The 67,122-nt window shown below is 40.0% G+C and overlaps 1 protein-coding gene across 3 annotated transcripts; it reads right to left on the bottom strand.

The window, feature by feature from the left end:
- Positions 1 to 6,403: 6,403 nt before the first annotated feature.
- On the bottom strand, positions 6,404 to 53,844 carry PHF6 (PHD finger protein 6). 3 transcript variants are annotated; one of them, XM_019426950.2, is made up of 11 exons: positions 53,666 to 53,844; positions 49,529 to 49,712; positions 49,203 to 49,304; positions 35,061 to 35,194; positions 34,750 to 34,793; positions 21,526 to 21,695; positions 21,204 to 21,347; positions 19,740 to 19,844; positions 17,044 to 17,177; positions 9,921 to 10,050; positions 6,404 to 9,594 (listed from the first exon to the last, which is right to left on the bottom strand). In XM_019426950.2, the coding sequence occupies exons 2-10, from the start codon at positions 49,664 to 49,666 to the stop codon at positions 9,921 to 9,923; spliced, it is 1,101 nt and encodes a 366-aa protein (XP_019282495.1). In that variant the 5' UTR covers positions 49,667 to 49,712; positions 53,666 to 53,844; the 3' UTR covers positions 6,404 to 9,594. The 3 variants fall into 3 exon arrangements, with proteins under 3 accessions (XP_019282495.1, XP_019282496.1, XP_019282498.1); XM_019426951.2 differs by having other exon boundaries at positions 6,404 to 9,065; XM_019426953.2 differs by having other exon boundaries at positions 6,404 to 10,050; positions 21,526 to 21,692; positions 53,666 to 53,843.
- Positions 53,845 to 67,122: the final 13,278 nt, after the last annotated feature.

Raw genomic sequence — 67,122 nt, 5'->3', positions numbered from 1 at the left:
TTATGGGAGCTTTGAAATTTTTATGTCTGCTTGTGTGTATTTTCTCATTCTGGTATAATGAGCGTCAAGTCAGGTGTGAATAGTGAAAATCTAAAATGTTCCAAGTGACAGGATAGCTTTACTTTCGTATCTGAAGGATCACGTGTGGAAAGGGGACTAGGCGTTTCCGTCTTGGTCCCTGTCATCTAATGTGTTACTCTTATTCCCGGGTTAGCCGCAAAGGCAGACTAGCAGAGGACCACGTGACAGGGCTTTGGCCACTCGGGGACGTTACAGTCAAGGGGTCGAGGAAATAAGAACCGAAGAGTAGCCGCAGGCTTTGGCAGCGGCCACGGGCGGGCTTTGCTGGAGCAGTTCCAGGGTAGCTGAGAAAGCGGAGGGGTGTGAACAGAAGTGAGTGTGGCGAAGCTGGGGGAACGGGTCGGAACAATATGGAGGCGGAGACGCCACGTGGGGACTTGACTTTCAAGAACATCATATGAGAAGAGGAGAGGAACAGGTCAAACTAGAAGGGAACACAGGAACGAGGGCCGGCGTGTCAGGGGACGGGAGAGTCTCGAGTCTCTGTTCTCTCCTTTCATCGCCACGAGACCGTGCACGGGCTACTATCTTTACCTGCATTTTAGACATGGGATCACGGAGGCGGAGATTCCGTTAACTTAATCAAGGTCACGCAGGATCCGCGCCAAGGCCACCAGAACCGAGAGTCCCTACGCTTATGTGTGTCACAGTTTTCTAAGTATAAAAGGAAAGACAGGTAAGTAAAAAGGACTGAAGACCAATGTGGAGAACCTGAGATGAAACACCAATATCTGTCGTGGCACCGGGCCACGCTGTTGCCACCACCTCTAGTGGGTCACCTTTCCCAGATGGAACAGTAGACTGAACTCCAGGCACGGGGGAGGCGAAAGGATGGCCGAGAACTGAGAGAAGCAGGACGCTGAGGCCAGTGATGTCTAGAGGCAGCGGAGGTGATTAACGGAGGACGGATCCAAAAGGCAGAACGACAGATCGCGACGAACTTGGCAAGCTGACGTGGACCAACCGTAGCCCTATCGACTGAGGGCGTTGTTGACAAAGAGAGAAAACTCAGGCAAGGACAACTCAGGGGGGGACTCGCGCCGAGCAGCCAGCAGATCGGGTAGACGTGTCCGGGAGACTATTCAGCGGGTGGAGCCGACTGTGCTCCGGGATGGGGCCTCATCAGCAGAACACACGGCGGACAGCTGTAGCCGATCACGGTGATAAGTGAGAACAATACGAGAGGGCAAACACTGGAACAGTGTGGAACACTCACATCAGGCTAGGGAGAATAGTCAGGAAAGGAGCAGCGTTCATGGGGCGGGGGGGGGGGGGGGCGAAGATCACGGGAATTAAGGTAAGAGAGTTTCCAGGAGGGCATCAAAGGAAGAAAATAAGGAAGTGAAATGTTCCAAGTTCTGCGTCGATCTTTCTAGGAAGTGGCCCACGGCTAGCTGCATTTCCAAGTTTCATGGAATGAAGTGACCCCGGTTATGAAATGCCGTGAAGGCTGCCAAGCCTTTCCCTTAAGCAACATATGTTTTCTTTAACCCCTCTCCCTGTGTCCCCACCCCCAACCCCCGCATACTGGATAGCCGCCCTGAGCGGTCTGGGCACACGGATAGGCTGAAATGCTTAAGAACAACTCTTCTAAGGGAGGTCCGGAAAGACTGTCCTATTTGAGGATAATGCCAAAATTCCAGCTCTGTGATGTGCAAACTTTCCAGAAACTGCTTATCTTTTGTGCTTGCTCTCTAACCGAGAACATATGAAACCAGGGTCCCAAGAATGATTGCTTCCTGGTAATACTAAATCAATACTAAATATAGAACATAAGCCTATTTGGGCTTAAGGATCAGGAATGTTTGAAAATAAGCCTTTGTGTTAAATTCTCTGGCTAACCTCTGAAATGAAAATAATAGCAGTCTCCATGACCACCGAAGTTCAAAGTTACAAGAAGAACTCTCTAATGCTACCCCTCTTTAAAGACTTCATTACTTCATACATATATGAATAAAAGGGTGGAAGGAAACATGATCAAAGGTTATTGGTAAAATATTGAAAAACTATTTTTGTAAGGTTACACACAGGACTAAATCCTTTTAAATAAAATGGTTGTTTGGCTACTATCATAAATACCCAATTAGCACAAAAGGTGATTTTGAGAATTAGGAAAAACTAGTTTTCGTGTGGTATCAATCATCCTTGACTACATTCAATTTATTCTTTACTTAGAAACTGGCATGTTGACTGACCGGCATAACTGAATACTTGTGTTATTTTTACCAACAATTTATTTTCAGACGTGCAGGTAACTTGCTTGAAATTCTTAAGTGAGAACAATCTTTTTTTTTTTTTTTTTTTGCAAATGAGCTGAAAGCATGATATAGATAGATATCTATATATAGATATCTACAGATACATCTATATATGTATCTATAGATATATCAAGTCAATTTTTCTGGTTTGTCTTACAGTTTATTCATCCAAGGACAAAACAACTAGTTGAAAAGTGAAAAGTTCAAATGGTTTCATCTTGTTTCTACATAATTGACCAGTCGTTAGACACATTCATGATTTGGGGAGTAAGAACCATCACGACACATAAAGGTCATAGGAATTCTTCAACGAAACACTGCACGACCCCTTCAAGTGCACTGAAGCAAGACACCCATGACCCCGGACATACAGAGAAGCAGATCCATCTGGCCAAAAATGAACAGCTATGAACAATCTGTTACTTTTCAGAAAGCGGGAGGGAGAAGATTCACCAATTACTACTGTTACTAATACATATGAAACAAAACCTATTGACTTAATCGATTGTTTCCCCCAAATAATCCATATTCTACTTTGAAATACAGTCTCTATGGGCTTTACCACAAAATCAAGACCCTACAGAGTTTTCTATAAGGCATGTATTATGTTTTTTAAAAGAAGGTACCAGAACGCTTTCCATTAAAACGCATTCCTCGGGGCACCTGAGTGGCTCAGTCGGTTGAGTGACCCACCTCGGCTCAGGTCACAATTTCGTAGTTCGTGAGTTTGAGCCCCGCGTCAGGCCCTGTGCTGACAGCTCGGAGCCTGGAGCCTGCTTCGGATTCTGTCTCCCTCTCTCTCTGCCCCTCCCCCACTCACGCTCTGTCTCTGTCTCTGTCTCTTTCTCTCTCAAAAATGAATAAACGTTAAAAAATAAAAATAAAAGGCATTCCTTTTGGAGTGGAAAAGCAGGGAAGCTTAATCCCTATAGATGACCTTTTTAATTGGTGCAAATTTTTTGGATGGCAATTTTTATTAAAACTTTAAATGTATATATATTTTATGTTGCAGTTCCACTGCTGGAAATTTGGCCTAATAAATGCCCCCCTCATAAGGGCATGAAGAAGTATGTGAGACCCGACGGAACAATTTCAGTCCAGCCACACACTGCAATGGAGCGGAGCCTCTAAACAGAACATGAGAAATCTAGTTGTTCAAAGGAAAAGGACAGGTGCAGAACTGCGTGTATTGCATGATCCTATTTACTCTAAGAAGTACATAAGTTATATATGTACACAAGCATTTAGAGGGATACACGTCAAATACTGGGAAGTAGGCTTGTGGAGAACGGGGATTTTCCCGTTTTGCCCTATAGATCTTTGTAGGTTTTAATTTTGTACGATGACTATGTATTATTTTTATTTTTATTTTTATTTTTTTTTAACATTTTTTATTTATTTTTGGGACAGAGAGAGACAGAGCATGAACGGGGGAGGGGCAGAGAGAGAGGGAGACACAGAATCGGAAACAGGCTCCAGGCTCCGAGCCATCAGCCCAGAGCCTGACGCGGGGCTCGAACTCACGGACCGCGAGATCGTGACCTGGCTGAAGTCGGACGCTTAACCGACTGCGCCACCCAGGCGCCCTGTATTATTTTTAAATGGAAGTAAAATTCATAAAATATAACTCACCCTTTCAAAGGGTAGAACTCATGGTTTTTAGTATATTCACAAAATTGTGTAACCACCACTGCTGCTTAATCCAGCCATTTGCATCCCCCCAAAAGAAACCCTGTAGCACCTGGTAACAGTCACTTCCCAGGGCCCCCTCTCCGCATCTCCCCCGTAACCACAAATCTGCATTCTGTCTCTGTGGATATGCCTCTTCTGGACATTTCATGTAAATGTCATCATACAATATGTGATCCTTTGTGCCGGGCTTGTTAGCATTATGTTTCCAAGGTTCATCTACATTGTAGCAAGGGTCAGTACTTTCTTTTTAAGGTGATGTGTGACTTTAATAAATAAAAAAAATTTGTAAATAGCTGATTAAAAAAAAAAAAACTCAGAAAAGGAAACGCCTCATCCTTTTGTACAAATCACTTTACAGAAAAACTCAGTACCTCTAAATCCAATGTCCATATTAAAGTTTACTTCTACCTTCCCGCACCCACACGTCCTTGAATATGCGCTCGCTCTCTCTCGCTCTCTCTCTCTCTCTCTCTCTCGGGTCCCATTTCAAAGGTTTGTCCCTTCAAACAGTATTTTCGTTTCCATGTTAAGTCTGTTTACTAGATCATTATCATTCACACAGCAGATCTAGTTAGCTCTTTGCCCAGCTGCACCTTCCCGATCTCCCTGGCACTGCCTCCACCCACAGCATAAAAACACATTTATAGCCAGAGAGGTAGAGACGAAGGCATAATTTGGATGTATATGGACCCCCTATCTTTTGACAAAGATCCAGGTCTGAATGACTTCAGTCCACTAACCATGTTGCAGAACGTGTCTGCTACAGAGTCACACTTTAAATGCTGTCATTAACTTTCATAAGTAACTGGCATTTTAGGTTTTTCATCTTCTGAATAAAAATCAAGAGTAAATTTTTGCCTTATATCCTTGTAAAGTATGTACGTATGTATATATAGATATAGATACATATCTATATAGATATCTATAGATATATCTATATAAGATATAGATCTAGATCTATATAGATATCTATATAGATATATAGATAGATGTATATATAGATAGATACAGATAGATATATAGATAGATATAGATAAATATCTAGATAGATAGATATCTATATATACTGGGTAATTGCCCAGATACTTCATTATCTCAACATTGCAAAATTATGTAACATTGGTTTATATATAAAGCAGCATTGTCTCTGCAACCGAAGACTCTAATATACAAACATAGACGGTTTTCCCTTAAAAATATGGACCGGCCATAGAATTTTGCTGGCCATAGAATTTTCCTAGAAAATTCTACCAGGTTTACACTTTGGAATGACCTGAGCAATTGCTGATGACTGCAGCTGGAAAAAGAAACCAGAACTCCCCCCACCAAAGTCCCCAGCTGTCAATAGTTTTAGTTAGCTAAAGAAAACCACATAACCCCCTTCTCCATATTTTTATGGTGGTAAAAAAGATAAAATCTTTTGTTAAAAAATTAAAAAAACAAAATGAGAGTAAAGAATGGATTTTAAACACACACACGCTGGCACACGGATGCATGTGTGACGAGTAATGCCAGGTAACATTTGCAGTGAGGTACACTATCCCATAGTTCCAGCATTAACCAGACCTGTTACATAATGTGTAAAAGTTATTTATTTATTTTTGAGAGAGAAAGACAGAGAGAGGGGGGGAGGAGCAGAGAGAGAGACAGAGACAGAGACAGAGACAGAGGATCCAAAGCAGACGCCACGCTGACCGCAGACAGCCCGATGCGGGAGTCGAACTCAGGAAACATGAGATCATGACCTGAGCTGAAGTCGGACGCTTAACCGACTGATCCACCCAGGTGCCCCTAATTTATTTTTCCTCTAGAGTAGGAATGCAGGTTAGGAGTTGTGTGTATGGAATGAGCACATTCCACTAATTAAAACTTTCATTTCTGCCCTGGACACGACTACCTCAATCTCCAAGCACTGTACGAGAAGTAAGCTGTCCACGATAGAGGGAGTCAATTGAAATCTGTAAGGTGGAATGCCTTTATAAAAAATATTAATCCTCCTCCGTATGACCAAACAGATAAACCGCACAAGGAGTTTTGGCTTCTTTTCAAAATCCCCTTTGAACTAGCTTCCAGAGGACCCAATTCAAGCCAAAGGTACTCGAATCCTGTTAATAAGAAAAGAACCAAGGTGTAACACAGTTCTGTTGTACTCAAAAGACGGATGTCTCGCTCCATGATGAGACTCTGATGTTGTGAAATCTTGAACTGGACTCAAATGCACTTTTTGTTCTCTCTCATTCTCTTTATTGACAAGTTACTAAACAAGCTGGGCATTTCGTCTTGAAGGAAGACTAAAGGGAACACAATCTTGCTGCTGCTACAAATGATACCCTTCATTATACCCTTTGACAAAAAAGACATACATACAAACATGAAAGTCATAATTCATTTATTGAATGAATAGTATATGCAAGAATACCAATAAAAGGAAACTAATACTACAAACTACAATTTTGAAAATAAAGCCAATATAACAGGAACAAAATATACATAACATGAGAGGAATGTTTGATTTTGACCCATAATGCATTCCTTATCTTTACAGTTAACCTAAATGTCTGTTAGAACAAAACTGTATACCTTGGTCTAACCTTTAGTGCTTTTCAAAAAAGCAACAACATTCTAGAACACTTTTCTTTTTCTTTGAGATATTTAAGATTCACACATTTGTTCAAGTACATAGATTCTGATTCAACAGTAGATCTACATATCTTGTTATTCTCTTAATATCTTGAGTAGCACGTACTCCTGAGCAAGTACTATCTGAAATTCTAAAATTGCTGATCTTTGAAATAAAATGTATTTCAGCTGTGGGTTTTTAATAAATTGAGATGAAAAGTAAAATTCACACCCCCTCCCCCTCCCCCCAGGAACAAAGAGCTCTTATTAAAGTATAGAAACTCAAGTCTATCTTTCTACTCTAAAGAACATTTCTTACTAACAGTTCTGGTAAGGCAATAAATGCTCCAGAATAATCTTCAATATACGCTTGCAAAGATTACACTGTTGAATATCAATAACGAAAACAAAACAAAACAGAGGGGAAAAAAAAGGAAAGAAAAGACGCTTCAAAATTTCAAGCTAAAATATGCGTAAAAGACAGTCATGGCAGTATTTTTGGAAATGACGTACGTGTTATATACTTATCAAATAATGTCATGCTTATTAAAACTACGGTTAAGGACTTAAGAGATGAACAGTAAATACACTGCTGAGGTCCATTTTTCTAAATATTCATACCACAATGTAATTACTACCCAGAAGATGATGCTGCTACTTGGGAACATAAGTACTGTACAATTTTTACATTGTAAGGCACTTTTTACTCAGCATGTGACGAAGACATGGATGGAGAATCAAAGTATCGGAGGTTTACAACCAAAGGTGATTTTTCATGTGACTTCAATTTACATTTCATTTCAACTTTTAATGAAAGACTGTTTAGCCAATCACACCACAGTGAGAAAGATAGGTAGCCAGCCACTTATTCTAGCCAACCAAAAGGTAAAGTGCTATTCTGGTTGCTAGTGGCAGAGAAAGGGTTGAAGACACCCATACAAAGGTATACACTTGATTACATAGCAAATCCATCGACTGACAGCTAAGTATTTGAAGTCCATGATATGATCATCGACTGGCCATTTTTACCCCGGCACCTTCCATTTTTCCTAAGAACGTCATTACAGTAGTTGTCCAAAAATGAAGGTGCTCTATTGTTCCGTGGGTAAGTGTATGGCACACCATGTAAAAATGATCAAGACACAGTGATTCAAAGATTTAAAATAACAGGTTTCAAGCTGTTGTAAGGAAATAAAGTACAGATCCTTTGGGAAAAGTCACATAGCTTGGTAAACAAACATCTAGATCTGTCGTTGCACTTCAAGTCATGGTGAATTTTGAAAATTCATCACATACACACAACATTAAAAAAAAAAAAAAAAAAACAACAACACCCAATGGCATATTTAGAGCAAAAGGAGAAAAACATACAGGGCAACCCCACTAAAGCTAGTTTCCTTCTAAAAATAATAAAAGATGGTTAAAATAAAGCAATCATCAAGTCCCTTGACTTAAGTGAATACACACTCGACAAATGTGACCTTAAGGGACTAGCGGTTAAAAAAAAAAATCAGTCATTAAGCACAGTGTAATTTTCCACCTGTTACATTTTAAAAATGCTTTTCCATAAGCTGCAGAATATCTCGATGCACAGTCAAGTTAACACGGTATTTCTTGTTTGCTAATTTGCTTTAATGTGGTAGGTTAACTAATAATTCAGAAATCAGAAGCCCTACCTTTGAATATTGAGGTGCTATGGTAATATTAGGCAGACCACAACTAAAGTTTTTTGGTTTTGCCATAAAGAAATACATAAATGTGCTTCAGCAGGTAAGTGGGAGAAAATATCACGAGCTGGGAATGCCAGTGTGAAAATCCTTTCTAAACAGCTGGGTTCTTAGGCTTCGAAAAACAACTTCGATGATCGAAAAAACAACACCAGGCCCTACCAGAAGAAAAGGAGGGCACGAAAGCCTATTTGATAGATAAGCAAAGCAATGAACGAAAACATTAAAAATATTAAATAATTTTTTTTTTAAAATAGTGGTCACAAAATTAAAAATAAATACTGTTTTCTGCAGGCTGTTTTTTGACTCCTACAGCACATGAGACCTCCTTACATACTCTGGGCCAATATATGAAGTGTTCCACACCACACGGCACTTGAGAGGAACCGATTTCCGACATGGTGGCTGAAGTCCTTAGTGAGTGGTAACCCTTTACATCTTAAAGAGGTTCAATTTGCTGTTGCCAAATGTTAGTTTCAACTTGAGAGGATCCAATAATTTTGCTAGAAGTTCTTTGTATGACATGATAAGAGAAGAGGTTTACTGTCAAGAGAAGTTTGGCAGAGGCGCACCGGAGCTCATAACTTATCACCAGTTGCCCGAGTGCATGCTGGTCAGTGAGAACAACTTTAACAGGGACGAAATGAAAAGCTTTAGCACACTTCTTGGAAGAGATTTTTAGCATGTGCTGTCAAAGCCAAGAGAAAAAGAAGGTTCTCTTCATTTCTAGTATCCATTACTTGAGTGTGGAAAAAAAAAAAAAAAGCACAAAAAAAAAAAAGCACAAATTCCCATGTGTCGCCACCAGAGGCGTGTTTGCACTGTAAAGTGAAATTTGCTTATGCTCTCCCTTGAGTATGAATCCACTAAACAAACTTAGACACTCTAAACAGTAGAACTTTGTTCAGTCCAGAAATATAGCTTACTTCATTTCAATGTCTGCTTTAACTGTCGACACTAAACACAGGGTTAATAGTGTTTCAATTGCTTCCCAGAAACTGCAAACTACAGCTACGTAATAGCAACATGTCAAATTCTGCCATCTAGTGAAGGCTCATAAAACAAACAAAAGACGTTTTTAGGCGGTTCAATGAAGGATCTAAGAGTTGGGCAGTAAAAAGTTACAAACCCTTTTTGATTTTAGAAAACAGTGAAAAAAGCATAGTAGTTATGGATGTCTTATTCAATTCCCAGTTTTCTAACTCTGTCCCATGAACCTGTTCAAAAGATGATAAAAAATTGTAAAATATGATGCTTGAGGGGAACACAATAAATATAATGTTATTGAGGAGCGAGAACATCTTATCGGTTTGACATTACAACTATACTTATGGATAAAGTGGAGAGCTTGGTTTTACTGGTACAAAATCAGCTAGTTAAAAAAACTATGCAAGCCTACACAATCCTTTAGCATTCTAGGAACATGCTTAACTAAACATAATAGCATTAAAAAAATCATACTGCATATACCATTACTCCAACATGTTATTTATCAGTGAGTATTGTATCCTGACAACAGATCCGAGAGAAGTAACGTTCATACCTAGTTTCCATTAAGTTGCTGCTGAGTTAGTTGCTGCTGGTCAATTTCTACTTTTCCCCGGCTTTTACTCTCTCGTTCCTCATCTTCTTCATCTCTCTCATCATTTCCACTATGATTTTTACAATATAGTCTACAACGATGAAAGATAAAAATCTCAAAACGTTTTGTCACTGCTGATAATACATTTACACCATTAGCAGATGAGGTTGGTGCCCGTTTAAAATAAAGGTTTCCTCATCCATGCTTTCTAAAAACTCTACAATTAGTTACGGGTCCATTTCTATCTGAAAGATAGGAAAGCACTCTATTAATGAGATAACGCAAGTTCATCGGAAATAAAACCTCTGGTTTAGGGTAAATGTTGTCACACATGCCCAAAGATGAGGCAAGTCCTCATTCTGCCAACTGAGATTAAAAATAAATCTTCCAGCCAACTTGAAAATACAAACTTGCAGGTATACAGATGAAATAATCAAACTCGAGGTTTCAGAAAGATAATAAGAGTACATTTTAGGAAACAATATAAACTCTATATATACTGTTGCTTTTTGCTCGTGTTTCATGAAACATTTTTATTCAAATTCCTCAAAACGTCTTCCCAGCACTCGTGTCCTGGCTTTCATTAGAACACCTTTATGAGCCCCCTAACAGTTCTCCAGGCCCTGTGTTTGGCTAGGTCTCTCCTGATCTAGACTGGCTCTTCCAACCTCTCTTTCCCATGACACTCACTTTTTGGAAAAAGTTACACCAGCTACCTTTTCAACTACACCACTCTGGACTTGTCTAACTGTGGCACTGCTTCAGTTGGTTCTCTCTTACTCCAGATTCCTATAAAACTGGAAATAAGGTCCACGGGCTTGCTTAGCTCTAGGTTCAACTTTTTTCTTCGTTAGTCCAGGATATTTGCTAGGTGACCCTGTGTACTTCAAGAGGAATGTTAATTTCAGAATGCCCCACTATCAGTGATGCTTTTCGATCACTTGGTTTAAGTGGTGGTGATGGCCAAATTTCTCCACTGGGATGGTAGGTTTTCCCCTTTCAAACCAGAGGATTTGTACCTCTGGAGTGATACTTTGACATTAGGCCGTTCTGACAACCTTTTATGTGGGTAATATACACCGTATACTTGACATTCATTGCTTTTAATAAATAGCAATGTGAGTTACTTAGGACAAGGGTTTAGGGAGGCCAACTAACATATAAGTACCAAATCTGTGTTTTATAGGTAACCACCCCACTGTAATCAGTGGGTGAGCTGATATGAGCTCAGTTTTAAGTCAATTACATATACAAGATGACAAGATGGAACAATGCTTTAAAAATGTTCAGTGAGTGCCCTCTTGTGGTCAGCAACAGATAAGACATTCCTACAGGAATCCTGACACAAAGGATCTAAAACTTGGTTTAACATGAGGAGTGTCTAACATGTGAGTAGAATTAAAGGCAGAGGGGAGGGTGGGGAGCAACAAAAGCAACTGACTTCTGACCTAGTTTTGCTTATTTTTTTATTCTTAAAATATTTTCAGTTACTTCCAAAGAACTATGGAGAATTTGTACTCTTCAGACGCTGCCCACTGGGAATCACTTATAAATTATGGGAAGTATGGAGGCGTAGAGAAACAAAGCAAATGGCATCATGAAAAAGCAAATAGCTAAATCTAGAATGTGGGACTCTACAAGACTTATCGGGCGGGGTGGAGTAGGGATTGCTCTATATCAAGAGAGACTTACGAGATATAGCCATTAAATGCAATGTAGGGACCTTGTAAGTATTGAGATTCGAACAAAGCAAGTCTAAAAAGACATTTCCAAGACAACTGGGGAAATGTAAACGTAGACTTGGTAGGACAGCATACTAAGAACTTACTGTTGATCTTACAAAGTGTGATAATGGCACCGTGATACTGATGTAGGGATAAAATGACAAAAGAGATGTCGGGTTCTGCTTTAAATACATCAGAAGGAAAAACAATAGATGAAAACAAGTGTGGCAGTAACTTGGTAGCTGCTGAGATGGGGAGCTGTTATCCTATTCTATTTTTGTATACTTCTGAAATTTTTCCTAAGTTTTTTCTTTTTTTTTCCCCGTAAGAGTTTTTTCCTAAAGGGACAAGCCCTTTTTTGTTAAAACAGATTTTCATCTTTTTATGGGATTATTTTTCACCCCCACAGGCCCATTATATGTCCTTCACCAATCTAGACACCGAGATCACGGGTGTGAACCAGTCAAACAAGATCTCTACTGTCACAGAATTTATTTTATGGTGGGTGACTGACTTTTTAGAGACACTCATATTTCAAAGTTTAGTAATACAATAAAGACAATAAAACAGGATAAGCAGAATCACTATGTAATCTTCTCTTGCGTTCTTAATGAACACATTTCATTTAATGAATAGATTACTTAAATAATCTAATGAGTATATTCAGGATCCAGAGCCAATGAAGAAGGAAAGCACATACAGGAGAGGGACACCCCTTCATTCAGAGGTATTCCTCCCATTTTCCATTCTTCTATCCCCAAACTACTTGCATACGGACTCTGATTTGAGCTCAATAGTCTCTATGAAAAAATCTGGAATCCACACCATATGCAGATTTTAGAAACAAATTGCAATGTGAAAAAAATAGAAAGAGTAATTCAAATCACTGTGGACCCCGGTATAAATACTTTCGTTTAGAGATGGTCACTGGCAACATGGTTCTCTGACAGCTAGAGAGTAAAAACCATCTGAATGTCTAGAAAAGGAAGTGATTATGCAACCATTAAAATGGTGATGTAGAACTGTTTAATGTCACAGAAAAATACCCCAGATATTATAAGAGTATACATAAGAAAATCTTTTTATAAATATGTACATACACGATCACATGTCTAGAAAATATTCCAAAAGATTTCAAATTCTCTCTGCTGGTAAAATTATGGATGAGGTAACAACTGTCCAGCTGCTGAATATGCCCCTCAGAAATCTTTTATGTATACAGGTGTGCATCTGCACATACATGTGCATACGTGTACTTGTTACATGCTAAAGTAGATCATGCAACTTGGGTTTTTCACCTTACTTGATCACAGGTATAATACCTCTCCACGACTCTCCATACGGAGCTACTTCATTCTTTAATTGTTGCAGAGTATTCCACTAAACGCACGTGCTAAAACTTAAGTCTTTTGATAGACATTCTGGTTTTTGGGGGGTTGATTTTTGCTGCAATGGGTGAAAGGCTAAAAATCTTTTCCGATTTACCTTCAGTTAACTCTAGCTATTCCCCTGGCAACTTAGCAAAACTTGGCATGGCGTGCCCGCTTCTGCACTGAGCTGCTACCCCTCGGTTGGTGGACGGTAGCTGGAGCGGGAGAATTATACTCTGAGAAGAAGCTGTATCTCTGTTCCTGTGTGGTGTAACCTGACAATGACCTGTGCCTATAGAACTACAGTGGACCAGGTGCTGCCTCCAAATGCGGTACGAGGCTTTTAAGCTCGGGTGGCTCCCCTGTGGACCTACCCAATGTGAATCCAATCTTACTGGACCTGAGCCACACCGTTATGCTGACTGATGCCATCTGTGGTCATCTCACCAATCCGAAGAACCGGTGAGTAAGATGCCTTAGCGGGTATCGCAGTGAGCACGAACAGTAATGCAACGAAACTTCTCGCATGTACGTTTTTGTACTGTTTTCTGCTCACTTCCCTGGCATAAATCTCTACAAAGCAGACTAGTGGCAAAATATACACACCATTTCGTTAAAGGTTTTGGTCTCCAATGCTATATTGTTCTCCCAAATTTTACCAATTTATAGCCCAACTCAGTATCAAACATGAATGCCCAGGTCTCCAGAACCCAGCTGCCATGTGAATCCTACTAATCTTTGGCCATCAGATAGGCAAAAACTGGTAACATCTTGTTTTAATGTATGTTTTTTTCATTACAAATAAGGGAGAATAGCTTTTCACGTGCTTATAATCCACGGCCAGTCCTCTTATAAATTCCCTTTTCATGTCCTTTGCCCATTAAAAAAACCCAAAAAACAAAAAACAAAACCTGGGCTGTTTTTCTTAGGGATTTGAAGTTCTCTTTAGTCTAATTTCAATACAGTCAAAAATTCTGAGTTTCCTATCATGCTTAGAAAGGTCATCTGTACTCAACAGATTCTAGAAAATTTCTCCTACCTTTTCTACTCAGTTTTACATACGATTAGGTTTTTAACCCATGAAGGATATATTCTGGGGTGCAGTCTGAGGTAAGGATCCAACCCGTTTTCTAAATGGAGGGAGAGCCAGTTGTATAAACTGTAGAGATACCAAGTATTGAATAATCCATCCTGTCTCCACAGATCTAGTACTACTGACATTACCCTAACAGAGACATGGATTTCTTGTGGCCGTTGTCACTGTGCCAGTACCAGGTTTAATTACTATGTCACTGGTTTTGAGATCTAATAGGGGATTTTCCCTCTTGATCTCATTTCAATTTCTTCTTGGCTGCTGTGATCAAGACGTGTTGACTACCCCCGTACCTACTTTCTCCCCTTCCCTTCGTAGTACTGAACCAGATTTGGGTAGCAATATGCCCACCAGGGGTATGTTCCCCTGTCTCCCTGGGACATGGTGACTCAATTCTGCCTAATGGGATGCTGAGCAGAAGAGCCTGTGGAACTTCCAGGAAGGCGGACTAAAAAGCCACTCGGCTGGAGGAATGGCCACCTCACCCAAACACTTTCCTTTGCTCCCACTCCCTCCTAACTGCCTGTGGAAGGGACGCTCCGAGGAGGAGAGAGCCGGAAGGTGGTCATCTGGGTCCCCGAGGACACGCAGAACAGCCTACCACATCTGGACTGCTCTCCTTGGGACATATTTCGGGGGAAAACCAAATTTCTATCTGGTTTAAGCTTTCAGTTGTTTCCTATTATATAAAGTAACTCAACCATTACCAGCAGTACCCCATTTACTCTTCTAGATAAAAGTCAAAACTCTTTATTTCATTACAATTGTATTTATCGTCTAGATTAATTTGAGGAAGACAGGTATCTTTCAAGGTCGAGTCTCTTCATCAAAAAACATAATATATTTTACTTTTCGTTTGGGTCCTGTGTAAAAACACTTTAAAAAAAAAAAAAAGGTTCACCTGTGGTGTGTGTAGGCGTATGGGGAAAGGGGCGGAGGGTGACATTTTTCATTTATGATTTCTAGCTAGTTATTACTGGGATTGTTTCTAAAAATTCATCTAGTATTCAGCAACCCCACTGAGCTCTTACTGATTTTAATAAATTGGGTTGATTCCTTGGGATTTTCTCGGTAGACGATGACACTCATAACAAATATTGACAATTTTATTCTGCTCCCTCACAATATCTATTATACATTTTTCTTCTTTCTCGTGTTGCACTGGCTTCACCCTCCCGAAGAGCGCTGCAAAGTAACACCGGTAGTCGAAAGCGTACTGGTCGAGTGGTTCTCAATTCCAGATGAACATGACAATAACCTGGGGCGTCATTAAAAAACACGGCTTGGGCTTCTACCTAGTGAATTTTAAATCTCTGATGGTGGAGCCCAGGCATGAACGTTTCTAAAGCGGGCCTGATCCATCCTCGGGGGGTTGTGAGGCTCAGCCCTGGTTACGAACTGCAGTCCCTTTCCTTTAATAAGGCTCTTTGCTGCCGTTTTCTCATAAATGCTCCATTAGGACCCCTCGCTGCCCGAGCGCACTCTTGGTTCCTTCCTTTAAAATTCAGAGGTGGACGCTGAATGCCATCTAATGCCTTTTCACCATCCACCAGGAAGGCGATAGGATCTTTCTTGCTCTATTAGTTATAATGGTTCACACTAATAAATTTCCTAATTTTGAACAGTCTTTAAATCGTTAGAATACAGATCTGGATTTGATTTTCTAACATTTAGGAATTTGGTATATTGTTTATAAAAGCCAGATTTGGTCTGCGGTTTTCTTGTTTTTGTTTTACATGCCATCTCTGTCAGGTTTAGTGTCACAGTTAATGTAAGTTTCACAGAATGAATGAAGTTTTCCATCTTTCGCCATGTGCTGGACCTCTTTAAATATTAGAATTCCTGTTTCTTAAAGGCTTGACAGAATTCACTTGAAAAACATCTCCTGCCTTCCTTATTAAACAAAGTTTGGCAAACTTTATAATAGAGCATTAGCACCTCATCCAATCACCCAAATACGTGGTGACTGCTTACAATAAACTGCTTCGTACGCAAAATAGTAGGGTGTTTAGTCACTGGCTTATTGCATCCTGGGAATGGAAGGAAGTGCTTTACAACTCGCGAAGGCAAGTCAAAAATCCACGGACCCCCACCAACGTAGTCTCCATTCAGTTAAACGAATGGAACCGTTATACACGTACATGGATATGGAAGACCGATAAAGCAGAGGATAGTAATTCCAAATCTCCAAACCTTATGCTTTCCTCATTCCCCCAAGAGCGTCTCTGGGCTTCTATCTTCACAACCACATCCTATTCTAAGCTGCCAAGAATTCCCACCTGGACCCTGAGCAGCAGCCTCCTGACTCACCTTCCCATTCGCACTCTTGCTTCGGTTCCACCTCAGGGTCTTGCACATGCTGTTCCTTCTGCCTAGAACACGGTCCCAACACCCACATCGATCTACGCCCTTCCTATCTCAGCTCAAGCTCTATTTCCTTAAGGAAATTCCTAAATATTCACTCACTACAGATTAAGTCAGCTCCTTCTCGTTACATGTTCTCATGGTGCTTTGTAACATATCCTTTCTAGCACTGAATGTAGTTTGTAATTGTACATTTACGTGGCCATTTAATTAACACGTCTCTCCCACTAGACTATAAGCTTCGCGAGGACTTAGTCCGTATGCGTACTGATCACTACTGTATGCCCAGCTCCTATCACGACACCTGGCACTTAGTAAGCATAACACACACTGGCTGAGTGACTGCTAATCCAGGGATGTATTGAAAGAGGAAAATGCCAATCATAGTACTTGTTTCTTTATATGGAGTCCTAAGTCTTCTATACTTGGCTAAATACCATCTAGGGACAGTGACCAAGTAAACTGATGTCATCTACTCACGGGCAGTTACTTACTGACAAGTTAAGGAAAATGGACAATTGTTGTTCTCTTACTTGTAAATTCCTCGTGACATATTTTCAATGTATTTGGCTTTGTCTTGTACTCCACAGTGGTAATGGTAAGTCTTAACACAGGCTTTTATTTCACATCCAATAGTAGCACCGGGCTGACTGCAAAGTGTACATTTCTGTTTAAGGGAAGAGAAAGAATAATCATAAGCAGTATTTCAAAGTTTTTGCAACCTTATTTATTCTATTTTAGCCATATTTCAGCCAAACATTCCAGTTTACAAAGAAAACAGCCAGTTTTCTATGGAAAAAAAATACACCAAACTTACTGTTGAGCATCTCGATTAAATCACGCTGCAATTTAAACCACACTCTGATAGACTTTCTGATATTAAGTCACTCCCTGATGTTTCCATTATTTACCTATACTAACCTTCCAAGGTCTGACATCTAAACATAAACAAGATATTCCTGAATGCTGCCAAGCACACCAAAAAATGATACTCTAGACTTTAGTGGTTGGCTTCTCCTCCTCACGGGACTAGGTCCTTGGCTATTATGACTAAAGAATGAGAAGACAGGAAAGCGATTCCCCACGGAGGGACTGCTACCAAGTAGGTAAAAGGGCAGAGGGAGTCTAATGGGGCTGAAATCTTTTCAAGACATCACAAGTTGCCCTAGATCTGCCTTGCCTCAAGAATGTTCTGAGATTAAAAGGGTGATTGTTGACAAAAGAGTTTCATAGTCAAGTAAGTTGGAGGAATGCAACAGATTGCTTGATTGCAGAACTTCTCACAGCCTTTCGGCAAGAAGGAGGGTATAGGAAATAGCTCCCGAAGTATTGAACTCCAGATGCCCTTTTATTTTTGGAGGGGTTGGGGAGCATCTCGATGGACTAATTTCCTTTGGAGCACACTTGGGAAAATGTTAGGTTAGTGAGTACACCAACATTTCACTGTGCAGAGGTAAACAAATAAGTTGACCAGAACGGAACTGTTATCCTGGTCACCTATTTATAGCTGTACAACAACACTGCTCGGTGTGATACGTGGAAGAGATTTTTCCCTTACATATTTTTGTAGTATTATACATTCTGATTCCAAGGAGTTTTGCTTATAAAAGACTAATCAAAGTATCAATAAACTGAACTGGATTTAAACAGAATAGCTCACATCAACAATTTTCACACCTTCAAAGCTGCAGTTGCACAAAGAAAGGGTCATTTCTAATGGATTCAGATAAAGCTCAGCAAAGCCTGAAACCACTGGATGAAAGGCTGAAGGCGGACTCACGACGGAGGGGCACGGATTACACTCGCCACCCGAATCCAAGGACCAGACATTAGGACTAGTCTGATATTATAAAATGTGGATGATACAGTCCCACCTGTGAAGTATTCTTACCCCCAAAAATCTTGATACCGAACCTAATCAAGCCTTTACATCTAACCTCCACTTTAAAGACAATCTGGCGAGCAGAGGGACAAGTTAAATGGCATCACAAATAAGCAAACCAACAAATAAAACATATGGGGTATTCTACAGGAGAGTTAATTCATTTTCTTCAACAGGCCAATGGCACACGACAAAACAGAAAAAGAAACAACTAAGACAAGGGGCGGGGAAGTGCCCTAGGTTACGTATAGAGAACAATCAAATGCAATGAATGTGTCATCTTCCTTTGGATTCTGATTCACACAACTCGACGTTAAAAAGATAGTTTTGAGACAACTGGGGAAATACAAATACGAACTGGGTATTAAATGACACTGAGAACTCATTGTTAATCTATAAGGGGTAATGACACTGTGGTTAGCTAAGAGAATGTCCGACTTTTAAGAGATACATACTGAAATATGTAGAGGTGAAATGATATGAAGTCTCATCTCTGCTTTAAAACACTTCAAGCAACAAGAATAAAAGGCATAGATGAAACGAGTGCCGCAAATTCTTGATAACTGATGAGTCAAGGTGATGGACAGATGTGTGTTACTAGTGTTTCTAATTTTGATAGGTTCGAAAATTTTCACAATTAAAAAATGCTTAAAGTCATCTCTAGAGACAGTTGCTGTCTTAAAGAAAAGATTTTGCATTCCATTGACATTTTATGATATTCACCAACTGTAAAGGAGTAAGTGATCAATAAAGATGCCAATATTTCTTAAAGCTATTTATTAGTAATTCAGTGTGTTTAAGAACAGGAGACTTAGGCACATTTTATAAAGAAAACTTTAAAGCTATGATAAACATTTTAAGAGACATAACTGCTTATGTGAACTTTAACTAAACAGAAGGCTCTGAAAAAAATCTTTTCCTTTCATTAAAAAAGAAAAAAGAAAAAGAAAAAAAAAGAATGAATAACAACACAGGGAAGTTCCCAATGCTCTATTAGGGTTATGGAGTTGTTCTGTAAGCAAGCTTAAATAATATAACATTTTAAACTTAATTAGGTGTGTCACATTCACATCTTCATTTATTTTATTAAAAGACCCTCAGATACCCTGAAATATAAATCTCAGTGTAATTCTCTGAAGTAATGAAGTTACATAGAAAGAGGAATAAGTTTCAGTAACATCAGCGTCCTTTATTATATTACAAATAAGTCCAATAGATACTTGCTTTAACATATGAACTACTTTATATTAAATTTTTTGATGACTGGATAAATTTGAGATGTGTTCTAAGTTTAAAGGAGAGAGTCAGAAGAGTAACGTTGCATAGCATAAATATAAAACCACAGACCATTCTTTTTCCTCGCTTAATCTCCTGAAGTACAGTTTTAATATCAAAATCTCCAAATTCTGCCCTTGATGTCGTTGTGAGCTGGACTGTGCCAGAAGAAAACAGCTAGAAAAGAAAAATGCAGGAACATTTAACGTTCAGAATTCTTGTGAGAAAAAGATTAAACAACGTAATAACAAATGTGTAATGTTACTTCAATATCCTGAGAGAGAGGACTTTTCCATAATAATCAAGTACTGACTCAAATACTTTTAATACATTCATCTGTCGGACTAAAATATAACCCAAAATAAGGACAATGAAATGAAACTAATGCTGCCAGCGTGAAGTCAAGATTAGATACTTTATTCCACAATGCAGATTTCCACAATGTTACCCTGTCATCTCAATTGTTTTATTACGTTTCCACAAAGTTTTTTGGCTTTGTGTTCTTCAGTGGGCTTCAGGCACAGCACGAAGCTCAACCGAGGGCTTGAGGTCACAACCCTGAGATCAAGAGTTGGATGCTTAGCCAACTGAGCCACCCAGTACCCTGTTTCCACAAAGTTTTAAAAAATAGTTTAAACTGGCAAATTTCAACCATAGATGTAGATCAAAATTACCTGGGGAATTTTTTTTTTTTAACTAGACATGTTTGGGATATACTGTAGGGTTCAGTATTTTGGAAAAAGCTCCCAAGGTAAATCTGATACACCTCTCTGGTCAAGAACCTCTGATATAAATAATCTAATTTTTAAAATGTTTATTTTAATTCTTTATTTTGACAGAGAGAGAGAACAAGCAAGCAGGGGAAGGGCAGAGAGAGGGAGAGAGAGAATCCCAAGCAGGCTCCACACTGTCAGCACAGAGCCCGAAATGGGGCTTGAACTCACAAACCTCGAGATCACGACCTGAGCCGAAATCAAGAGTCAGACGCTTAACCGACTGAGCCACCCGGGCATCCCAATAATTTTTAAAACCTAATCATAAATGGGATGAATAATACAATCAAACTCAAAAATGTTTATGTACACTGTATGTGCGACCTGGATCTAAGGATGCAAAGATATAGTTCTTCTCTTCAAAGAATTAAGAGTCTATTATTAAGGGAGAGAGGCTGACAAATGAGTAAGTGCAATACAATGTGTGAAGCACAACACCACGGATATTTCCAAGGTTGTAGTGGACACCGGACACCCCCCTCACGACAGGTTTATAAGCCGGAATTTGTACAGTTACGACATAGTTAACTACCAATTATCCAGAAGATGGTAACTATAATTAGGACCACCTGAAATCCTACTAAGTCATAAAGGCTGTATTTTTAAAACCCTAAAGTTAATGAAGATTTGGGACTACAGGATATACTATTCATAATTCAAAACCACTAACGCTGGAGACAAAAGCGCCATATTTGATTACTAGCTAAATGCCTTTCAAAAAAAAAACTTGGGTTTAAAAGCACATAAAAAGAACCATGCTTACCATGCACTTATAATGTGCAGCTGCCTTCTTGGCGTTAAATATATGCAGTTTTCCTCTGGCTTCATTTTCTTCCTCCCCTACATGACAAAATCCACATTTAGGCCTGGTGTCACTAGGGCTGCTTCTATGTGGAGACCTATCTCTCTGCAAATGTAAAAGGAAAAAAAAAAAAACACTTAAAAAAAAAGATCCATCAAAATATGCCATCAGTACCCTCAAGCTTAGTTAACATTTCAAATGATGAGCTTTACCTATAAACACAGTTTAAATGAAATATTCATGGTGCAACAAAAAGTAAAAAATCTCACATTTTCCTACTTACATAGGAACTACTTTCCATTTCATCTGTTCCATGGGAGGATGTAGACCTGGTATCTTCCGACAGCCCTTTAAAATTGGTTTTTCGTGGCCTTCCTTTGCGACTTTTCTTTTTACTTTTAGGTGATGAGGGCTCCAGTTCATGTTCATTAAAACTTTCTTCTAAATCAGCTGCTTAAAAATGAACAAAAAGCTTTACGTGGACCAATCTTAAAATGGGCATTAGTTCATGGGTCCTTAGAATACACATTTCTCCTTAGAATGAAATCCCCTCCAGAAATGAGGAGAAACGGTGTGTGGAATACTCAATATAGGAACCTTAATGTTTCATATAAATGCAACCAAAATCAAATACCAAAAAAAAAAAACAGTTTTAGGGGCACCTGGGTGGCTCAGTCGATTAAGCGTCCGACTCTTGGTCTCAGCTCACATCATGATCTCATGGTTCATGAGTTCAAGCCCCACATCAGGCTCCACATTGACAGTGCAAAGCCTGCATGAGATTCTCATCTCCTTCTCTCTCTGCCCCTCCCCTGTTTGCTCTTTCTTTCTCTCTCTCAAAAAATTAAATAAACTTAAAAAAAAAACAGAAGACTTCAAAAGTTTTATTATCCTTGTAATAATGATTTCTTTTGGATTTATAATTCTATAAAAATGAGTTTTGTGATCTTGACTGTGCACACAAGCCAGTAAACATTTTCAAACTCTAATTAAAGTCCATTTTTAGAATTAGCTCTTGTATTATTGTTTTTACCATAGGTTTCAAAGAGTTTTACCAAACACTGTGAGTGAAATCAGAACACTTACCTAAGAAAATGATCTTACTATAACTTGGAAAACTAAATGAAAATAAAGTAGGTGTATCTGTGCTGTCCAATATAGCAGCCACGAGCAACAAACAGGTGGTTTTTCACAATTTTAGTCGCTTGTAATTAAACACAATTAAAACTTCAGTTTCTCATTCACACTGACCACATTTCAAGGGCTTATAAGTCGCAGATGGTGAGCTGCATCTATACTGGCCATCGCAGATACAGAACGTTTCCACCATCACAAAAAAGTTCTATCAGGCATCACTCTTCTAGGATAGCTCCTTAAACTATCATGAAAATCAAATAGGTCATATTCCACAAGGAAGTCATCTATAAATGAACAACAGATCGAGTACTTAAACAAATATTAAGTATGCAAGGAATTTCTAACACAAATGGTAACAAAGCTATGTTGCAAGTGAGGTATATACTTTAATGGATTAAATAACATTTATGTAGAAGTTTTAGAACTGCATTTCCCAGCAATTTGAAAAGAATTTCTATGATTAATGGAACGGTGTTTCATCCAGTTACTCACTACAAACACTTCCTTTATTGAGGGCCTACTGTACATGAGACAAAGTATTTAGTGTTAAAAAGGTATAAAAACCAAATGTTCACTTCTCTTAGGGTCAAACTAAAGACAGTTTTAGGCACAGTTCTAAGGCCTTTGTTTTTTCTTTTAACATTAAGTTTTCAATTCCAGGGATTAATTTCTCAATGAGAAAGCATATCAACTTCTATTCATAGATATCAATGTTTCCCAATAAATACTTAAAATTTTTTTATTGTTTTAGAAATAAAAGCATAATCATTATGACAAGAAAAGGGTAATTCAATTAGTATATTTGAATATATAAATTCAAGGAACTGAAGGCATTAGATTGTTTGCAAAACAGTTCATAAAAATTTATATCAATGCAACTTCACATAACTACAGTAGGATATGAGGGAGGAAAAAGGGGGGAAAAGTAAAAGTTTTACCAGCAATAAGGTAAATTCATATGAATAACTTCCTGTGAAGACCGAGAAGTCAAAGATATCTTCTGATCTTAACATTATAGCAAATTTCATATCAAAACACATCACCTACTTTAAACATTGAAACTGACAATTTTTAAGACACAGAATTTCATTAAAGCTGTTAGAATTACTTGCACTTGCCCCAAATTAAAAATTCTTTAAAAAATGAAAAATCATAAGCAAATCTGTCCATCATTCTGGTACATGTTATACAATACATATGATATACAGAATATTCTGTTACTTACAATGAAAACAAATAATCATTAACACTATAAGATTACATTATTAAACACCTTTATCCCTCTCTCTCTGCCCCTCCCCCGTTCATGCTCTGTCTCTCTCTGTCCCAAAAATAAATAAAAAACGTTGAAAAAAAAAAATTAAAAAAAAAAAAAAAAAAAAAAGGGGCGCCTGGGTGGCGCAGTCGGTTAAGCGTCCGACTTCAGCCAGGTCACGATCTCGCGGTCCGTGAGTTCGAGCCCCGCGTCAGGCTCTGGGCTGATGGCTCGGAGCCTGGAGCCTGTTTCTGATTCTGTGTCTCCCTCTCTCTCTGCCCCTCCCCCGTTCATGCTCTGTCTCTCTCTGTCCCAAAAATAAATAAAAAACGTTGAAAAAAAAAAATTAAAAAAAAAAAAAAAAAGATTACATTATTAAACACCTTTAAAGAAATTACTTAACTAATTCCATTATCAGGCCAACATGACTAGTTTTCTACATGGCTTTTTTTTTTTTTTTTTTTTTTGCACTAAATATGGAACCTCTTGGTGTAAAATTTTAGGGGACTTTAACAGCAATGGTAAAAATCATAAAAGACTGACAGTTTTAACTATACTAAATTTTCAGATTTATACAGCAAAAAAAAGTGATAAAATAAAAAAGTAAACAAATTAGAAGAAACTCTGTTGTAATTGTGAAAAAGGATTAGTATCCTTATGATATAAGCTCATAAGAGATTAAGGCCCCAACTGAAAAATGGACCAAGCAAATGACCAAATAATTCAGAGTACAAGTAGTTAAACACACTTATAGAAAATACGACTTTTCTACAATCCAAGTGTAAATTAAGTGATATATCATTTTCATGTATCATAATAGCAGAGTTTAGTTATAAAAAGCTAGAATAACTGAACACAAGATGTGTTAGAAATAAACATCAAAAAGAAGCCTCACAAAAATATTGAGCTTCTGGAGGAAGAGGGTCAACTTTGGAATGTCAGCTCTCACTAACTTAATTTAATGCAACTCTGATAAAATGGTTGATTCCACGGTTTTCTGGAAGAGTAAATTTATGATATACAACAAGATTTTTTTAAAAAAGACATCAAAATATACAGTAAAGAGACAGCAGTTAAAATACTGGCACAGGAAGAGACTTTTATCAGCAGAAGAGAAAGCAAGGTTGAAAATAGACCCATAAGCATATGGGAATTCCGAGTATAATGGTAGCATTTCAAATTGAGTGGGGAAAAGACATGATGGCATAATTGCTTATCCATTTTTTTAAAACTGAGATTCCTTTCCTCATACCATATAAAAAAAATCTAATCATAAAGTAACAAACTATAAATGTAATAGAAGAAAATGGAGGAGAGTAGCTTTTATAATGTTGGGTCAAACACCTAAGAAGTCATAAAGGGAAAGACTGAGATCTGACTAAAAATTAGAAACCTTTGCATGGCACATGCACCATAATCCAAGTTAGAAGACAAATGATAAACTGGGAAATCATTTGCATTTAGTGACGGAGAATTAATACTTCCATTACAGAAATCACTCGCTACAAATCAATTTCAAAAGGACAAACCTCAAGAGAAAAATGCACAAAGGATAGCTGGCAATTCACAGAAAAAAGATACATGACTAAAAAAAAAAAAAAAAAGAACAGAAGCCCAATCTTCCTAGAGATGAGAGAAATGGAAATTTAATGTGATAATCAGATTTGCAAAAATTAAAAACTGGTAATGTCCCAGCACAGAGGCAGAAAACTGGACACCCTCATACACTGTTGGTGGGACCATAAACTGGGTACATGAGACAGTACTTTCCCCAATGTTAAAAGCAAACCAAATTTTAAAACTTTACACTACGGAATCACTTGCATAAGTATACAAGCATATACGTACAAGGAAGATAAATACAGTTTTATCCATGAAACAAATAGACGTAAATGATTTTTGATAGAGAAATCCTTAAATAAACTATGGTTCTATTTATTCTATGGGATATAACGGAACAGTTAAAAAGAAAGAGGTCAAATGGGGCACTTGGGTGGCTCAGTCGGTTAAGTGTCCGACTCTTGATTTCAGCTCAGGTCATGGTCTCACGGCTCATGAGTTCAAGCCCCGCGTCAGGCTCTGCACTGACAGTATAGAGTCTGCTTGGGATATTCTCTCTCATTCTCATTCTCTCTCTCTCTCTCTCTCTCTCTCTCCTCCCTCCCTCCTTCCTTGCCTCCTCACTTGTGCTCTCTCAAAATAAATAAATAAACATAAAAAAAATCAATGGGAAAAAAGACAAATAAAATGCTTCAGTGGATGAAAATAAAAAGAATGATGTCAATCTGTAAACAACAGTGAAGGAGGTCTGTGATAAATCACAGAATAAAAAAAGCAAGTAGCATAATAGTATCTATATATACTATGATGCCACTGTATTTAATAAGTGTGCATATACACTAAATATTTGTATGTAGGTAAACAAGGCTCTGGGAAGATATACATCAAACTGTTATTACTAGTTACTCCTAGAGAACGTAACCTTTTTGCGGCCTTTTTGAACTGCTTTAATGCAACAGTATTATTGTACTATTTTATTTCATTTTATTTTTTTATATAATTTATTGTCAAATTGGTCTCCATACAACACCCAGTGCTCATCCCAGCAGGTGCCCTCCTCAATGCCCATCACCCATTATTGTACTATTTTAATTTTTAAGCAATGGATAATATACTACTTTTGTAAGTAAAAGAACGTCTCACATCCAATGTGGTGAAAAGAGGGGTAAACTCATCCACCCCTGATGGGAATATAATCTAGCAAAATCTTTCCAGAAAGTAACATGGCAACATGTGTCAGGAACCTCAAAAAGACTGAACCCTTTGACCCGGTGATCATACTTTGTGGAATTTACCCAAAAAGATAACTGAAAATGCACATGAAAAAAATGAGTATGAGGCTAGTCACGGCACCTTCGTTTAAATTTTTCATGGCTACATGGTTACAGTAGGGTTTTCTTCCCCAATTCAAAACTGTGAAGATGTTTTAACATTTTAACATAAAAAGTGTTTTTTTCTCTGGGGCGCCTGGGTGGCGCAGTCGGTTAAGCGTCCGACTTCAGCCAGGTCACGATCTCGCGGTCCGTGAGTTCGAGCCCCACGTCAGGCTCTGGGCTGATGGCTCGGAGCCTGGAGCCTGTTTCCGATTCTGTGTCTCCCTCTCTCTCTGCCCCTCCCCCGTTCATGCTCTCTCTCTGTCCCAAAAATAAATAAATAAATAAAAAAAAGTTGAAAAAGAAAAAAAAGTGTTTTTTTCTCCTTCAATGATAATTATAAAAGAACTCTGCATCAAAGAAGTAAAAATCTTCCTTCCCACCTTTTAATTCTGCCTGCGCGGCGCTCCCAGCTGGCACCTGCCCTAGCTTTCCTGCTTCCCTTCCTTCTTCCTCCCTCCTTCCCTCTCTCTCCTTCTGCCTCCCTCCTTCCCTCTCTCAAGTAACCACCATTAAGGGCTTTTCTTCTCAACCTCAAGGGTTGAGAGCCTGGTTTTGAACCCTGGAACTGCCATAGACTGTGTGTCCCTGTGTGTCTTCTTACCTGAGACCTACCCCCCAGGGTCCATGAATGAACTAAATGAATTAGTGTAAAGTTACTTAATTTAGAACAGCGCCTGGCACCCAAGACCCTCTCAATAAATGTCAGCTGTTACTTCCTCTGCGCATGCAAACGTGGTTTTTAAAAGGATACACAAACAAATGGCATTCTGAGCACACTATTCTGCATCTTGCCCTTTTCTACTTAATTTATAAATTGGAAACACGCCATATCTCAGAGCTAACATCTGACTTTTGGAGTTCTGACTATGCCAGATGGGCCATGCGATTTATACGCACGATCTCACTTGAGCCTCACGACCACCACACGAGCTTGTATCTGTCAGCATCCCCATCCCTCATTTTACAGATAAGGAAAAGTTCAGAAAGGTTAAATAAGTTTAGCCAAGGTCACCAAGCTAAGAAGTGGCAGAGCTGGGACCAACCTATGCTAGTGAGAAACCATATGCTTTTAAAGTGGCAATACCCACTGTCATGGAAATACACAATGTCAAGTGCTCCTGGAAGTCAGAAAAAGGACAGTTTCACGTTTGCTCATGTCTGCAGAGAAATGCTCTGAAAGGAAACTTAAGAAACTGACAGTAGTGGCTGCTTTCAGCGAAGGAATCTGGTAACAGACATAAGGGTGGGAGGAAAGCTCACGAACAACGTACACTCATCGGTACTGCCGATTTCTATACAACGTTCACACACCTAATCAAACAAATGAATGCGATAAGAAAACAAAACCTTACCTTCGTACTCACAGCTCTTATTTCTACAAATCCAGGCTGATAAGGTGACAAAGTGCCACCAAGCATTCCCAACCCTTATGAGCACCGCCCCCTGGATGTCTATGTCACCTTAGAAAGGCCAGGTCCTTCTGTCACCCTTCTGATTGCCACTATGAGGCACAGGAGTGACCACCTTACCAGCACGCCAACTCTCCTCCTCCTAGTATTGGAAAGCCCTATCTGTTCCGTTACCAATTCTCTTCTTTCTAATCACTATTTTTCTCATCTTCCACCTTCCTGGGTTAAGCTCCATTTCCTTTCCTCCCCAAAGTCTCACATCAGTTAACAGTATGAAGTAGAAAGAACCCCTGGACAGAAAGTTTCAAAACTGCCACCTACTAGGTCTTAAAACTTGGTAAAGCTAGTTAACACTCACAAGGCAAAGTCTCCTGGCGTATCAAATGGAACTGAGGAGAACACCTTCCTGAAAAGGAAGCCTTAAGAAAACGTGAAAAATGCTTTGTAAACTAGAAAATTCTATTCACTTGTTAGTTATTCCTCTTGTCATACCTTGTGTAGATGGTAAGCTCTCTGTCAAGGGGCTTTTTTTATTGGGGAATTGGCGATTCTCCCACGTGCCCACACCGAGGAGGCACTCAATAAATGTGTGTTAGGATTATTTTTACGACAGAAGCAAAATGACAAGCATTAAGGTTGCAGTGAGCGTCACTGCCTCTGCTGGGCGCCTGGAGTGCTGCAACGAAAGGAAGACTGGACGCCCTTCGCCCCGCCTCCTCCAACGGAAGCGCGATGTGCGTTGGCCTTGCACGCTCCATGTCACACACAAACCTGCTTTCTTTTTCGGTAAAGGTATCAGATAAATGATTTATTTTATGCATATTTATATGTGTATGCACATATAAACAACACAACCTGCCTCAAAAATAGTCTTTTTTTTCCAAAATATGTATTTATTTTTGAGAGAGCACAAGCGGGAGAGGGGCACAGAGACGGGGACAGAGGATCCAAAGCGGGCTCTGCACTGACAGGCCGATGGCAGCGAGCCTGATGTGGGGCTCGAACCCACAAACCGCGAGACCACGACCCGAGCTGAAGTCTGACGCTCAACCGGATGAGCCACCTAGGTGCCCCCAAAATACTAATTCTTAAGCAAGTGTGCTAAAATGAAATGTGGCTGGGATTCAGTTCAAAATAATCCAGGTGGAGGAAGCAGGTGAGGGGTGCAGATGAAACAAGACTGGCCAGGAGCTGAGGATTGTTAACCCAGGTGATGGGGCTTTTTTTCAAACATATTTTCATGTATGTTCGGTACTTCCTGTAGTCAGTTTGAAAAGTGTGCTAAATGAAAGATGAACGTAAACAGTGCCTAGCGCAGTACTTTTTGCACATGGGTAGTCAACAAATCTGCTGAATCAAAGAAAAAATAAGGAGTCAGTTCTAGCAAAGGGCACAACGTGAACACGTTACTCAAATTTCCCAAGTTAAATCACAAATACAATTTAAGTTCTATTATCTTCCGAGGAAGACCACATGAATGTAGTATTTAGTGAGCACTGAACTATGTGCCCGGAATGTTGCTGAGACCCTTACAGACATTATTCCATTTGATCCTTACAATAATTCCATGAGGGAGAGATTTTGTTTAATTTTTTTTAATGTTTATTTGTTTTTAAGAGAAAGAGACAGCACACAAGCAGGGGAGGGGCAGAGAGAGAGGGAGACCCAGAATCCGAAGCAGGCTCCAGGCTCTGAGCCGGCAGCACAGAGCCCGACGCGGGGCTCGCACTCACAAGCCACGAGATCGTGACCTGAGCCGAAGTCGGCCAGTCAACCGACTGAGCCACCCTCGCCCCTAGGTGGGGTTTTATTTTAATTCCCGTTTTACAAATGCAGCATCCAAGGCTCCAGAGATACTAAACGGCTTGCCCAAGACCATGTACGAGTAAGTAGCAGAGCTAAGATTCAAATACGGATCTGATTTCAGAGCCCATGTTCAACCAGTGCACAAAACTGCCTTTCCAGTACTTCATAAATCTATTCGATGCCACAAAACTTAAAAGGGTTTCGAGGACACTGATGTCACATAAAAATCTCCCCATCTTCCACTTAACAAAAGTAACGAAGACCGAAGGTGTAACACATTGTAGAGAAACAAAGGGAATGAGAATACTAAGGTAATATTAAAGCAGAATGCACACAGAGGACAGCACACTTTCAACACACCTCTAATAGAACTATAGTGACTTTAGTTCTTGAAACACAAATGGAGTTGTATGATTTGATAAGCAATCTCTAATATAAAGTTTCCAGAAAGTCTGTTAGGGGACCCACCAGGTCCCTGAATAAAATCAAGAGTAGGTCTTCCAAGGTTAGGCACAAAAGATTCCTTTATATACTGTCTTTTACAGTCACCGTAATTGTGGCACTTCTCACTAAGCTATTTTTAAGAAATTTCAGACTTATAAAAAATCGCGTTCTATTAACTCATCATGCTCTACTAACACCCGGTGCAAGACAAGCCACAGGACACAGAAAGGTCACACCCAAATAAGGGATACATTCAAAACCATGCTCTGTTTCAAGACAAAGAAAAGACATTACAAACATTTCTTGAGCACCCATACCATGCAAAACATTCTATACTGGGTAGCTTAACAAAAATAATAAGCCACAAGTTTGGCTACTTACAATTTCAAGAACCTAAACTGAGCTGAGGTTATGTTTGTAATCACGATTTACAATCTACACATTCTTGCCGCAAATAGCTAACACTCAGCATCTACTCTAAATACTGTTCTCTATCTCATCACAGATTACTTTGCTCCATATACATTATTAAACAGAAAAGCCTTAACCTCTTAATGAAAATGATTTTAAAAGAACCACAAGACATAATCACAGTTCCTTGTAGGTACTCAACTGTTTACCGATGACAACCTATCATGTTAAGGTACGTCTATAATACAGAAGCTAGCATCAGCTACAAACTAGACCTATCTGTTATTGCCAATGTTGGGTATTTAAAAAATACTGCTTTAAAAAAAAAGGTGAAGAATATATCTATTATCTAAACACATGGGCCAAAGGATGGGGCACGTAAGTTGCGGGATTTAATTCTAGGCTTTTCCTGTCCATTTTTAATGTATAAATTCCTATTAAGAGTAAGGGCAGGGGTGCCTGGGTGGCTCAGTTGGTTAAACGTCTGACTTTGGCTCATGATCTCGCAGTTCATGGGTTTGAGCCCCGAGTCAGGCTCTGTGCTGACAGCTCGGAGTCTGGAGCCTGCTTCGGATTCTGTGTCTCTTTCTCTCTCTCTCTCTCTCTGCTCTTCCCCAACTCATGCTCTGTCTCTCTCAAAAATAAACATTAAAAAAAAAGAGTAGAGTAGAAGGGCACTATACCATTTTAAGTGCTCAACGACCACATGTGGCTGGTGGCTATCATAATAGACGGTGCAAATATAGAACACTTCATTGTCACAATAAGTCCTACTAGACAGCCTTGCTGAACCATTTGTTCTATAGCCACTTGTAAAAAGCCCTGCACCTGAGGTCCACGTCATCCAGCTAAAACCACTGCTTCTCAAACTTTCATGTGCAAACAAGTCACCTGGGATCTAGTTAAAGTGGCGATTCTTATTTAGTAGGTCAGGGGTGGGGCTCGAGATTAGGCGTTTCTAACCAACTCCCAGATGATGCCAATTTTGCTGGTACACTGATTATGCTACTTTCCTCCCCTCCTTATTGCTAACAATTACCAGCTCCCAATCATTCCACCCCATGCATCAGATTCTCCTTAGCACATAGCTTACTGCACTTTCCTCTTTCCAGCCCCTGCTGCATCCTGGGTGATTTCAAAGGCCCATGGGACAATCCAAGCAAGTTCCCTGACCTTCAGTGATGTCCTCCATCAACTACCCAATCCCTATAATCACACCCGGACACCTTTATAATCACCTAAGAAGGGTTCTAACCTCTGAACTCACTATAAATCACACATACTTTGGGACCACAAAATGACCGCTTTCCCAAGCACTTTCCTTCTCACTTATCTTCAATCACGCCCCTCCCATCTATTACTTCCTTCCTGTTTCTTATTTTCCTGCCTTCACTTCCCTATCTAACTTAGATTTCTAACTAGCCACTTTCTCTGTGCTACACACAGGATCCTGAATTGCCGGAAGTCACACAGAGGGTATCACTACATAAATGGTTAGCAACCTTAACTGAACCCTTTACCTGGTCTGGAGCCCTTACATTTCTCCAAACTTCCTTTCCCATCTTCACAACTATTCCTGCAAGCTTTCTCCTCTCTCCTTCAACTTCCAGCCCTCCTGCCTCCCCTACGTTGTCCCTCACAGAGCAAACAGACGAGAGAGGAACTACCTATCTTCTTCCTTCTCTATTACAATGGAAGTGTCCTCCCATCACAGGGCAATTCTGGTTGTGCACTGAGTCTCCCTCCTTCCTGGAGCTTCAATCTCCTTTTGCCTAACAGATCTTTCTCATAAGCATGTATTTATCAACTAATCCACCCCCCACCCCCCACCCCCCACCCCACCCCCACCCCTGCCGCCTCCAAAAAAAAAAAAAAAAAAAGGCCACTAAGTGAAAGAAGCCAAACTGAAAAGGCTACATACTATGTGATTCCAACTATATGACATTCTGGAAAAGGCAAAACTATGGAGACGGTAAAGAGATTTTTGAATTTAATATTTCAAAACAGTTCATATTAGATCAAACTAACATGAACAGACTGAATTATGGCGTATTTATCATTTTAAGTATTAGCAAACTAGGTTATTGAGCCACCGATGGCAAATAATCAAGACACTGCCACAGGTAATCAATTCCTCTTTGCTATATAAACTACTGCGGTATAATTCTCAAAGATAGTCCCTGAAATACAATCCTATAAACCCCAATCATAAATTACAATCATAAAGTAGAACATATGTTTCCCATTAGAACAATGAAGTAATTGGAAGTTCTGTTTCTGACAAAGCACTCAATGTCAAATACAAGCTAGATAAAAGTGACAAATTGTAAAATTATATTTCAAGTTCTACAATATGAGTATATACACACTACGTATATATCAATAATACAAGGGGCCTCAAAGTGCTACAAAAATATACAACGAACCCCAAATTCAAGACAATTGTATTACAAATTTGAATAATTTAGGAATTTAGGAATCCTTCCAGTTACATGAAAAAAGTCATCTTGAAAAGCAGTAATTTAGATCTTTCTCAATAAATTTCTCAAAGCAAAAAGGTGGCCAAAATTTACTTTACAGTCTGCAGTGACTTTTCTCTACCACTAGATGGTACTATCAGCTTCAGAAATCTACCGAATAAAAGGGGAGCTGCCTACATTAATCACTGTTGCCACCCTCAAGTATTCTGCCCCAGGGTGTTCATATACTCATCTTCATCAGATCCCAGCTCTTAATCCTTGGTTTACCATAAATATATGGTCACTACAATTTTAAAGAGAATCCAGGGCACCTGGGTGGCTCAGTCGGTTAAGCATCCGACTGTGGCTCAGGTCGTGATCTTGCAGCCTGTGAGTTTGAGCCCCGCGTCAGGCTCTGTGCTGGCAGCTCAGAGCCTGGAGCCTGCGTCAGATTCCGTGTCTCCCTCTCTTTCTGCCCCTCCCCCACTCTCTCCTGTCTCTCTCTCTCTCTCTCAAAAATAAACAATAAAAATTTTAAAAAACACACTGTTAAAATCTGAAGCAATGAAAGGCGGGAAAGTTTCCTCTTAACCTTTGAACAAAAGGTTTTTGAACTGAATTCTAGAACTAAATGAGGAAAAAAACAAGGAAAACATAAAGGTTTTTTTCAGTTGTACTTGATCACCTCCGAAATGTTCTGTTGTTAACAGCTATGGAATCTGTTTACCTTAAAGACAAGTTTTTGCTGAAGATTATATAACCAGCACTATCCTAAAGTAATGGAACCAATCTGGAGTCCCAAAGGGTAGGATACAGCCAAGATCTAAGATATCAAAAAGGGCCACAAACTTTAATATGCTAACACTGATAACTAGGTAAGTCTTTATAAAAGAAACCACTTCCTAAATCAACAGGCTGAAACCATTCTACTGCTAAGCAACGCATTCTCGGAGGCTAACAAAAACTAAAGATCTCTAATCTAAATAGAAGGACCGAACAATCTCAGATTAAATCTAAGCCTTTTTATATTGCTAGTGACAGTATCAAAACCATCTGTTTGTAAAGGTACGAAATAAGAATTCAATTTAAGAACTTTTCCATACCTTTTAAAGACCAGGTACAACTTGGCTAACTATATATAAACATCCCTGACCTTGTTTTATCTAAATTTAAGGAGAAATAAACTATAATTTCAAAAGTTAATATATTTTAAAGTTAATTACTTCTTATGCACATGTCTGTATTTTTAAAACAGTACTACAACATGAAAATCTAACAGAAAGCCTGGTGATCACAAAATGTAGTACCAGTGTCCTTCGTTCACACTTTGCGTATCTGACAGTAGCACAGATCCCAATTATGACCTTTGCAATCTACTACCACTTTCATGATCACAGAAATCCCAAACCCCCACCGTCATGTGTTTCCTAAAGATAAATACATTCTCAACGTACTCTTTACAAGAACTAAATTTAGGGGTAAAATTTTCCTTAAAACTTCAGATCATTTCCACTATGTATATTAGTTTGTCCTAACACTTTTCTTAATTCTTTGAAATGTATTCAATACTGAGATACATCTTATGGCAAAAGTCCGTACAGAATTCACTCAAATTTCTTCCTGATACTGAAAAGGGGCTGAATGACTTACCTTCAGAGTTATGTGCGGTTTTCTTGTGTTTTCGGCAATACACCCTACAAAAAAATGAAGACATCAAAAATTATGAAGTAAACAAACGAAATTCGTTTTTCAAATTAAGAAAATGAGCAGTACACTTCACCCCATTCATAAGCTGGATTCCACAAATCTTATTAAAAGTCCTATGCCATTTCTCTAACCATTAAATTCCTTACCAAAAACACCCTTTACAATGATGATGAAATGCTTTGAAACGGGAAAAACTTTTACAAAAGCCTAAAGTAGGACTGTGAAAAAAACACTTAAAGAAGTTAAATAATTACATGTAAATTCCTTGTGAAGGTTTCTCTCGTATTTGAGCTTTATCATGCAATGCACAGTGGTAGTGGTACGTCCTGTGACAGGTTTTCACATCACAACCGATTGTGGCTCCAGGACAATGGCACAAAGAACACATCTACAGCAAAACAATAAAATAATTATTACTAGCGTGCGATTCTCCTAAGGCCGTGAAGTCAGGTTAAAGGCATATCAATCTCTGTCAAGGAAAACAAACTGGTTATTGAAGTTTTGTAACTAATAATGCCATTTTTCTTGTGTTCTCGCCTAGAAATAATTTGAATAAAATTCTACCAGGGGTATTTTCCCCCATGTTAAACATTGACAAAATTAATGGAATATTATTAATGTCTATTGTTTCACTGTGGCCAAGAGAAAACTTGAAATGTTGCATAGCAGGAATGTAAGCTGTATATAACTTAGCCCTTTCCACAATCCAGATTTTCCTGGAAATGAGTAACTGCAGAAAATGTCTCCTACCAGAAACAATTTGTCCTTCACATCTCCACTTAATGAGAATCTCTGGGGAGAAGAACCTCACATACTATTGGGGAACTTGGTAAAATCAATTTCAAGTGAGGGAAGAAGGATAAAAGAATTAAAGTAGATTTTTAAATATCTCAAGCTCTAAAAATAATTTGTGATGTTGATTCTGAAAACATGCTCATCTATTTTAATTTAATCTGTTACTTACCTCCTGCATTATGAATCCAGGCAAATAGATAAAAGAACATATTCTTAAACAGATTTTAATGTATTTACCTTCTAACTTTATTGGATAATTCCTACTGTTGAACTAGCTCGTGCTCTCAATTTAGGAAAAAGCTCTTTTTTAAAAAAGTACATAAGAATCGGGGCACCGAGGTGGCTCAGTTGGTTGAGCGACAGACTTCAGCTCAGGTCATGATCTCACGGTTTGCGAGTTCAGGCCCCGTGTCGGGCTCTGTGCTGCCAGCTGAGAGCCCGGAGCCTGCTTCGGATTCTGCGGTTCCCTCTCTCTCTCTCTGCCCCTCCCCCACTCATGCTCAGTTTCTCTCTGTCTCAGAAATAAACATTAAAAAAGAATTTTTTTTTAAAGTACATAACAATGATTGCTAGTGGTTTTGATTAACGTATCACAGTATACTGGACTGAGTGGACTTTCAATGAGGCTATCTCCGAAGCTACAAATGCCATGCCGAAACAAATTCACTAGAAGGTAAATCTTAAAAACTGCTGCTTTCTAGATACCTCATTTGGAACTGTTCTCACTCCTCTATTGATTTTAACATAAAGAACACTTACCATCCTAACTTTGGGATCACTTGGCCCCTAAGCATTTTTGGTATACGGGGAGGCTAATATAAATTCCAATAAAATTCCTTACACTTCTTTAAGCAAGTCAGAGCGTCAACCTCTCAATCAAGCTATCATTTAAGAAATACTCCTACTAAGTCAGAAGTAGAAACGTTCTCAAGGCAGGTACACCCCAGAAAGCAGGAGGGACAGTGCCCATTACTAATACTAGAGAAATACTCCATTTCCTTAAATACAGAAACTTCAGAGTATTACTGTTAAAAAGAAATACTGTGCCAAGTTATCAAGCAGGAAAAGCTGTTAAATACTTTGGGGTGGCTTATAAATTCTTGAGGAAGTGCAGCATTTGTAGTGCAGCTTAATTATGAAGTTTTATTATTTTAGCAAATTGTATCTTTCATCAAAAAACACAATTAGAGAAATTTTGGAAAAGACAAGGGCACAAAGGAAATTTAAAAATCACTCATGCTTACCAAGTAGAGATGCCCCGATGGTGCGTTACAGTGTTTGCATGGCAGTATTTCTCTACATAATTCCACACGTACTACTTTACAACCAGTTTTTCTTAACAAGTCAAATATACCCCATCTCATTAGAACTCTACTGCAAGTAGTTCATCTTGAAATTTCATCAAAAATGGGTTTACAGGCGCATTTTGAAAAACATTATTGAATTCAATTAGCAAGTAAAAGTGAAAGGAGGGGAGGTGTTGTTAAAAATGCTGTACTTGGCTCAACACTGGCAAAAATAGTGAGATGGGCGTGCTCATATCCTGCTAGAAATCACTATACTCTGGACAGCAGCTTGCCTTATTTATCAAAGAGCTTTTAAAAAGTTCTTATTTCCTGATCCACTAATTTTACTTCTATTACTCTAGTCTTTTTTTTTTTTTTAATTTTTTTTTTTTTCAACGTTTTTTATTTATTTTTGGGACAGAGAGAGACAGAGCATGAACGGGGGAGGGGCAGAGAGAGAGGGAGACACAGAATCGGAAACAGGCTCCAGGCTCCGAGCCATCAGCCCAGAGCCTGACGCGGGGCTCGAACTCACGGACCGCGAGATCGTGACCTGGCTGAAGTCGGACGCTTAACCGACTGCGCCACCCAGGCGCCCCTCTATTACTCTAGTCTTAAAAAAATGAGATTCAGGGGCACCTGGGTGGCTCAGTCACTTGAGCGTCTGACTTCAGCTCAGGTCATGATCTCGCAGTCTGTGAGTTCGAGCCCCACATCAGGCTCTGTGCTGACCGCTCGGAGCCTAGAGCCTGCTTCAGATTCTGTGTCACTGGGTGGATGGTTTTGTTTATACTTTCCCATATTTTCTGATTTTTCTACAATGGACAAAAATACTTTCATACACAAAAAATTATTTTAGGGGCACCTGGGTGGCTCAGTTGGTTGGACACCTGACTCTTGATTTTGGCTCAGGTCATGATCCCAGGGTCATGGGATTGAGGCCCGCCTCAGATTCCACACTGAGCATGGAGCCTGCTTAAGATCTTGTCCCTCTCTCTCACTCTCTCAAAATAAAGAGATAAAATGGGGCGCATGGGTGGCTCAGTCGGTTAAGCATCTGACTCTTGGTTTTGGCTCAGGTCATGATTTCATGGTTCGTGGGTTCGAGCACAACGTTGGGCTCCGCAGCTGGCAGTGCACAGCCTGCTTGGGATTCTCTCTCTCCCTGTCTCTGCCCCTCCCCTACTCACGCTGCCTCTGTCTCTCTCAAAATAAACAAACAAACTTAAAAATAAATACAGGCGCCTGCGTGACTCAGTCAGTTAAGCATCCAACTTCGGCTCAGGTCATGATCTCACGATTCGTGAGTTCAAGCCCCAGATCAGGTTCTGTGCTGATAGCTCGAAGCCTGGGGCCTGCTTCAGACTCTGTGTCTCCCTCTCTTTCTGCCTCTTCCCCATTTGTGCTCTCTCTCTCTAAAATAAACATTAAAAAAAAAAAATTAAAATAAACTAAAAAATCAACAGTATTGGGAATACTCCAGCAAATGCTTTTAATATCCATCTCTCAGTTTATTGAGAATAAGAAGGAAACCAAATGTCCAAAATATATCAAAATTTGTCTTAACTTGTTCTCAATTTAAATCCACCCAAAGTATAACCAGTTAACTACAGCAATTTAGGACAGATAAAATTTTTAAGTGAGGAAATGCTTATTCTCACTTTTGTTATTTCCTCTCAAGGAAGAAAAAAGATATACCAATAAAAATGGTTTCAAAGAGTGGAAAATTCTTTTCAAGGTTAGGAGTAGGAATTTTTCTCAATTAGAATTTACTGGATCTATTTTAAGCAGCATTCATATAAAAGCAGAAATACCCGCTTGTATATGAAGTTTTGGCAAGGTGCTAACAAAATAGCAAAAATTATCCATAAGACTAAATATAAAATTCAAATGTGTTTGTGTACCTATGAGCACAAAACAGAAACGTAACTGTTACCTTGAAGTGTAGCAGACTACTACACCCCAGCCCCTAAATAATCCTTTCTGCCCTGAACTCCTATGGGACTTAAGATATAGCATTCATTTTGGCTCTTACCATTTGACTTCTTTGTCTGGCTAGTTATATTTATAAATGTATAGATTTTATCCATCAATTGTTTCTAGACTGAGTTTTTGGGAAGATAAACACTGCTTTACAAAGTAGTGTTCGATAAATGTATTGACTTTAAGCTTACTCTGTTACTGAAGATTTTAATATCTTCTGGTGTATTTTTTTTCTCACTCATGGTTCTAATACCTGCAGATTTAACATAATAATCTTCAAGCATGCCTAAAAATTTAAACAGTCTGATCTCGAATTTGGAGAGGTAAAATTGAGGAGAACATTGTAGTTGAAGGGGCACAGAATGAACAGAGGCAAGAATATTTGGGAGGAAAAGATTCGCCCTGTTAGATACAAGGTGGAGAATCAAAAAGAGATAAAAAGACAAAATGAAAGAAGATGGGAAACTAGATAGATGGCTGGTACACTTTCCTTAAGAAAAGCTATGCAAAAGAAGACAAAAGATGACCTCTCTGGAAAAAGTGGAGTAATAGGAAAATGGGACCCCAACACAGCTGGCACCAGTTGGCCAGACCCGGGTAATGTTATCCTGTATTCCTCTTGACATAAAACATTTGCCCTCAAACTTGTCAGTCCCTCCTGGGCTCTTAGCAGAATGCCTGTCAGCTGCCATTGAACATCAAGTTTGTACTACCTGTGACTCTTTCCAACGTGGGAAAATGAAAGAGAATCTGACAGGAACATGGTCAACTGTGGACCCCTTCCCCCTGCAAAAATGTCTGTCTGTCCCATGTATCAAATATTCAGTTGAGGGCTCATTTTCGGCCCCCAAAGAAGTATAAATGTTAACTGTCACCTTATCCTGTTCATACCCTGATTTCAAGTTCTTTATGTAGAGGTGAAAATTTGGTAAGAATCATTTTTCTTTTACTTCTACTCCCCTCTTCAGTTTGCTCCCTAGTACACCTAGTACGCCTCAAAACTCAAACACCTCTCCTGACATGGGGAGACTGGAAAAAAAGGCCCTATCCTATTACACATATTTGCACATCATCTTTACAGTGTGGTTAGAAGCTACACTAGCTCCTAAATTTTTAAAATACAAGTTATGCATATTTAGAATGCATGGCATGATATTTTAATATTAGTGGTTACTACAGTTGAGCTGATTAGCATAGCCACGTATTCATATGCTTACCATTTTCATGTCTTCATACGCTTACCATTTTGTGTGTGTGTGTGTGTGCATGTGTGTGTGGTGAAAGCACCCGAAATCTACTCTCAAACAAATTTCCAGTATACGACGTAGCATTAACTCTAGTCATCGTGCCGTACACCAGGCTTCTAGACTTCTTCACCCTCCCAATTGCAACTTCTTACTCGTTAACCAACACCTCCCCACCGTCCTGCCTGTGGTAACCACTCTTCTACTATCAGTGAAGCTCTACTATGTTAAGGTTAAGCTGTACCCCACAAGCTTAGTCTCAACGAGCTGACCTAGACTAAAGAGGAACTAAATCACACGAGTGCCGATAAAGGGAACCGAAAGGGCTATGACTTAGCTAAAGTCCTGCGGGAGCCAGAAGCTGGGATGTACCTGCTCCTCAGTCAATTAAACCAGGCAAGCGCTGAAATTCAGTTTGTAAAAGGAAGAAATCCTAAGGAATAAAAGGCGAAATACTGCTTTCTCGGGAGCTATGGGCGAAGCTCAGGGAAAACTCAACGAAGACCACAGAGAGACACAAAGTAAAACTAAAATAAGACTGCCAACTTCTAGGACAGGCAGAAAGGAAAGCTGGAATCTGATGGCTAGACAGAGCCATATGGAACCAAGTGACAAAGGGCTCACTTGCTAAGACTTCGCTTTGCCCAGTTTAACTGCTGTGTATCTACCAGTATCTATCACCGACCACCACCGTAGAGATATAAATCCTCACAGCCAAGTAGTTAACTACTCTCAAGACACCTGCTCTAAGAAAAGGGCTACAAAGGTATGAGAATGCAAAAGAGGTTCCAAAACGAGGCCATATTCTTGAGTCTGCAGGCAAGGGAAACATAAAAAGCACTGGAGTTGGGGACAGGGTACCAGGGATATCTGCACAAGAGACAGGAGACAAAAATAAAGTGAGGGCAGTTCACCTTACACTGGTGTCTGGTTTTTTGTGTTGTTTTTAATAACGGATAACACTGCCTTCAATAAAAATGAATGCGGGACAAGGCAGTTAGGGTAAGTTTTCAGAGCTGCCTAAAACATGCTCCTAAACTCCAGGTTCACGGCTTTATTTACAGTAATACCTTACATATCCAACACTGTTAGAAAACAAGAGTGACCTCTGACTCATCTGTTTAAATGACAGCTATCCAATTTACCTGTTAAAAATTCCTAAGAAGAATACCACTGTGTGGTCGGGTGAAACATGAACACATAACTGTATCTGGTTTATACTACAGCTACAGTTAAAAAAAAACAAACAAAAAACAGTTCAGCATTTTGAAGAGGGTCTCACAAAAACACAAAGTTAACAATAGAATATTATTAATAATCAACTTTATGTAATAATTAGGTCTAAATGGAAAGCTGGAAAGCAAAAAAGAAATCTGAAAACCATCAAAGTTATTAAAAAAGGACAAAACTGATAGGTTAGGACCTTAAAATTCCAAGTGCTTCTAAAAAACAGAGCCATTGAAAAGTACTTGTTTTCATTAGAGTAACAGACTAAATCTAAGCAGTTACTGAATAAATGAGTTCAGAAAGCTTTTTGAAATTGGAGGGCCATGAACTAATTAAGCCTATCAAGTTCTTGCTTAACCTGGTCTCCTGACCTTGGTCTGAATATCACAAACTCCAACTCTATCAGACTTTGTGAGTCATCACTGATGAGGAATATAAATTCTCACTGTAGCTTTTGAAGGTTGTTGTTTTTTTTTCATCTGAAACATTCAGATAGTTTTTCTGAGCTCAGCTCTGTAGTTCAGGCTGAGGGTACTTTAAACTGCCGTGTTGCCCACTATATATACTCACTCAGTGGGAAATGTCAAACACATATCCGTACTCAAGTGAGTACCAACACATCCCCCAAAACCAAACATAGATTATTTTACATTACTGGTTTGGGTGCTCCTCCATTAGCACAAATAGATAAGAGGTAGTTACGTAATGACATAAATTTACATTATTCTCAATTGCAAAGAAGTAGTATGTGAAGGCAAAAGAAAAAAATAATTTATTCAGTAATAGTCAAAGAGCTGATTTTCTCCAGCAGTGGACTTGAAGTTTCTCTTTTACCTTACATTCTTTCTCCTTAATCATCTCCAAAGTAAAGCAAAATTCATTTCAATACAAATGACAGGTAAAATACCTACACACATTAATCTGCATGCCATCACCTGAGCTTTTTAAAAAAGTACACATTAAGATGAATATACTCGTGATGCACGTACACTCAGTTACACAGATGACCACGAGGCCAGTGACTCAGGAAGAATTTACCTGTTTTTCCACAAAAATACCCTAAGGCAGGGGTCCTGCAAGCCTGACCCAGCCCACCAGCCATTTTAGTAAATAAAGTTTTATTGGAACATAGACATGCTCATTTCTTTGTGTGTTGTCTGTGACTACCATGGAGACAATAAGGCTGGCAAATCCTTAAATATTTATTACCTGGTCCTATAATCAAAGTTGGTCAACCCATCTTCTAAGGCACTGGTCCACAGCCAGGAGTGTTCATCCAAAATCATCTAGGAATCTTTTTCAAAAGATACATGCCTGTAATGCCCTGCCCACTCCTCTTCTGATGTAAAAGTTGGCTAAGGACCACTGCTCTAAGGATTTCGTAGCACCACTAAGCACCTGGCATCTTCTGCTTCTTTGTATGCAGCAAGCAAGCAGCAGCAGTAGCATTCTGTGCTCTGTGGGCACCCCATTTTGCCCTTACCGAATGCTAAACGAGCCACTGACTCTAAATAGCACTGCCATTTAATACTTACCTAATACTTTTGACCACTTCCTCCTCCTTGAAACTCTTCCCCCTTTGACTTCTACAGCATCACTTTCCCAGTGGAACACATTTCAAATGTCGCTCTCTGTGAAGCCTTCTGACTTCTCAAATAGAATTCATGATGGTCCCGTATCCCACCTCTCTTGTGGCATTCTTTACATACTCCTAAGGCTAAACTAGACGCGTTCATGGTTGTACCCAAAGTGTCTAAGCATCCTGCTTTGGTACAAAGTAGGCACTAAATTAAGTAACTGATAAATGGACAGACAGATGAATTCTAGACTCCAGACGGAGGACTTGACAAATACAATGCCTAAGGAAACAACAAAAATAACACCATACCAGGCCAGGGAATGTTGAAGAAACACGAAAACCCTCCGGTGTGATGCATACGTAGCGCTCTACCATCCTGAACAAGTAACCAACCTGAGTCTTCCCTTTAGATTTCGCTCCTTCCTTTTCCAACTGCTAGAGCTGCAAACAACACTAAAATTTTGATTAACCAAAAAAGAGGAATTTTATGCTACACCATTACCTCCCTAGCCAATTTATACTTAGCCATTAAGGTTTCACACTATTATCCAATTGAAGCTCTTCTCTCCTTCCAATTCAACAATGAATGAGTGCCCATTTATTAAAATGCCATTGAGCACAAATGAGACATCAAGTACCCTGCTAAGTGCCTTCCATGCACTGTCCCCACTGAATCCTGCGCTAGGCAAAGAGAATCGTCTCTACCCTCCCAGAGTTCACGATATAGCAGGGAAGAAACTTGCACAGGTGTAACAATTACAGTGCACAGCATGTTAAACTCAGTGGCAGAGGTAAGGTTGAGCTGAACTCAAAAACAGAACTGACAGCTAGGATAATGTCAGTGCCTGCACAACATTGGGGACAAACAGGATGTATGGGAAACCAAGAGGAGAGAGAAGGAGATCAAGAATGGGAAAGGTGGATTACGACTTCTGAGGGGCAGGCTGAGGCCTCTGGGTATTATTTCATACACAGTAAGGCACCAGTAAAGGTTCGGAGGCAGGGAAGCAGAGATCAAGTGATTACCAGCAGTTATGTTGGAAGGATGGGAAGAGGAAGACTGGATGCAGGGGAGCATTAAGAAAGAAAAGGAAGCAGAGACATCCCAGAAGGAGAGTCAATGTGACAGATGTGGAAGAAGGAAGACTTGAAGGTAAAGGATTTAGAAAGAGAATCAAGGTTCAGTGCAGGGAGATGATGAATAATGCTTTAGACAGGATGCATTTTAAGATGCCCTTGCAGAACATCTATGTATAGCAGACAAAAATGCTGCCGTTATTAGGTTTCATTCTCCATAGTGACCACTGTATATCCCTTTTCTCCTGAAAAATCCTGCTTTCCCCATCCCCATCCCCTTACTATCCAAGTTGAAATTCCTGTCTAAGGTTTAAAGACCCAGCAACTATCCCACCTTACTCAACTGAACCATTACTGCCGGTCTCAATGACCTGTTCTGGTAGTTAACCTCTTTCCTGGACTCATCCCCCCGTTCCCTCTTTTAAACCTTACCATCTCTAGGCAGCAATCTTACTTACCTGAATAGGCAAGGCTCCTCCCACACACAATAAAAAGATGTATAAATTGTCATATATGCAGATTCATGGCATGCCCGATATCTAGATCATAAACTCAAAATCAGATACCCCATTTCTCTAGGGCGCCAAACATTCCACTGGTACTGAGGAAATAACAAAGTAAAGACCACCTAAAATTGGTCTTTTCATTTTCAGAGGCCACAAAAGATATCTTGAGGGTAACAGAATCAGAATATTCTCACCTAGTATGTATGTAAGATTTTTGTCCCCCAAACTAACAATGCTATGAAGAGAATATATTAACAGGAGTTAGATTATGTCCTAAATTCAGAAGTATTTCCATATTTATTAGAAAACTCCTAAGCCCTAATAATTACGTTTCTTAAAATATGATTTGGGATTGAGTAGCGTAAAAGGCAGTCTAGTATAACCTAGGGTGATGAAGAGTTCCGGCTCTGGAGTCGCCTGGCCCTAAAGTCAAGCACCAGCTCTGCCGCTTACTAGCTACAGGACCTTAGTCAGGTTCCTGCACTGAGCCTCAGTTTCCTCATCCAAAAAGTGAGATTTAACCTCCTATCTCACATTATGACTGTCAGGATTAAAAAGAATCATGTATTTAAGGTACTTTGCCCACATCTTAAGTGTTCAATAAATGTTATCTATTTCTACTACTGGAAAAAGCAGGAAAAATGTTCAGAGGATTTCTTTAGACATGGGAGTAAAATTTAGTTTGTAAAGGGGAAAGTTCAGGAGTGACCTGAGGATAGTCATCAAGTATATGAAAGACTGTCCATTTTTAGTAAAGAAAAAACCCAAATACTTCCTTTAATGGAAGGAGAGAGACCTAAAATAAATGGTTTTAAATTAAGTGAGATAATTAAATTACAAAGAAGGATGGATCCCTCAATTCTGAAGAGTGTAATATAATGACGGTCATGATTCACGTCGCTTGGGTAGAATCACAACTTCTTGATATATTTAATAGCAGAGACAAGGGGTGCCCGGGTGGCTCGGTCAGATTAGAGTCCGGCTCAGGTCACGATCTCATAGTTCATGAGTTTGAGCCCCACATCAAGCTCGCTGCTGTCAGCACGGAGCCTAATTTGGATCCTCTGTCCCCTTCTCTCTCTGTCCCTCCCCCCACTTGTGCTCTCTAAATAATAAATAAAACATTAAAAAAAACAGCGGAGAAAAATCTTATGTTGGATGGCTTGTAGGCAATCTTGCATGGGGGTGAGGGAAGAAGAACTAAAGGGCCTTCTGAACTCCTGTCCTTAGAGTGATATATCTGACACAGTTACCAATTGTAACAGTAACTATCCAACGTAGAACTCTTAAGGATTTCACCACCTATCTTCCTCCAGAAAGAGTATGTTCTTCAAATATACTCAAGTATCTCCTCAAAGAGAATGAAAACAGTCATGATGATTCATAATTTTACTTGGAAGAATGCATTTCTGTGCTAGATGGCTGGAGGGTAAGAGTAGATGGTACAGATGTGGTGTCTTCATATGGCTTCAATAGGAACTGGGAAACCATTCTGGAAAAATATGTATCTGTCTCAACTGCAAAAACAGAGACTCAAATGATAAAATTCTTAGTACTCTGGCCATTCCTGGTCCATCTGGGCGCTCAAAGGTGATGAAAAAGAGATGAATTTGTTTATACAGAATAGCTCTCCTCCCCTCATCTTTGTGACTGACATGAAAACCTTGGAAAACTGCCTATGGCAGCAAGAACATAAAAACCACATTCCTGTAACTCCTGCTCTGTGACCTCCCATTCTCTCAGACTCTGACCCCATTTGGTCACCTATACACTTTCATCGCAGGTCCCAGCCTCTTCTCTCGAAACTTCTCTTTGGTGCCAGGGAGCACCTGTTAAGCCAACACCAGGTACAGGCTGGAACCTCACTTGGAAGCACCTATTTTCAGTGGGTATTCACGACCTACCTTCCCTGCACAGATCAAAGTTAAACATACGAATGCCACTCGAGTCCTATCCCCCATGTAACGTATTTAAATTCTGACATTTGGGAGGAGGAAAAGGAACACAACTATAGGCTCAAATTCTTTCCTTTTGCCCCTATTCCTCACTAATAGATGCCCAGGGCCTCAAAATGGTTTTTGAAACACCTTTCCTAAGGCAACTCTTTCGATCTTTTATAGAACTTTTTAGTCATGGAACATCACCGTCTAGTAAGCAGTGATGCAGCATTATCTGTTTACCACTGGCAAAAAGACAAATAAGTTAACGACCTGTCTAAAGTTACATAATGTGTCAGTGACAGAGTTATTAAAAAAACAAGCCTCATGACTTCCCAGCCCAGCATGCTTTTCATTAGCCTACAATGACATGAGCGGGTTATTATTATTTGCAAACACTAGCTACCAGGGTGGCTACCATTTACCAAGTCCTAGCCACGTGCCAGGCACCACGCTAAGTCCCAGATAGTCTCTCTTTGAATTCTCACAGTAACCCTGGGAGACAAGCACTGCCACTGTCTCCTTTTGGCAGGTGAGGAAAACGTGGTGTACACAAGTAAAGAACTTGTCCAGGGTCACCCAGCCAGCCAGCGACAGGGCTGCGATTCAAATCCAAGTCTGTTACCACAGTTTGTGGTCTTAACCTCCGATGCTCTTCCATCCCTAGTTCAAGGGACAAATGCCGTTCTTTACAACGCACTACACTTGAGAAAAAATTAACTCCCTATACTATACCATTAAAAAGTAATCAAAATAATTTATATTAGTGAAACGTGTACAAAGTTCAGATGCTCTCTTCACAAACACGTCCAAATAAATGAAATCTCCACTGGATTTAGCCATACTGCTTCATGTAAAACGAGGCACTGCATTTGTTAATAATCAGTAACACTGAGACCAAAACTGCTCCCGTTCTGACTAGAGCAGCCACGTCAAGGGAGCAAAATGCTCATGAGTCAGGATGTAGAGCATTTTCCAGACATATTCATAATGCCAAGGAATAAATAATGGGGTAATAAGGTTTACAGCACAACCACTTGCAAGTAAATAGTATTCTTTCTGTGCATCTGAATTTGTTTTTAAGGACTAGGAAATAAAAACATACTGCTCTGGTTCTCAAAAATCAGCAAGCCATAAAAACATGAAGAAATCTAAAACCAGCAAATAAAAATCACGATAAAAAAAAAACACGAGGGGCGCCTGGGTGGCTCAGTGAGTTAAGCATCCGACTTCGGTTCAGGTCATGATCTCACAGTTCGTGAGTTCAAGCCCTGCATCGGGCTCTGTGCTGACAGTTCAGAGCCCGGAGCCTGCTTCGGATTTTGCGTCTCCCTTTCTCTCTGCTCCTGCCCTGCTCACGCTCTGTCTCTGTCTCTCGAAAAGTGAATAAACATTTAAAAAATATATTAAAAAAAAACCACGAAGCATTCTATTACTACAGCAGTTTTGGGGATGGGGGAATACAAATGCTTTCACAGTTAAGGCCTCACTACCACAAAAACTGACCTCTGAATTCCCACCTGCGCCAATAATGATTCTAGGGTTTGAGATGATTTATCCTAAAGCAAGTCTCAAATCCTTCAATTTCTTCATATTGCTTTTTTCCCTAATACTACAAGACTGACAACTTACAAAAAATGGATTATTCCTGATCATCAAAATGACAGTTCCTACCTCTGCTCATCCTATTCTTTGCGAAATAGGAGATTATCCAGTGCCCAAGAACATACATATATGTTCTGCCAAACCCATCTTTAAAATAATGAAACATCTGAGGGGTGCCTGGGTGGCTCAGTCGGTTAAGCGTCTGACTTTCGGCTCAGGTCCTGATCTCACAGTTCGTGAGTTTGAGCGCCACGTCGGGCTCGCTGCTGTCAGCATAGAGCCTCTGTCTCCCTCTCTCTCTGCCCCTCTCCTGTGCCCGCATGTGTACTCAGGTGCATGTTCTTTCTCTCTCAAAAATAAATAAACATTAAAAAAAAATAACGGCACACTTGAGAGTGAAGCTACCGAAGGTACATTTACAGATGTAATTTCAATAAAGGGCTCAAAGGAGAAATACAATAGCCAAAGAGGGAAAATTGTTTCAATGTAAACCCTACTGCATCATAAGTACAGAGAGCACTTTTCTAAGTCCCGAGGGGAGACAATATTACTTTTCCAAAACAGCAATATAGTATCTTGTCAATCTGGTTACCAGTAGTGAAGACAACTACAGGAAGTTACTGTAGCATACATACCTTCAGAAAAAACAGTAAAATTCATCAAAAGTTACACAAAGTCATAAATGCTGTTACATGGCTGAACGACAATAAAATGCAGCAAGTGGTAACATTGTTTTGCCGAAAGGGTACTGTCACCTTCATTTATGATCACCACAATTACTTGATGACGGAAGAGGAAAACACATCTGAGTTATGAAAATTCCCTTGAATGAATGCTTTAACACGTGATCTATTCAAATTAAGCAAACTGCTTGTTTTCTAAGTCAACACAGCCTCCAAGAAGATTTTAATTCTTTTTGAAAAGAAAAAAAAATCGGAACAATATAAATATTGATTCCCTCCTTTTTTGTCAAGTGATAAATAGGTTAAACCCAGCCTTGGAATTTCTGGTTCGGGGGTGGGGGTGGGGGGTGGGGGGAAGACTGCAATTTAAAATTATACTGTTAATAATAATGCAATACACTCTAAAATAAGCAATTTCCTCTTTAATGAACTTAAAGTCAGTTTTATTCTCAAGAGGCAGAAATACCAACTTACCAGCTTCGTGCCTCTTTTAATTTCCTTTTGGACATCTTCAATAGAAAATCCACCGAGACTTTCGTTATCAGAGTGTGATGATACCAAAGCAGATGAAAAGAGCTATAAATTACATTTAAAAACAATTAAGATTCATATTTAAAGACATTACAGTGAAACAGTCAACAAGATGTTAACTTTAAAAGGAACTTTTCTAGTACAAATGGCATAGCATTCGTGAGAAACCAGATCTTAAAAATTTAACTGACTTTCATCCTGTTCGGGAACAGTCAGTCACTGTCGGGTCCTCCCGGTTTCGGGTCTCTCGGCTGCCGGCCTCTACTTACCATGCACTTATGGTGCGCTGCCACCTTCTGGTTTGCAGATATTAGTAACTGTCCGCATTCCTTGTCTCTATTTGACTTACAAAAGCCACATTTGCGCTGTCTTGTGGGCCCTTTTTTCTGTTCAACTGAGCTTGACATGATTTTTAAATTGCTTTTAGAATGCCACTTTAAGCCTCAAGAAATGCTACAGAGAATGAGAAGGGCAACAAAATGGTTAATTGCGCTTTAATATCCATTTACACAGTCATGTAGTTGTTTAATATTTAACCTAAGTTTTAATATATGCATTTTTAAGCGGGTATTTAGAATAGACAAATGAACATTAAAACCTGAAATGCCTCCATAATGAAAAAACCAAATGTATGCATAAAGATAAGTTACTGAAATAATTCGGAAAAATCAAACGGCTCCCAAATTAGAGGATATGTGAAATAACTAAAACGATTTCTGTGTGGATAAATTAAAAATGTGCAATGTGTGACACTAAAACAGTCATCTGCTCACAATATTAATGAAAAATATTTTTCATGTATAGCTAGATTCCCCTTCAAGGAGACCAAGAATTATATATCTGAGAACAGAGCAGAAACTTGTAAGAGAACTACACAATATCCAGAGTGAACAGAATTCTAGAATTGCACAACTCGTTCAAGTTCACATATTCATAAACCAACAAAGGAGAAATGAATGCACTTAACCGTGACTCTGGAACACTTATTTTTAAAATGTGAATTATTTTCAAGTTTAGAAAAAAATCACGTATACATCTTTAATAAATTTTTGCTATTGTATCCCTCTTTAGAGTAAAGAAAAAATTAAGCTTATAAGTCTATTTATAAAAACCATACTTTAGGAACCGATTATTTATAAAAAACAACTATATTATCTGACTCTGAGGCTTATTCCAAAAGTCTGCAGGTTAAAGTTACAAACAGAGAGTGGTGTTCTAAATGCAGTAACGTTCACATTAAATTAGCAATATTGTATAAAGGAAGGATAATTTTTCTGTGTGACCCTTAAATCTAGTCAAATTATAATTCTAGGTAGTAAAGTCAAACACAAAGAAAGGGAAGAAAAGCTCTAAGATAGAAGGTTTCAGATTTAGATCATCAATCTCAACATGGATTCTTAAGAAGAACCTAAACAAGTGTAAAATCAGTTATGTGATTTGTGTAGTTTTCCCAAAGCAACCGAACTAAGTGGTCCAGGATCCAGGCTGCCACAACAGAAGTCACAATAAATAAAATCTGCAATGTTCATCTTAAAATTTACTAAAATTCTTCCCATTGTTCTATATACTTGAGTATTTTCATAATACTATGTTGAAAAATGGACTCACTGACACCACATTGTAGCTTTGTGAGAAGCACTTCATTCACCAGCAAGAACAGTAGCAGCTGGTGCCAGGAAGGTGTTAGCTGCAAACCACTCAGTGCTTTATAATATAAAACTGCAGATACTTAATCAAAATTTAACGTGAAGCCACAAAGAAACAGGTCTTTTTATCAATTTATACCTAGGGTTGTTTTGTTTTGTTTTTTAAACAAAACTTCAAAGGCCTTGGCAGTCTCTGTGTTGATGGGTTTAACAAACCCTTAATGCTATCTACAATTTTAAATACCTTAGTCTTCCAAACGCCATCGGATACTTTACAACAGTACTGTATTCACAGCACTGCCTATAAACCATGAAACTGATTGAAAACAGGCAGCAAATACTTTTAGGATTAAAGAAAAAAAAGGACATAACAGAGAAACAAAAGAAACAAAAGGGGAAGTGTGTTTGCATTTGTACAGGCAAATATGTGTTCAGTTGCTTTATCAAGAATATAGCTGCCAAAATCTTTAGAATTAACCATGCAAAACAGCAAAATTCAAACAGCACCAAAATCTGCTATTTGAGTTCTAAATTAGCTTTCTTTACGACTATGCAATGAATAGTAGACACTCTGAAACCACTGTAACATATTCAGCATTTCTCCCCGGTCATCCTTGGCCAGTTCAAAGGATAGCACATTATGAATCTAATCTGTACAGTCATCTTTAATGTGTAATTTCTGCACAACCCTAGCATAGGCTATAAAACCGGGTTGTAAGGTTCTAAAAAGTCCTAGAGTAAAAAAGCACTTTTTACTCTTGAAATTGATTCTGAAAATGGTGTCCCTCAAATTGTATCCGTACAGAATTCTGCCTGTTTTGAATTTATAAACAGGTAAATTTGTCATCCTAATTTTGAGAATTCCCTTTTCTAAGATATCAAATACCCAAAAATCTAAGAGAGAAAAAAGGTACGCTTTATTTTGCATTCAAAAATATTCTAGTGTTTTCATCAGTTTAAATTGGTAAAGTGAACAGAAAACACAACAAAGTGCACCAAACCAATTAAAAACTTTCCCCAATGTGCAATGACTAAATGGATTTTTCCACTAAAATTAAAATAATGTATCTGTGCATATCTTGCTAATTTTTTACAGCCTCCTTGTGAAACATGAAGTGGGGAACATCCTGGAAACAATGACTACTCACAAAAATGTCTTTATCATAAAAATACAGATTTTTATCTAATGCTGTCTCACTTGTGGTCTCTCGTTAAGGAGAATAAGGGCATTCCAAGGACCAATATTAAGGGGTTCATAACGATCCACGCAGCTATGTGGCATTTTAATTTCAGCGTAAAAGGTTTTTCAGGGCACGCAGAGATCAAACTTTGATGCTTTTGCCCAACAATGAAACCTTTTCCTTAAAAGAAACATAACATTATGGATCATGTTATAAAGCAGAAAAAAAGAGGCAAAGATAACAGCGTGAGAAACATAATTGAAATGTCTGAAAAAATATAAAAGCTCGATTAGTTAGGCTGAGGCAATCAATTCGTTCCTGATTTTACAAGATGCTGTAAAGCACCAAGGTGGAAATAACCTGAAACATCAAGGAGAGCATTCAAGAACCAAGTCGAGAGCTCATTCAACGTCTCGTATCTGAAAGACCATTTCCACAGAAAAACAAAACAAAACAAAACAAAACAAAAACTGCCGTTCCGGAAGATCAAACAATCCCACACGCAATCAAGCTGAAACATACAGTTGAAAATACATAAACGTGATCCCCAAACAAGCAGTATTTCGGTCAGGAAAGTTACAGTGGAGAGAAATAAACGATCGAGATGAACCGGAAGGGCACCTGAATTTGGTTGCACGATATTATTACATGCTTCGCACTGCTTTTTGCGGTTATTCAAAAGGAAACTGAAGGAATTTTCCAGTTGTTTCAAACCCAAGGGTAAGAAAGAATTTGAACTGTCTGAATAAGACCCGATATTACGTAGTAAGCCGATGAAAAGAAAAGGGGTTTTCAAAAAGAAAGGATTTTTCAACTTCCACGCAGAATATCGAAACGAACAAATTTCAAAAGAATGCCGTGCTGTTCGTCCATATAATAAAAGGATGGTACACATAACGTACCGGATCCTCTCTCCGTTATTTATTCCTCAATACACACTAGACTCCGAGACCTCCCTCTAATCAAGCGCTAGATAAACTCGCAAAACTATCTTCCTCTAAAACACTTTAGCAGGTCCTTTCGGTCGTCAAGTCAGGGTCCCCTAATCGTCCTTTTCCAGTCCTCCCGAATCCAGGAAGATATCCCACCACTTTCTTTAACCGTCCTTCCCCAGGAGTTCGCTCTCAAATAGTCTTCGTTTCAGATCTCAGTTTCACCCCTCATTCCCCCCACCCCAGAGTTTTTCCTCATTCCGCAAAGCCAACCCTCTTGCCATCCTGACCATTCCTCCTCTTACGCTTCCCAAACTGGGAGTCTCCCTCCTTCCCAAATATGTCCTAAGCGATGGCAAAGACTAAAAATTCCCAGTATTTTTTCCTCCCTAAATGCTGCGCCCCTTCCCCCGAAGTCTACGCTGGAGCCTAACCGCTCCCTTAGCTCCTCCGAAGCACTTTTCTCAGCCACCTCTCTGCCAAGCGCCTTCAACGAGCGGCGCTTCTGGGGTCCTTGACAATAAAGCGAGACCACCGAGAGTCCCCCTTAACAACGGGCAGGGGCGGCGGCCTGGCCACCGCCATCCTCCTTGTCTTCTCCCGCCGGGCAGAGAATGGGGGGCCCCCGAGCTACCGTGGGGACTCACCGGCGGGGCCCAGAGGCGAACGGCAGGGGAGAAGCGCCAATGAGGGGAAAGAGAAAGAAGTCGGTGTCGGTTCTCCGGCAGCGCCTGGGAGCGGGGCTCTGTCGCCGGAGGTTGTTTCCTTTCATTCGAGGAGAGACGGGCTCGCGGAGCGCCCTTACGTCGCCCCCCTCGCACGCAACGACTCAACACAGCGTTAATACGTCTCCAGCGCGCCGCGAGCCCCGGTTGGCTGCACGGCCGGGGCAACTGAAGCCGCAGAACCACGGCGCATGTGCCGAGGCCGCCCCCAGTACGGATCGGGGCGGCAAGCTCCGCCTCCTGCTCGCGCGCGTACCTTCTATTCTCCGGTCCGCCGCTCAGCCAAGTGTTTGGGGGCAGGCTCCGAGGAGATAGAGAAAGACATTCGAAGATATCGCCGTGGGTCGGGCGGAGAAGGGGCAGGGTTGGGACTAGAAACCGTTGGGCGGGAGCCCTGGGTAACCAGTTTTCAACAGGGATTCAAGTGGGTAGGCCTGATCCCTTGCACTTGTTCACCGAGGCCTTTTCACATCCATTATTTCATTGTACTCTCGTGGCATCCCTTTGAGGTCCTCCGTTCTCTCATTTTACTGCCACGAAAGACTGAGAAGCTCGTAGTGGAGTAGGTCGGCCTGGATTTCAATCCTTGGGCAAAGCATTTTCGTCTCTGTATCTGAGAGTTTTTTTGTTTTTGTTTTTGTTTTTGTCTTTAAAATGGGGATTAAAAATACTATCTCACGGGTTTATTGTGAAGAAGAAATGAGATAATGCAAGTTAAACGTCTATAAGCGTCCCTGGCATATAACAGGCCCTCTGTAAATACGGAGATTATCATAATCAACAAAGATAAGTGATTTCCTTTATAAACTCACACAGGTAAACCCGACACCTAACCGAGCGCTTTCCTCTTTGATGTGTGGAGCCTGACTGCTTGGGTTTGAATTCCAGCTCCCCCACTTCTAGCTCTATGACCTTGAGCACGTTGCATTACCTCTCCGTCCCTCAGTTTCAGCACGTCCAAAATGGAGATCACAATGGTATCCATCTCAAAGAGCTGTTAAGAGAAAGGAGTTCATACACGTAAATCACATAGAATAACACTTGGACACATACTATGCCCTATGTAAGGGCCAGCTTTTGTCATTTTCTCCTACGCTCATAGACTGCCAGCAAGTGGTTAAAAAAAAAAAAAAGCCCTAACAAACCAATGAAAATTTAAAGATAACCTTTTTGTAGCTATTTTTCCTGTAAAAGGGAAGGAGGGGGGTCGCGGTGGATTTTCATTGTTGCCATCCTATATTGTTACTACCCTGTTTCAACATTGTTTTTATTTCTCCCTGCAAGGTCAAACTTAAATTGTTATTCTAAAGGAAACAGTAACTGCGTTCATGTAACATTGCATCCCATACAAGCAGGTAACTAATGTTGGACAAAGCAGTCATTTAGCTGCACGGGACCCTTAGCGCTTTCACCCAGGCCCTCTACAGTGAAAGGAGAGGCTGGCAATTTACATAAGAAGATCCAGAACGTGTGTTCCAAACATTAACTTCGTATTTTAAAACGGTCCCCCTGCATTATTTTCACCAGCGTTTACACACTTCCTGATTGATGTCAGAATGACATTGATGATAGGGAAAGTAACAAAACGTACTGTCTGTGCAGTGTGTTGTCTTTTTAGATTTCTCCCCAACTCCCCACATTTTTCTATCTTTTATTCAGTCTCTCAACCGTGCACTCATTTCAACAATTTGATTCAATAAACATCTGTAAAACTACAAAGTTCCAAACACAAGAGAGACATACATCAACTCCATCCCTAACCTCAAGCTCGTGGTCTAAAAAGGGAGACAAAGAAGCAAACAAATATGGTATGGTGTGATAAATGCTATAGAGAGGTGTGTGCCTGGTACAGACATCCTCTGCCTGTTGTGTACAAAGCGCTATGCTTAAGGTACAGCACAACAGTGAATAAGACACAGCCTTCTCCCTCAACTATTTACAGTCTAACAAGGAAAAGACAAGTATCTATGATAGGCGATGGACCACAGCATGCCTTAAGAGGTGGTAAGGAAGCGCAGGGGATGTTCCAGAGAGGAAGAGCTCTGCGACCCTAGTGAGTTTCAGGCCCCAGGTCTGCTAGCCAGCTCCAATTAGCATGGCTGATAGATGCAGCCTGTTATTTCAAGGGCTACGAAAGGGAGTCATCTTGTAACAACACCCTATTAACAATGCCTGAGGATATAGCATAGGATCTCTTAATGTCTTATGGAACCACCAACCACCAGCACACTCCCACTAACAGCCTCCCCATCTTTCTTCGGGCTCTAGATCCTGCTTTCTGTACCTCATTCTCAGCAAAGGCCTTAGCTTTCTGACTTATTTAGAGTTGGGCCATCTGGGCTAAGTGACTTTATCTCGTGCACCCATCCTTTGTGGCTTCCTTCAAGACTCAGAAAGAATTGCCCGTCCAGTTCTTTAAAGCTAAGGTTGTGGTTTTAATCACATCTTCTTCATGGTCTCCAGGAACTGATTCTCTAATTATTCCCTGCTCTCATTTGCCTTCGAACACTTAGGATTCTTCTCCCTTCACTCCCAGACTGTGTTCTCAGCCCCCAGTTCCTTCCCAATCAGCAGGCATTTGCACATATTCTCTATATGCCAGGTACTATGGCAGACACTGGAGATTTGAAAAGAAATAAGAAGCAGCTCCTGCCTTCAAGGAATTCTCAGTCTAATGAGGATGAAAAACCGGTATTTCTAATGAGGAAGAAGACGAGAATTTCACTACAATAGATGAAATGCTATAATGGAATTACATACCACAACGATGGATGGACTCTGTCCAGCGGAGCAGGAAATACATCCTTGGGGAGGAAATGTTTTGAGTTGGATCTTGAAGGGCAGGTCCGGGCCCAGAAAAATCTGGATTCCATCTTCACGACTTTTCTCCATCTTCATTCTTGACATCTCTGTTACATTTGACACTTTTGGCAGTTTACTTGTTCTTAAACTTTCACCCTCTTTGGCTCTTAACAGGGACTCTGAACTCTGGCTCTCTGGCTGCTATTTCAGTCTCTCGTATAAGGTTTCCCTTCTTCTTTCTTACCTTATAATGCAGACTTTCCCCTAGTCAGAGTCTTAGACCTGCTGCAGATCTATTGTTATTCCGGCCCAGCAATTCTCAAAATTTGGAAGTGAGAATTAGCTGGGGAGGTTGCTAAAAATGCAAATTTTCTTGGCACCACCCCTCTTCAGGGATTCTGAACGGGGTTCAGGAATCCGCCCTCTTAAACTGCCCACGTATTCTGATGCAGATCTATTGAGGACCACACATTAAGAAACTGCCTTCTACTCTTTTTCGTAGAATTGAAACAAGTCTCTGACTTTATACCCTGTAAACAACCGCTTAGCAACTGCATCTGCTCTGCCTAGATCACTCCTGTCCTTGAGCTCAATCACTGAATCCAGTACAAGCCAATTCATCCTTTCCAGCAACTAAAAAGTAATTCCTTTTCCCATCTTCAGTGTTTCTGTGTAAGATACCTCTAGCATTTCTGCTCCTGCCTAAACCAAAGGCTAAATTCAACTCATGCCTATGACCTCCCTTCTAGCTATAATCAACACCAGTGGATCATTCATTCATTCATCAAGTTCATATTGATCACCTATGACATGTTAGATAAAAACGGACACGGTCCATTTTGGTGTAGTGACAGACCGACCTTAATCTTCATTACTTGTAATATAAACAAATGTTAAATTGCAATCGCGTCTTGTGCAAAAAGTTGTAAATGTTGCTTATGTGTAACTGAAGCCTATTTGCATTGTGTATATTGGATACATTTTACATTTCTTACTTTTTTATTTTTAAAGTGGAAAGATTTTGCATTTTATTTATTTTTTGGAAAGGGAGAGAACGAGCAGGGGAGGGGCAGAGAGGGGAGGGAGACGGAGGATCTGAAACGGGTTCTGCACTGACAGAGTGACAGCAACGAGCCCGATGTGGGGCTTGAACTCACAAACTGCGAAACCATGGCCTGGGCCGAAGTCAGATGCTCAACCAACTGAGCCACCCAGGTGCCCCGGCTTCTGCATTTTAAATGTCTTTGTGAAGGGGTGCCTGGCTGGCTCAGCCAGTGGAGCATGGGACTCTTGATCTCGGGGATATAAATTTGAGCCCCCCATTGGGCATAGAGATTACTTAAAATAAAACCTTTTAAAAAATAAATGCTTCTGTGAAAAAAAAATGCTATTTATTTGTGTGAGGTGCTGCGTAAGAGTCAGAAGACCTGTGTTTGAGTTGCTGGCCTGCCACTAACTTAGCAGAGTGAACTTGGACTATTCGTTTGACTTCTCTGAGCCTTAGTTTACACATCAGTCTAATGAGATTGCTATTAGTTGCAAAGTTGTTATGGGACACAAGGACAGAGAATGATGTATGTGAATTTTCCTGCCTCAACAAGTATGAAGGACAGTTAGTTTTTTCTGTATCCCTTAACTGCCATATCACCTCATTGATGTACCTGCTAACGTTGGCTGCCGGAATTTGACCCCATGCCATTCTGCATAGTCTTTGTTGTTGTTTATTTAACATCCACTTAGTGTATTGGTGACGTTTTAGAACACCCTTTACTTCATCCAGGGTACGGAACTACTCTGGTACCTAACCGAAGAGCTAGGAGCCTTGGTGGACTTTCATGTCTCCCCTTGTGAAGCAGTGTGATGCTGGGTATGGTACAGAAACTCCCCAGGAAACTAGCAACTGTGACAGAGGGAAATGCTTTAGAGGCACGTGGACATCTCTAAGACATCGTTTGTTTGTTTGTTTGTTTGTTTGTTGTTTTTAAAGAATTTTTTTTTTTTTTTAGTAATCTCTATACCCAACATGGGGCCCAAACCCACACCCCCCAAGATCAAGAGTCACATACTCCACTGACGGAGCCAGCTAGGCACCCCTAAGACATTGTTTATTGGATATTAAATACAGAAGCTGAACTTAATATATTGATGGCAATATCGGAGAAGTAATTCAACTTTACAGTGCCGATGCTTACAAAATAGTAAGAGTTAACTGACTTCGGACAATGTACTAGGCACCCTGCTAAGTACTTTATGTGCATTATCTTACTTACTCTTTACAACAGCCCTGAGGGGCAGGGAATGTTATTAGTCCCATTTTACAGAGGAAGAGACTGTTGAGCAATTAAGTAACTTGCCCAAGGTCACACAGCTAGGAAGAAGAAGAAGAACCATGTGTCAAGCTCATACTTGTTTTGACTCCAGAAGCCAAACTCTTAATCACTGTGTAGCACTGCTTCCTATTTATTTGCTTGTGTGTTTATTATCTGTCTCCACCAGTGCAGGGACTTTGTTTTGTCATGTTCACTGATCCATCCCTAACCCGTAGAACTCTGTGCCTGGCCTATAGTAGATATTCAATAAATATTTAATAAGGGAGAACCATGGAGAATGGGAAATGGAAAGGAGTAGAAAACAGAGAATGGGGGAGAGAATATAATGAAGAATTGGGGACAAGTAAATTTGGAATGGAATGAAAATATCTCAAGAATTGGTTAATAATGCAGCAGCCCAAGCCCTACTACACTGATTCTGGCGTAGATGTGAAATGGGGCCCAGCAACTACATTTTTAACAAGCTCCCCAGGTTAGACTGTGATTTGCACAAAAGTTTGAGAACCATTAACCTACCGCCTTCCAGCCAAAAACAAAAACACTCCCCTACTGGGCATTTTGTCAGTTATATCTGCAGGCCTGAAAGACTTCCTTCTGATCAATATCATTCTTAGGCATACATCTTAGTGAAGACACTTGCTTATAACTGGCTTTGCCATTGAGTCCCGGGTGATCTTCAGCATCTTTGTTTCTTTTGCCCCTATCTGGCTATTGGTTAAGTAACATAATCAGAAAATTCTACACTCATCTCAAATGGCATAATAATAAGTCTAAAAGCTAAAAGCATTATATATGAATAAGATTTGTGGGAGCTATTAATCACAATGAGATGGAACTAGACTGGGAGGCAAAAACCCAAATGGCCTGGACACAAATCCTGATTTCAGATTAACTTCTTAGTGCCTTAATTTCCTCATCTATAAACTGAGAATGATGGAAGTACCTTCTCAAGGATTTTTTTTGGGGGGAGGGGGCGGAAATTGCATGATTACATAATCCACGTAGAGCACTTAGCACAGTTCCTGGCCCACAGAGCCCAATCGATATTAACTACAAGAGCTAGTTTCTTCTTTTTTTCATTAAATTTTTTTTTTAGTGTTTATTTTTGAGAGAGAGAGAGAGAGAGTCCAAGCTGAGGAGGGGCAGAGAGAGAGGGAGACACAGAATCTGATGCAGGCTCTGAGCTGTCAGCACAGAGCCCGATGCGGGGCTCAGACTCACAAACCGTGAGATCATGACCTGAGCCAAAGTCGGACGCTTAACCGACTGAGCCACCCAGATGCCCCGACAAGAGCTAGTTTCATAGGTGGTAACATGGAGTACTTTTTATCTTACACCAGTTAAGAGTAGTTTATAATGATCTCCAGTTTTTCTTTCTTTTTTTAAATTTTTTAAAGTTCATTTGTTTATTTTAGAGACAAAAAAAAGCGCAAGGGGGGGGGGGGAGAGACAGAGAGAGAGAGAGAGAGAGAGGAGAGTGAATCCCAAGCAGGCTCTGCATTGTCAGTGCAGAGCCCCATGTGGGGCTTAAGATCACGCCCTGAGCTGAAACCGAGAGTCGGTATTTGTGATGAGTGGAATAGAGAGACAAAAGGCCTTTCCTTTTTATTATTTCAATAAGCTTGTCTTTGTCTGTTTTTATTGAAGTAGAGTTGACACCCAATGTTACATTAGATTCAGGTGTCTGACCTAGCGATTTGACACATCTATACGTTGTGCTGCGCTCACCGCAAGTGTAGCTCCCATCTGTCCCCATGAAGCACTATTGCAATACCACTGACTACGTTCCCTATGCTGTACCTTCTATCCCTATAACATTCATTCCATAACTGGAAGCCTGTACCTCCCACCCCCATTCACCCATGTTGCCCGTCCCCCCAACTCCGTCCCCCCGGCAATACCAGTTTGTTCCATGAATTCACGGGTCTGTTTTTGCTTTGTTTGTTTGTTTTGTTTTTTAGATTCCACGTGTAAGTGAAATCATATGCTATTTGTCTTTCTCTGTCTGACTTACTTCACTCAGCATAATACCCTCTGGGTCCATCCCCTGTTTCTTTATTTATGCTGTTCTTGCTCCCAAAACTCCTTTACAACTCCTTTTGGACTAGCCAGGACCTAGCACCCTTCAAGATGCCATTCAGGTGTCAGCCCTTAGCTTCCCAGAAGTTTTACTCACCCTTCCACTGGATAAAGGTCACCTCCAGCGCTTCCATAGCATTCCGGCCAGACCTCTAGCTCATCATTTACCACATTATATCGAAATTATATGTACTTCTGTCCCTCCCACGACGGAGTGAGCTCTTTGGGAGAAGAGACCATGCGTTGTTCTTCCTTATACCCCAGGCACCCAGCACAGTGCCTGCCCAATAGGTATTTGCCCAACTTTCTCAAAGGAACTTGCTCTCTTGTCCTCTGGGCCTTGGCTCCTGTACGTCTCTGTTGCACTTAGCGTCACGCAATGCAATTTAGCAGCTAATTATATACTGTATACCATGTATGATTCTCTAATTGCTTCGTATGTTAATGTGCCACTTCTTCCCTCTTCCCTCAAGCATTGAGAAGAAAAGATTATGAATTGAAAGTGAATGATACAGCTGTAGGCCACACCCAGCTGTCAGTCAACTCTGCCCATTGAACGCCCAGGGCATTGTGTGTCCTGCCATTAATCACCAGAGGCAAATGCAGGTGAAAAAGGGGCACCATTTACCATAAAGGCCTAGAACAGCACCTTCACATAGTAGGCGCTCAGTTAATATTTGTTGAATAAATGAATGCTTTAGTGAAAAAAAAAAGTAGTATACTTGGCTAGGCTAGAAATCAGGAGGCCTGGCTTCTAATCAGATCTCTATCACTTCATTTTGAACTTCAAAAGTCACTTCATCTTTCTGGGACACACTCTTATATTCTGGAAAACATGACAGAATCAGACCAGATGACCTTTAAGGTCTCTTCCAATTTTAATATGCAATTCTTCCTGCCAATAGTCTGACAATCCCTCAAGAATAAGCAGAGTAGATATCTCTTATCTTCTCCATAGCATTGAGCACAGCGCTAAGCACACAGGACTTGATAAATACTTAAAAAGTTAGAACCGTCATCCTGCATAGTCACTATTAAGCAGAATTAACAACAACAACAAAAAGGCACGGGTGCCTGGGTGACTCAGTCGGTTAAGCATCCAACTTTGGCTCAGGTCATGATCTCACGGTTTGTGAGTTCGAGCCCCGTGCCCAGCTCACTGCAATCAGCACAGAGCCCACTTTGGATCCTCTGTCCCCCTCTCTCTCTCTGCCCACCCCCGACTCTCGTGTGCTCTCTCTCTCAAAAATAAATAAACATTTAAAAAATTAAAAGGAAAACAAAATACAACCAATGGACATGAAACACACCTCGGTTCTAAAAATAGGACCTAAAAGAAAAGTAGGAGAAAACCCGGAAATCTATGTGTTGCATCTCAAAGTCTTTAAAAGATTTATGTTTTGAAATCCTAACTTAGGTGCCAGTCGCCACTCAAGCAATTTCATGAATCCCAGTGAAAACTTGAATGCGGTGGGAGTACAACTGCAGCCTGATCTTAGGCCCTACCCTCGCTCTCCCCTGTAATCACATGGGTTACCATCCGCTGACACAGTAGCATACTTGTTGCTCTCTCTGGCCAACACCTCTCCTCTGAATTCTAGGATCGTATAGCCAACTGCCTATGTGAAATTGCTTAGGCATCTCAGAGGCATCTCAAACTTAGTATGTCTGAAACAAGAACTCATGATCTTCTCCCTGTAAACCTGGTACTGGTCCACTGTTTGCTAACTCATTGAATGGCGCCTCTATCAAAAGATATTGACTGCAAAAGTATTGACCTACAATGTGCCACGCACTGGGCACATCGCAGTGAACGAAACAAAGATCCCTACTACCATGCAGTTTGCATTTTAGTAAGAGGAAGACACACTAAAAATAATATGTAAAATCCGTGGTGTGGGAGATTTACTTCCGGCAAGATGAATGGAGGACGGTAACAAATCTTCTCCCTAAAGCAACCATAAGGCTGAGCAAAACTGTCCAAGACAACCCTTTCAGTACTCTGAAAAGTTACCAAAGGTGTAACAGAGTGACCGATCATCCCGATTTCCTTGGTTCCATCCCAGTGTTAGCACTGAGAGTCCTACATGCTGGGAAACTCCACCCCAGGATGTGAAAAATCCATTTTCAGCAACGGTTGCTCCTGCTTGGGGGGAAGGTACCAAACCCAAACCGTGGCTCCACAAATAGGAGTTGAAAGCAACACTCTTTTTCTTGTCAAAAGAACATGACACAGATTATCCACAGTCACTGCCACCATTTTCAACCCTGACCACTGATGTTGGCAGCCACGATTTGCATTTCCCAATAACGCATCATCCATTGTTGCATCACTTGCAGGGATGCAACCTAAGTTTGCAACTTAAGTGCGCTGCAGTCATGAGTTGTAACATTTTGCCTTTGCCTGCCTGCGGATTAACTCGGATTAACGCTTGCAATTGGTATCGAGATACTGCTACTCTAATTTTTAACATTATGAATACTATCCACGTGTCCCAGGGGTCCAGAAAAAGAAATTGAAAACAATCACAATACCAACCCCATCTTGACCGGAGAAACCACCAAAAAGGAAAGCTAAGTGACTATGGTATTTTGATGACAGAAGGAAGGACACATACAACTGGATAGGGAGGTAAACAACCAAAACACAGCCTACTGAAAAATAAGCTGAAAAGAATTTGGGACTGGGCATGGCAGACAGAGGAATGTGAAAGCCCATATGGAGACCGAATCTCACAAGTTCTGGATGAGACAGACAGGCCTCACAAATCAATCAAAAGCTTTTAGTCTTCCCCAAAGACACTAACGTTCAGTCAAAATTGGTGGCCCCTGATTTAGCTTGGCATACCACACGAACAAACACACATTATTGTGTCACTCTCTCGATTGCTCTTTGAATAAAGTTACACTTCCTGATGCAGAGGTCACAACTAAAATCTCCTGTAGGGGCACCTGGGTGGCTCAGTCGGTTGAACATCCAACTTTGGCTCAGGTCGTGATCTCACGGTTCGGGCGTTCGAGCCCCGCGTCGGGCTCTGTGCTGACAGCTCAGAGCCTGGAGCCTGCTTCAGATTCTGGGTCTCTCTCTGCCCCTCCCCCATTCAGGCTCTGTCTCTCTGTCTCTCAGAAATAAATAAACCTTAAAAAATATCTTTTTTAAATCTCCTGTAGATGAACAAAAGAGGAAATTTTGGTATGAGATGCGCTGGCCCCTAACAGTGTGGAGTTGATTGTGTCAGATCTTACGGGTGATTATGCTTTTTACAGTATACCAAGTGATGTGTGAAGCAACTAAAAGTGTTTCTCCTAGCTTTTAGATACTTTGATTTGAAAAACAATTTCAAATCATCGCCTCAATTTCTATGAAGATCATAGTGAGACTACAGAAAACATAAAACAAAAGATTGTTAATATCTTGTCTAATTTTGCCTGTCTCCGTATTCAGCAGGCAGTGCCAATGTAAATGTTAGAAATCAGAAGGCTTTAGAACTCAAACTAAAATGTCACCAGAAAAGGGCAGTCAAATTAAATAGAACTTTCTCAATTTCTTACGAAAACTTATTTGGAATCCAACTTTGATTTCGCAATTTCAATTTACCACTGTGCCTTAAAACCACTTTCCCTGAAGGGCGCCTGGGTGGCTCAGTCAGTTGAGCGTCCGACTTCGGCTCAGGTCATGGTCTCATGGCTCATAGGTTCGAGCCCCACGTTGGTCTCTGTGCTGACGGCTCAGAGCCTGGAGCCTCCTTCGGATTCTGTGTCTCCCTCTCTCTCTACCCCTCCCCTGCTCATGCTCTGTCTCTCAAAAATAAATAAACATTAAAAAAATTTAAACACCGTTGTCCCTGAGAAAAAGAGGGTTCTTATGATGACATCCAAAGCGCTTCAGGGGGCTTAAAACTGATGGGGATTTTTGGAACTTCTGGCTGGCTCAGTGGGGTAGAACATTCGAGTCTTGATCTCAGGGTCAGGCGTTCAAGCCCCACGGTGGGCACGGAGCCTACTTAAAAAAAAAATGGACATTTACCACATGAGTAGCCTATATGATGAAATTCATAGATGCAAAGGACCTGATTGACTAACAGCTGGTCTACCAAAAGTAGCTTGAAGGTACAAAGTGAATGTGATTTTTGGAGAACTAGAAACTAATTCCTACAAATGTAAAAACCTGATGTTTTTACTTCGTAAAACCTATGTATTCCATGCTCCACGCTTTTGTTCAGAGGCTATTTTAGCTCCTACGTTTAAGTCTTTAATCAATTTTGAATTAATTTTTGTGTATCGTGGGAGGTAGGGATCCAAATTTATTCTCTTGCATGTAGGTATCCAGTTGCCTCGGCACCATTTGTTGAAAACAGCACTCTTTCCCCCGCTGAATTGCCTTGGCACCCTTGTTGCAAATCAATTGACCATAAACGTGAGAGTCTATTTCTGACGTTTTCCATGGCTCAGTGTGTTTTATCCTTATGCCGGTACCGTGCTCTCTTGATTATGACAGCTTTGAAGTAAGTCTTGAAATGAGGAAATGTGAATCTTCCAATTTTGATCCTCTTTTTTTTCAAGGTTGTTTTGGCCATCCTGGGTCCTCTGATCTTTATATATTGGTCCTGTGTCCACAACCTTGCTGAACTCATTTATTAGTGCTAGTAGATTTTTCGTGTATTCCTTAAGATTTGGTACATATAAGATAGTTTTATTTACTTCCTCATTTCCAGTCTGGATGTCTTATTTTTTCTTACCAAAGCCTCGGTTAGAACTGCCAGTACAATGTGGAATAAAAGAGATGCGGTCTGGGGGTGAAAACTTGCAATTAGCAGTTAAATAAGTTTGGAGATCTACTGCACAGTAAATCAATGCAGACAACAAGGTCCTATTATAATCATCAAGCTTGCTAAAGAGACTAGATCTTAATTATTCCCACCACAAAAAAAGAAATGATAATTACATAGTTACCACCTCTGTGGCAATCATATTACAATATATAAATGTATCAAATCCACATGTTATACACCTTACATGTATACAATGTTATGTCTCAAATATGTTTCGATTTCACAAAATGTTGAATAGAAGTGACAAGGGCAGGCGTCCATGTTTCATTCCTGATCTTAGGGGGAAAGCTTTCAATCTTTCACCATTAAGTATAATGTCAGTTGCAGGTTTTTCACAGATGTCCTTCATCAGGTTGAGAAAGATGCCTTCAATTCTTAGTTTGTTGAGCGTTTTTATCATTCAGGGCTGGTGAATTTTGTCAAGTACTTTTTCGGCATCTATTCAAATGATTATGCGAGCTCTTTTATTCTATTGATGTGGTCTATTACATTGATTGAGATTTGGATGTTAAAACAACCTTGTAACCCTGGAATGAATTTCACTTGGTCATGGGGTATAATCTCTTTTATATGTTGCTGGATTTGGTTTGCCAGTGTTTTTGTTGAGGATTTTTGTTGCTAGTTTTATAAGAGTTATTCGTCCTTAGTTTGCTTTACTTGCTATGTTTTTGTCTGATTTTGGTGTCAGAGTAATACTGGCCTCATAACATGAATCAGAAAGTGTTCCCTCTTCTATTTTTTGGAAAGGCTTGTGAAAGATTGCTATCATTTCTTTTTAAAATATTTTTGTAGAACTCGCCAGTGAAGCCTTTTGATCCTGAGCCTTTCTCTGTGAGTAGTTTTTAAATTACTAATTCAATCTCTTCTTAATACAGGTCTGTTCAGATTTTTCTACTTCCTCTTGTGTCAGTTGTGGTAGTTTGGCTTTTTGAATTTTTATTTGTTTGTTTGTTTGCTTATTTTTAAGGTAGGGCTCTATGCCCAACGTGGGGCTCAAAGTCACAACCCTGAGATTAACAGTTGCACGCTCCTCCAACTGAACTGGTTATGGTAGTTTGTGTCTTTCTAATAATTTGTCCACTTTATGGCACACAGTTGGTCATAGTATACATTTAGAATCTTTTTTATTTCTGCACGTTTGGTGGTAATGTCCTCTTTTTCAGTTCTGTTTTCAGGAAATTGAGTCTTCTCCCCACCTGCCTTTTTTTTTTTTTTTTTTTTTTTAATCAATCTAGCTAAATGTCCTTCAGGGGTTTTTTTTGGGGGGGGGGTGTTTTTGTTTTTGTTTTATTTTTATCTTTTCGAAGAGCCAGCTTTTGGTTTCATTGATTTTTCT

The sequence above is a fragment of the Panthera pardus genome, unplaced genomic scaffold, assembly GCF_024362965.1.
Source record: "Panthera pardus isolate Hobbes unplaced genomic scaffold, ASM2436296v1 HiC_scaffold_27, whole genome shotgun sequence".
Taxonomy (NCBI): Eukaryota; Metazoa; Chordata; class Mammalia; order Carnivora; family Felidae; genus Panthera; species Panthera pardus.
The sequence above is the reverse complement of the archived record's forward strand: the minus strand, read 5'-3'. Positions and strand labels throughout refer to the sequence as shown.

Excerpts from the sequence above, each read along its gene's own strand:
- PHF6 (XM_019426950.2), bottom strand. The coding sequence starts at position 49,666 with ATGTCAAGCTCAGTTGAACAGAAAAAAGGGCCCACAAGACAGCGCAAA. Across the intron at positions 21,696-34,749 it reads AACCGCACATAACTCTGAAG|CAGCTGATTTAGAAGAAAGT; the intron begins GTAAGTCATTCA and ends TTCATTTTTAAG. Across the intron at positions 17,178-19,739 it reads TTAAGCGAGGAAAAAGAATG|AAATGTACACTTTGCAGTCA; the intron begins GTCTGTGGTTTT and ends TCCCTTAAACAG.